General features: G+C 37.6%; 2 protein-coding genes and 1 long non-coding RNA gene across 4 annotated transcripts; 1 reads left to right on the top strand and 2 right to left on the bottom strand.

The window, feature by feature from the left end:
* Positions 1-49,503: 49,503 nt before the first annotated feature.
* On the bottom strand, positions 49,504-53,126 carry LOC122309923 (probable nucleoredoxin 1). Its single transcript, XM_043123714.1, has 4 exons — positions 52,927-53,126; positions 51,232-51,711; positions 50,648-51,127; positions 49,504-50,380 (listed from the first exon to the last, which is right to left on the bottom strand). Exons 1-4 carry the CDS (start codon positions 53,038-53,040, stop codon positions 49,721-49,723), a joined length of 1,734 nt encoding a protein of 577 aa, XP_042979648.1. The 5' UTR covers positions 53,041-53,126; the 3' UTR covers positions 49,504-49,720.
* Positions 53,127-56,762: 3,636 nt separating this feature from the next.
* On the top strand, positions 56,763-59,260 carry LOC122311514. Its single transcript, XR_006242804.1, has 2 exons — positions 56,763-57,219; positions 57,925-59,260. It is a non-coding gene; the product is annotated as an uncharacterized LOC122311514 (long non-coding RNA).
* A 671-nt stretch (positions 59,261-59,931) lies between these two features.
* LOC122311721 (protein downstream neighbor of Son-like) lies at positions 59,932-65,582 on the bottom strand. Of its 2 annotated transcripts, none has more exons than XM_043126362.1 (6): positions 65,397-65,582; positions 62,967-63,088; positions 61,616-61,717; positions 61,036-61,145; positions 60,793-60,880; positions 59,932-60,286 (listed from the first exon to the last, which is right to left on the bottom strand). In XM_043126362.1, exons 2-6 carry the CDS (start codon positions 63,063-63,065, stop codon positions 60,086-60,088), a joined length of 600 nt encoding a protein of 199 aa, XP_042982296.1. In that variant the 5' UTR covers positions 63,066-63,088; positions 65,397-65,582; the 3' UTR covers positions 59,932-60,085. The 2 variants fall into 2 exon arrangements, with proteins under 2 accessions (XP_042982296.1, XP_042982295.1); XM_043126361.1 differs by lacking the exon at positions 65,397-65,582 and adding an exon at positions 63,532-63,629.
* Positions 65,583-72,089: the final 6,507 nt, after the last annotated feature.

The following is a 72,089-nucleotide window of genomic DNA, read 5'->3' as shown; positions in this document are numbered from 1 at the left end:
TTCCAAATACTTCTCGTGCACCTTCTCTGCAATGACATAGCTTGGTCACTTTCAGCATCATTCAGATGATCTTCATTTACTTGGACAGGCTTAGCACCCTCCCCTCCATTTGCCTCAGACAGCCCAATTTCAGCCCCAATAATAGGCCCATTGATAGGCCCAATATGAAAAGGACTCATAGGCTCAGTATTGATAGGCCCAAGATCACCTACTTTGTCCACATGGACTTTAGTAATTACTTCAGCTTCAATATTCTCAACAATCGTTACAACATCAGAAACTTCCTGCTGACTATAACAGTCTGTAACTGATGTCTTTTGGAAACTGTTGTGAGTTATTCCTGCCTTTATACCTGAATGACTACTCCCCTCATAATGGTGCAATGAAGTAGAACTTTCGTTACCTTTTGTGGCCTTAGCCACTGCAGCACCACTAGCCACCACCTTGTTCTGCTCTTGCATCACCCCATTGTTCATGGCACCACCTTTGGTATTATGATCCTGCAATGATTCCCATCTTCTCTTGAAATTTGACTCTGCCCGTAACCAAGCACCAAATTGAGGAGATGATTGAGGTTCCAGTTGACAAGTAGAATTTTCATGTATAATTCTACCACATGTAAAATAGAATCTAGGGAGCTTCTCATACTGTATAGGACACCATACTTTAGTTCCTTGCACCATGATGTCCTTCCTCGAGCAAGTGGTTTCTTCAAATCAATCATAATTTTTACTCTGAGACAGCTACCCCATCCAACCTCATCAATATCAACATCCACATCCAAAATATTGCTGATAGATCCACCCAACTTGACACCATACTCCTTATTGATACCAAACAAAGGAAGGTTATGGAATTGCTTCCAGAAAGGTGCAGCATCAAACTTCAATGCCTGTACTGGAGTAATGCCATCGAATGAGATAATCACAAATAATTGGCCATAAAAAAACCATGGCCTTCCCGCTTCAATTCTTTCCTTATCAGCGTGAGTTGCAAAACTCATCACAAACACATTCCTGCCCACCTCCTTTAACACAACAGGTTTGCTAAGCCTCCATATTCTTGCCATTGTCAACTCTACCACCTGCTTTCCCAGCTGTCAATCACACCATATTTTTCCTATCAAACCCAGATCACCCTTACTCTTCACCATTGAAACATCCACCTCGTCCAACACAATTGATGCATCTTCCTCTTCACTCAGCCGCAAATTACTTCACATATTTTGCAACCCTTCCATTCTAAAATAACACCACCGAGACTGGAAAAGAAACCACCCCTCCGGGACAATACACCACCTCTAAAATTCTCCCAAGAAAGAGCCTTGAGAGATAACTTTGAATAAGTTCGAATGGAGATAATGTCTGTTCGAACGCATTTTTTTGTTTGGAGGGAAATTTCGCCCCAAATTATTGGTATATGCTGAAGAATATTCTATTTTTTGTTTGAACACTAATATTATCAGTTTGAATGGGAAAATATTGTGGAAAACATTCGCAATTTTTTTTTTCACGTTCGAACGGAAACTCACATATTATTAACCTGGTCCTTTCATTCCATTTTCACTCAGATTGAATTTTGAGAGAGAGAGAGAGCTTGAAAGAAGTGGGAGAGAAGAGATTCTTTGGAAAGAAAGAGGTGCACTAAGAGGTAATATGTTTTTATTTGTTATTTTTCATTCCGATTTTTGTTTACACATTTATTGATGTTTGTTGCATTTATTCTTAAGATAGAATAGAGGTTTAATGTGTTTTATGCATATATAGATATTGTGGATTGATATTTTTATTGGATTGCAAAAATTAGAGATAAGTTTTTATAGTTTTCTAAGTTATTTAATAAGTTATTTATAGTTTACTTTAAATATACTTATAAAATATTTAATTAAAAAACTATAATGTATAATTAAAAATCTTTAAGCACTCTAATCAAAACCATTTGTAATCCATACAATATACTTATAAAATATTTAATTAAAAAACTATAATGTATAATTAAAAATATTTAAGCACTCTAATTAAAATCATTTGTAATACTTAAAATATACTTATAAAATATTTAATTAAGAAACTATAATGTATAACTAAAAATCTTTAAGCACTCTAATTAAAACCATTTGTAATGCATTTGTGATTTGGAATGTGATTATAACAATTGTTATGTTTATTATTGAGTTGTTGGATTTGCTAGTTATTTTTACATATAGTTAAATCTTAGACCCATTCGAGAGTTGTGGCCAAATATTCTTTTAATGAATGTTTGGGTGCAACTCTTGAATTGTCCCAAAGTGGATAGTTTGGGATTCTATCATCTATATAGCATATATATTCAGTTAAAACTACTGTGTTAGTCAACTAAAATTTTGGTGTAACATTTTTTTTACATTCTTCGGGTATGTAGTTCATAAGTTTCTCGGCCCATGAATAGGGTGGTTGACGACTTATCATGACTAGCAAACTTGAAGAATTGTAGGGAAATACTGCCGAAATTTTTACTAACATACAAGTTTTTGACTGAGTATATATGCAATATAAATGATAGTCTCTCGAATGGGATAGGACCAACTACCTTAAAAATAGATGGTAATTAAACACGTATATTGTAATAGTTTCTTGATAGTGTTTATCACATGAATTGGGTTTTTTATAAATGGATAAGAGTTGGATGTTGATGGGAGATAGACTTGGTCAAGACTATAAGGAGTATGCACAAGGAGTGAAGTCTTTCTTAGAATTTTCTTGTGGGAGTGTTGACAGTTGAGGATTTATAAGATGTCCATGCAAGAAGTGCAAAAACCTTAGTTCATATAATATGATCGTAGTGGAGGATCATTTATTCATAAATGGAATTGGTCCTAAATACTCATATTGGGTTTTACATGGCGAACCATTTCCTAAAGGAGTTAGATTTGGCAGTCAATTCAATCAGATGGACGAATGTTGATGTTTCTGATTATAGTTATGATAATGGAGAAAATATGACTGAGATGTTAGAGGATTTTGGCGCAGGCATATTTGGTGCCAGGGATGGAGAAGGAACATCTACACAATCATTTGAGGGAAATGAAGACTTCGGATCACTATGCGAGGATGTACAATGAGAATTGTACAAAGGGTGCACCCATCATAGCAAGTTGTCATTCATTGTCAGGCTGCTCCATATTAAGTCTATTTGTCATATTTATGCAAAAGCCATCAATATACTGCTTGAATTATTTACAGAGGCTTTCCCACAAGAGAACATAGTACCTCAAAATTTTTATGAAGTGAAGAAATTGAAGCGAGGGTTAGGATTTGATTATAATATCATCCACATATGTAACAATGATTGTGTTCTCTTCTAGAAGCAATATGCAGATTTGATTCATGTCTAGTGTGTCATGAGTCAAGATGGACATCAGATAAGGGTAATGTACCCCATAAAGTGCTAAGACATTTTCTATTGATTCCTCGACTTTAGAGATTGTTTACTTTCCAGATGATTGCAACAGATATAACTTGGCATCACATAGAAAGAGTCCAAAATGATTAATTCCTCATGCATCTTTTAGATTTCTTACAATGGAAGAAATTTGATGACAAGTATCCATGGTTTGCTGGAGAAACTCACAATACATATGATGCAACCTTGTCACGTGAATTCAAGATGCATGCTGCAGTACTTTGGACAATAAATGATTTTCCAGGATACGGGAACTTGTCTATGTGGAGCACAAAAGGAAAAATGGTTTGTCCTGTTTGTAACAAAGATACACAGTCTCAGTGGTTACCGAATGGCTGGAAATTATGTTTCATGGGACACTATCAAGATCTACCTCATGATCATAGACGTCGTTCAAATAGAGCAATATTTGATGGAAGGGTTGAGCGCAGGTCATCACTGCCAGAGTATTCTGGTGATGATATTCTCACGCAATTGGAAGATATTGCATACAATAGATTTTGGAAGGATGTAAGATGTGGAAAGAGGAAACGACAAGCAGTGGAATTGAATTGAAAAAAAAAAAGTATTTTCTTTAAGTTGCCATACTGGTCTACCTTGACACTACGACACAATCTAGATGTTATGCACATTGAAAAAAATATATGTGAGAATATTTTGGACACCCTGATGTCAATACAAGGGAAGACAAAAGATACAGTCAACTCTCATAAAGATTTGAAAAAGCTGAGGATAAGATCAAAGTTGCATTTGCAAGATACTGGGTCTTCAGCCTATATATCCCTTGGATAGTATACACTTTCAAATGATGAGAGAAAGAAATTCTTTGACTGGGTCATGACAATCAAATTACCCGATAGTTATGTTTCGAACATGTCAAGATGTGTCCAAACTCATGATTGGAAGATAACTGGTCTCAAAAGTCACGACTTCCATATATTTTTGCAGCGATTGTTAGTAGTTGGTGTGCGCAAAAGCTTACTCGAGATGTTTGCACAACTCTCACAGAATTAGGGTGATTTTTCAGGAGTATTTGTAGTAGAGTGTTGAAACTTGATGCCTTATTAAAAATGGAAGTTGGCATTGCATTGATATTGTGCATATTGGAGAGTTTGTACCTACCTTCATTTTTTGATGTAATGGTTCATTTGGTTGTGCATCTACCTCGTGAGGTTTTGGTTGCTGGCCCCGTTCAGTATAGATGGATGTATCCTATTGAATGGGTTTTGGGAAAACCTAAGCTAAGCAATCTGTGGGGAATATGGCTCGTCTAGAAGGATTGATCATAGAGTCATACATTGATAATGAGAGGCATATATTTTGTTCAATATATTTTCGTAGGGTTGATACTAGATTTACGAGACCGGATCGAAATTATGAAGGTAGACAAATGAGAGTTTTGTCAGCATTTACTGTGTTTTCCCAAAAAGTACATCCCATAGGTGTTTAATGGGGCTATGAGCTATGTGGGAGAGAGTTTGAAAGAACTCGATGGTATGTCTTGAATAATTGTGAAGAAATTGACCACTATTTGAGGTTAGTGATGATCATCTAATTCAATAATATTTTTAAGTGCATTTATAATAATATAGTATATATTGATACAAATTAATAGTTCACATTAACATACACAGCGAACATATATAACTATTTTGCACAAATGGTGTGACTGATATAGAAAAGATGCACGAAGAAGAATTTGCCTCGTGGTTTGAACATACGGTATTACTAAAAAAACATGCACAATTTCTTTGAACTTTATACCTCGAATGTTACCATATTTATATATGATATTGATACAAGTAGAATAATATTTATTGATGTGGGTTGTATCGAAATATAGTGAAAATTCAGGTGAAATCTCACCAGAAGTGCATGCTTTGGCATGTGGTCCATCTAAGCAAGCCATCCAATATTCAGGATGTTTGGTGCGTGGATATAAATTTCACACAGCAGACAGAGAATGATATAGGAAAGCTCAAAATTGTGAGGTTGTAGTTGAATGAAGCCATGAGGATGATAATATCGATTTTTATGGAATTGTGGAAGATATCATAGTGTTAAAATATGTGGGGGTTATATGGTCTAGTTATTTAAATGTAATTGATGGGATGTCTCAAATCCTAGGATGGAAGTGTGTAAGGATGAATATTTTGTAAGTGTCAATACATCTCGCAAATGGTATGAGGATGATCCTTTCGTTCTTGCTTGCCAAGCAAATCAAGTTTTTTATTTAGATGATCCAGAGTACGGAAATCCATGGTGGGTAGTCGAGAAGTTTGCACCAAGAAATTTATATGATTATATTTTAAAGGCAGACAAACCACATAAAGAAGTTGATAGTCCAAACCATGATGAAGCATATCAAGAAAATGAATCAGGCATCAATCTATTTGTTGATCTAAGCCAATATAACATGATCCCATTGCGCAGAGAAGATGTTCAACCTGAAGTAATTGAAGGTGAAATGTCAAAAGAACATGAATCAACTGAAGTGTCTACTAAGGATGAGAGCGACTGGTCCAACAAAACTGATACTGAATGATTTTCAAACAGATATTTGTGTAGGTATAATTCTTGTAAAAATACATAATGTATCTTGTTCAAATAATAATTTATTATAATTCAAACAGATATGCCTCCTAAATGTAAAAGAACACGTGAGCCATCCCCACCCCTTACTAACTCCCCATGTGGTTCACCTGCTAACAATGTTGGGCCAATATCATCAGAACTAGAATAAGGTATTTTATCACTATATATCTTTCAAATAAAATAATTTAATTAAAATATATACTTTAATTATTGTATATATAGCTGTTGTAAACCAGCGCTGAGTTAGAGACATTATGAGGGGTGTCTACATACAGAAAGTAAGGAAAGTAGGTAAAATTAAAGTTGATATACTTGATGATCACACAGGTGGCTCCGGGGATTTGGTAGCTTGGCTTGCTTCTTACGTTGGTACCCTTACTCGCACATATGCACTGATGGCTACATCCTCCTGGGCTAAACCCAAGATGTGAAATACCACATCAAAAATCGTTGCCTAGTAATAAGTTACATTGTATAACATGTTAATTTAAATAACTTTTGTATTTATACTAATTGTTTATAATTTTTTGAAGGACAAGTTTGAACTAAATTTTAGCCGGCAAGAGAATTGACTAACGATTGAGGAACTGATGTCGAATGCATTTTGGAGTAGGGGTGTACAAGAAACCGACAAACCGATCGTGACCGACACAGACCGGCCGCCGGAGTTAGGAACCGGCCGGAACTGCCAAGGAACCAGTTGGCGGGCAGCAGAAAATGAACAAAACCGACGTTCGTTGGTTCGGTCGCTGTTTGAGGCAGGCTAAAACCGCTAAACCGGCCGACAACATATACATATATTTTTTTTAATTTATACCTAAATAAAACGACGTCATTCCACTTAAACTTAAGTGGAACAACGTCGTTTGATGCTGTTGTGATTAAAACACATGTAAACGACGCCATTTGTATTAAAGCAAACGGCGTCGTTTTATCTATGATAAATGAAAAAAAAAAATAAGTAGAACGATGCTGTTGGATTTAAAACCAAACGGCGTCATTTTGATCTCCTTCTTCCTTCTTCTTCTCCTTCCCCGATTCACCTGGGTTTCACAGCCTCTCTCTCTCTTCTATAACTCTCTCTCTCTACTCTCTCCGAGCACCAACGCTGCTAGAGGAACTGAGAACCGACCGTGAACAGCCAGAACCGCCGAAGTAGATATGGACGGTTTTCCTCCTCCCCATCGATCGGTTACGGTCAGTTGCTCCGGTGAGTCTCACCTCGTCGGTTTTACCCAAAAACCGTGTGATGAGGTCGGTTTTCACCCCTATTCAGGAGGTACAAAGGTCAATGACATGCACACTATCAGAAGTTTAGTACTACGACATAGGCATGTCAAAGTCCATTTCTAGCAATGCCACCAAACGAATGGTAGAAAGTTTGTGATTTGTTTGAAGATCCTGCTTTTCAGGTAATTTCGCTACTATCTTTTTTTAATAATATATGATAGATGTATCAAACATAAAATTATAATACTTTTTTTTTAGCAATGGAGTATGGTGAACAAAGCAGATAGATCAAATTTAACGATACACTATCATGCGGGCTCTCGATCTTTTCATCACTTGTAAAAAAAATTGTAAGTTATTCTAGTCCTCATTAAATATTAACATTATAATTTTCTAATTTAAATTCTGATATAGATTTTTATTTTGCAACAAGAAGAAAGTCCTACTGACTATGATCTGACTTAATTTTATGCTAAAGTACATAAAATCGTGATGGTGTTTGGAGCAATCCTAAGGCAGAGGCAAATTATGTAAGTTTAAGTTTCTTTAATTACATTTTCTAAAGATATTTTTGTTACCTATACTAATTTTAATTTTTTCTTTTTTTTGTAGAACAAGATGATATCTCTTAAGGAAACTGTTGTGGATCCATTTGATAAATCATCTGTCAATGATGCTCAAATCTTTTATCAAGTTCTTAGATCACATTCTGGATATTTGAGGGGCTTAGGATGTTATGTGAAACCATCCTGAACATCATCATCCTCTTATAAAGCTAGATCAAATGACGATAAGACTAAAGAATTAGAAGAAGCTACACTTGGGATAGAACGATTGAGGTTGAAAGAAAAAAAGTTGCTAACCCGATTAGATCAAGCAGTAGATTTAGAGGCAAGATTAAAAGAGAGGCTACAATTAAATAACCAAAAAATGTTTGAACAATTCTAGTCAATGATGTCCCAAAACTCTATGCCACAACCATCACCACAATCATAATTCATTTAATTTTTTTAATTGTCTGTATTTATTATGTTCGTAAACATTTGAACAATTGATGTATATATGATTACAATTTGTGTAATATTAGTATGTTCTTTTTAATTAAATTTTGATCTGTTTGATCAATACTTTTTGAACTTTAAATAACCCGTTCGAATAGTGAATTACCATTTATGCATCCATTCAAACAAAAACAATCCATTCGAACGTATCGGGAAATACATTCCGTATGTTTGTTCGAGCAATTAAATATTTATTCTGATAATGTTATTTTTCAAAACTCCGTTCGAGCAGAAGATTTTCAAAAATAAATTGTCTGTTCGAACGATTAATATTTATCTTTGAACAAAAGTCACTTGAAAAATGTGTTGGCTCAAACAAACAGGATCAAATATGGTTATTGGTTCGAATAAACATTTCATATTGTTCAAACAAAAGTGTAAGTTCGAACATAAATTTTTTCATTCGAACTTGATTCTGAGATGACATTTTTTTGTCTAAAAAAAAATAAAAAATCCATTTGAACGGTTTCGACTGGTTCTGCTCAATTTTGTCCCTAAAAGTACTTTTTGGAAACGAAAGCCAATTTTTGTCTCTAAATACTTTCTGAGACGGTTTTTCTAAGACAAAAATTTTTCATGTCCAAAAATTTCTAGGGATGAAATTTGTGTTTTTTGAGACAAAATGTTTTGTCTCAAAAAACCAATTTTCTTGTAGTGAGAGGAGGATGAGCTTGATATGCTGGTAGCAAAAGAAGAGTTGACTGTGTGGATGCACCGGAGGGAGATTCGTTTGTCTCAAACTTTTAAATCCCAATGGATAGATAAAGCAGAGGCGAATGCGAATTTTTTTAAAGCTTTGAAAAGGAAAAAAATTCAATATTGTAAAGGAGATGCAGTTGGCTGATGGCCGTATTCTTTCATCATCGGAAGCTATCCATTTAGGCGTTGTTGAATATTTTGAAGAATTTTGGAGACTGCTACAAGGGGGAGAGTTACCATATCTTTTTTTGAAAGGAAAGTCAAATTCATTACTAAGATTGAATCAGTTCGTTACACACTAACTCATCCATAATGGATCTTCTAACCTCACTTGGGCCATCCTCCAGCCATACACTTTCACATGAAAAAAATGCTGCTAACTTAGCTGCTACATGAGCACTAGCATTTGCAGATCTTCGAACAAAGACCAGTTTCCACACAGGATAGGTTGTCTTAAGCTGTCGAATGTCCTCAATAAGCTGGCCATCCCAAGAGTGGTCTTCTGTTTCTGAATTTACAGCCTCAACTACAGCTTTTGCATCCCCTTCAAAACATACGTGCATCAACCCCATTTCAGTGCAGAAGACCATTGCTCTGTGTAGAGCATGACACTCTGCTTGGAAAGCCGAGGTGACATTCCTCCTTGGTGCAACCAGACTCCCAATCAAAGCCCCTTCCGAATCCCTTACAACCACCCCTATCCCCATTCTTCCCCTATCTTTATCAAAACTTGCATCAAAATTTGCCTTGTACCAAGGCCATACAGGGGGATTCCAAACCTGCCTGGGTTCACTACTAAGTCTTCTAACTACTGCCCCTGGAAGACCTTCCTGCACCTCTCTATACACAGCTTGATCAGCTTGTGCCTTAGCTATGACAGCATTCGGAGACTGAAAATTACCATTGAAAACCATTTCGTTTCTCCTCAACCAGATACTATGCATGACAGTAGCAGCCAGCTCCAATTCCTCCTGTTTTAGTTTCGTTCCCATCTCCTCCCACAGGGCCTGAAAATCATAGAAGCCTCTTCTCCATTTCCTGAACATAGAAAGTCCACCCCACACATCTGCTGCAGCAGCACACCCCCAGCACACATGCACCACAGTTTCGGGTTCACTCAAGCATACAGGGCAGGTATTGTCCTTCAAAATATTTTTCCTGAAGAGGTTATCTCTAGTTGGTAGAATCTTATTAGCACACTTCCATACGATCATTTTTACTTTGCCTGGTACCTTAAGATCCCAAATTTTTTTCCACTGTCTATTAGGAACCCCATTGCAAGATGTACCACCCTCATTCCTCTTCTGAAGAGTACACTCCAGTGCATATGCACTTTTGACTGAAAAAACCCCTCTAGCTGAGGCACTCCATATTCTTCTGTCACTTGCTCCTCTATTACTCAAAGGGATTGACATGATCACTCGTGCTTCCTCTTCTCTAAAAACAGCAGCCACAACCTCTTCTTTTCAAGATTTTGTACCTTCATCAATCAGCACTTCTACTTTGGTTTCTACATCAAATGTGTTCATAGGGGTTTGAACCTGATAAGTTAGTGGGCACGGAATCCACCTATCTTTCCAGATGTTAATGCTCTTTCCATTCCCCACCCTCCAAACCATACCTGCCTTTACCAACCCCAAGCTGCCCCACAAACTTCTCCACACATAGGAGGGTGAGCTTCTTAGCTTTGTTTCCATTAGGTCACTTTGCTGGAAATACTTCTGCTTGAAAATCTGAGAGACTAACAAATTCGGTTCCTTCAAAAATCTCCACAGCTGTTTTGCTAGAAGGGCTTTATTGAAACAGTTTAGGTCCCTGAAACCTAAGCCCCCCTGATTTTTAAAAGTCCCCAAGAACTTCCATGTTTTCCAGTGTATACCTCTCCCTTCTCGTTTGTTATTCCACCAGAACTTGGCTAATAAAGCTTCAATTTCCTTAAGCAAAGATGCTGGTAATTTAAAGACACTCATAGCATATGCTGGTATTGCCTGCAGAACACTTTTAATCAAGACTTCCTTCCCTGCTATTGATAGAAAACTTGTCTTCTAGCCAGTTATTTTCTTCCATATCCTATCCTTCAGCCCTCTAAAAGAGTTGTATCTTGATCTTCCTACCACTGTAGGTAGGCCCAAGTACTTATTATAATTGTTGCACCTCAAACCATTAACTTGCTGTAAGATAAAATCCCTTGTTTCCCCTCTTGTGTTGGAGCTGAAAAATACACTAGTTTTTTCCTTGTTTAGAGTCTGACCTGAAGCCTTTTCGTACTGGACCAGCATATCATAGATTACATTCCATTCTACTATACTTGCCCTACAGAATATCACGCAATCATCTGCAAATAGAAGATGATTAATCCTGAAACCACCCCTTGCAATTGCCACCCCCCTTATCTGTCCTCTACTTTCAGCATGATGAAACAAAGCACTTAGTCCTTCCACACAAAACAAGAATAGATAAGGTGATAAGGGATCACCTTGTCTTAGACCTCTTGATGGTACAAAAGACTCACCCGGAGTTCCATTTATGATTATTGAATATGAGACGGATTTTACACAATTCATCAGTAAATCAGTCCATCTCTGTCCAAAACCCAGCTTTAGTAACATAGCCTCCAGAAAATCCCACTCCACCCTATCATAGGCTTTTGACATATCAAGCTTTATTGCCATAGATCCTTCTCTACCCTTCTGTTTTGTCTGCATTGAGTGAAGAACCTCATAAGCCACCATAATGTTATCTGTAATCAGCCTTCTAGGAATGAATGCACTTTGGTTCCCCGAAATCACCTTATCTAGCATACCTTTCATTCTATTAGCTAAGACCTTGGAGATAAGCTTGTAAACCACATTGCATAGAGAAATTGGCCTAAAATCATGAACTGAGACAGGTGAGCTAGACTTCGGGATCAAAACCAGATGAGTGTGGTTTAAATCCCTTGGTAAGTGACCTGATCTGAAGTAATCTAAGACAGCTTTTAAAATCTCAGGACCCACAATCTCCCAATGGTCCTGAAAAAAACCTGCACTTAACCCATCTGGACCTGGGGACTTAAAAGGAGACATCTGTTTTAGTGCTACCTCCACTTCCCTTTCTGTAAAATCCCTTTCCAACCCTTGTTTCATTTCACCTGTCACTCTCGGTTCAATTCCCTGAATACACTGCTCAATGCAAGCTGAACTAGGTGCTGTTGACTTATAGATTACTGTGTAGAGATCCTTGAAACCTGCAGCTATATCTTCCCTTTTCCTCAACTCTATCCCTTCCCCATTTCTTATTTTTATGATGTTGTTCTTCTTTCTTCTTTGATTGACACAAGCATGAAAGAATTTTGTGTTTCTGTCCCCCCCCTTTAACCAGTGCCTCTTTGCCCTCTGCCTCCATCTTGTGTCTTCTTGTTCCAGCAAAAAATTCAGCTCTTTCTGTATACTTTTTTGTTCATTCATAGTACTAGAATCTGCTCGGCTTTGCAATTCACCCAAAAGCTGAGTTTTTTCCTTTAGAGCTCTGTTTCTATCTCTAACCATATTTCTGCTCCAGCTCTGAAGCCCCCTTCTTGTACTGTCTAGCTTTTTCAAGATCTTGATCAGACCAGTCTCTCCTCCACTACAGCCATGCCAAGCTGCCCCAACAGTCTCACTACACCCCTCCTCCTTGCTCCAATTGGCTTCATACTTAAAAGGAAAGAAGTATCTGGCTTGGTCGCAACAGTTATTTCTAATGAATATAATGCTTCCATAATAAAGCCTCCTGCCGCCCAGGAAATAAAAGAAGTCTTATTTTCTATTCCCATTGATAGTAGTCCGAACCAGATGGGTTTGGCTCAGGTTTTTATTAATCATGGGAGATAGTGAGAAAGGATGTTAGTGATGCAGTGACTCATTTCTTTATGGAGACTCCTCTTCCTTGGTTTTACACAGCTTCTTCTGTGGTGTTGATTCTTAAAATATTAAGTCCTTCTGGATTTGATAAATTTAGGCTCATAAGACTATGTTCTCTTGTCTATAAACTTTGTTAGAAACTATTGGTTCAACGTCTTGCACCGTTGTTTAATTCTATCATTTCGCCAAAACAAAGAGCTTTCATTCCAAGTAGAAGCATTTTTTATAATGTTAATTTAGCACAAGAAACGGTACATTCTCTTAATAAGCTGGCAAGGGGTGGGAATGTTTTGGTTAAAGTGGATAGTGCTAAGGCATATGACACTCTTAACTGGGACTTTCTCTTTTTCATTTGTTGGAAGCTTATGGTTTATCTTAGAGAGTTCGTGATTTGACTAAACAGTTTGTTGAAACTCCATGGATTTCAGTTGTTATGAATGAGACCTTGAAAGGTTTTTTTAAAGGTAGGCGTGGTCTGAGACATGGTGATCATTTATCTCCATATCTTTTTATATTGGTTGAGGAAATTCTTTCTCGATTATTAAAAAGAAATTTTGAGAAGGAAAAGATTAAGCCATTTGTTCTTCCAAGAGGTACCCCTTTGATCTCAAATCTTTTATATGCAGATGATATAATTGTTTTTGCTAATGGAGGGCGAGCTTCTTTAAAAGGAATCAATGATACTTTCAATCTCTAAGAGAAGTGGTCCGGAAAAGTTGTCAATAAGGCAAAGTTGGCTATTTGTTTTATCTATCTTTTGCACAAGGTCTCAACGGCCTACTGTGCTAAGTTTGAAGGGGTTCTCGGAAGGTATTTTTCCGGCTACATATCTTGGTGTTCCTATTGCTTCTGGGAGGCTCAAAGTAATTCATTTTGATGTGCTGGTAACAAGATAAGGGACAAGGTGGGAGGGAAAAATAAGCTGCTTTGTTTGAGATCAAGACTGATTCTTCGTCGTCAAGTATTGACAAATATTCCAGTGCATATGTTATCTACGGTGAGTACTCCAAATCTGGTGATCAAGGCAATAAATCTGATCCTAATTCCTAAGCTCTTTCTTTTGGGGATCTATAGATGGGAAAACTGAAAAAAAGAATGGGTTGCTTGGGACAAACTTTGTAAACCGGTGCAAGAAGGTGGAGTGGGGGATTAGAGGTTTGGAAGAGATTCAACGCTCTTTACATATGAAGTTTGCTTGGAAATTGTAAACGGATAACTCTTTGTAGTCCAATTTATTTACGGAAAAATATGCAAAGAAGCTGCACATTTCTTTAGTGCATTGACAGAAAGGGTCAAGGTATTGGAGAAGCGTTACAAAAATGAATTCCTCAAGTGCTAGATTATGCTAAATGGCGTATTTGAGACAGCAATGTTTCTTTTTAGAGGGATAAGTGGCTCGACTCTGGGCCCATTTCGGAAACAATACCGGTTGTGGAAAATTCTATTATTTCTGTCAAAGAGTGACATCTAGACCAACGTTGGTATGTTGAGATGTTAACTCGGTTGGTGGGGCTCGAAAAAACAGAGGAGATTGTTGCAAAACTGGGATGCCACAAGGAGGGTGATGATGTGTTAATATGGACCGCTAGTGCTGACGGAAAGTTTGCTTCCAAAACTGCATGGGATTGTATTTGTATCAAGGCTCCAAAGGTTGGGTGGTCTGATTGGTGTGGAGTAGTGCCCTGCCTAGAAGATATCAGTGACTATGTGGAAAGGATTGCACAATTTTCTTTCAGTTGATGATCGTATTCGCCGTATAGGAATTACGATGGTGTCTAAATTCCAAAGTGTGAATTTGGGAGGTCCAAATTTCTAACATGTTATGCTTCAAGAGGGTATGAAGATCAAAATCACATCCTGGCCACGGTGAATTAGCGGAGGGAATTTGGAAACGTCTTTCGGTGCAATTGGGACTGAATTATGTTCATTGGCGAAGTTGGAGAGAACGTGTGGAAACATGGTTTAGACGTGTGAACGAAGCCTCGACTAGAGGCAACCTGATTGGATTGATCCCTGCTATTGTTACATGGAAGCTTTGGTTGTGGAGATGTGTTGCTCGAATGAAACGGTGGAATCTGTTTGGAGAAATATTAAATTTTGGATTGCATGGGTAGGATTGAAGCTGAAAGAAGGCTCTAAAATGGGACCTGGTGACGAATTTATCTTGAACTCTCTAAAAATTCCCATGAAACCGCTGAAAAATAAAAACGTCCATATGGTGAAATGGCTTCGTCCAAAAGTGGGTGCTTTTAAACGAAATGTTGATGGCAGTTCAGTTGGACATCCAGGTCGATGTGGTTCAGGTGGTGTAATTCGAAACTTTAGAGGAAAGCTTCAGTTGGCTTTTGCGGTGTCGTTGGGCCAAGGGACGAACAACTTTGCTGAATTATGCTCCCTCCTACATGGTCTTTGGTGCATTGCACAACTTGGTATCTCTAATTTAGAGATTGAACTTGATTCATTGTTGATAGTTAACTGGTTGAAACAAGGATTATGTGGTCTCTGGTATCTCTTTAATTATTGGGAGGAAATTCAGAGATATTTGGCAGAAATGTTTGTTACCATTCAGCATGTGTATAGAGAATGCAATGCCGCGGCAAACTTTCTAGCTCTCCTTGGTGCAGAAGGGACTAATAAAAACTGGCATCAGTATATGGAGTTACCTCACAGGCTTAGAGGAATTTTGAAAATTGACAAGGTGGGTTTGCCGGCTCTAAGGTGTTAAGGCAATTGGTTTTAATAAGGGTGCCTTGCTTTAGTTTGGTTTTACAAATGTACATGTTTATGTAATTAGTCTATAGTTTATGTCCTTTTAGTCTTTATTTTGTAACTAAGGTTTTCCTCCGCCAAAAGTGAGGTTATCTTAAATAAAGGTTAGAGGTGTCGTCCTCTTTCTCTTAAAAAAAAACTTTTTTATTATTATTAGTTGATATGAAAATATCATAAATGTTGTGGGTGTAATGATAAATAAACTAGCAAATATTTCTTTTGACCAACACGACACCTCAATCAACTCTGCCCATGGGTTATGACCCAACATGTGGCTAGAGTTTTCTAGTCACTTCTATAATTTTAAGGGTGTGATTACCAAACGATGTGCCTCTTTGAATGACACCCTCTCAATGATGAGGGTTCACATGGAGGGTGATAATTGAGGAAGTGTCAAGAGACACAACCTTTTAATTTAGTCAAATGCTTGTGTCATTTGTTAATGGTTGTGCCATTTTCCAACCATTATCTCATCAATGGTTATGCCTCTTGCCAACCAGTATCTTGTGGTCTATAAAATGTGACTATTTGTGAACACTGAAGGTACTTGATTCCCCTTTGTCCATCACGAACTTGTGGAATAAATACTCTGATGAGAGTGTCACCATATTGTAAAACTTTGTCCAATTTTCTTCCATTTTTGTTTGTTATATTTCTATAGTGGTATCAAGTACCTAGTCATGTCAAAGGGGTTAATTTTGCGTATTGAGAAGATGATCAATAGACAAAGTGCTTGGTTTAGCAACCGCACTTGTATATTTTAATCATCTTCAGAGATTTTCGAATCCAAATGAAAAACTTTTCCAAATTATAGTGGAAGGCCTAGAGTATAGTGGGGATCTTCAAAATCTTGTATGTTGTTATGATTTTGAAGAGAATTATTGGCGGATTTTTACACAAAGAAATAGTGCACTGTCCAATAATCACACACACATTGTTATTGCTCTGGCCAGTTGTCGGGGCCATTCTCCACTAGGGGTGTAACCAAACTGATTCGGTTTAGTTTCGGACAAATTTTAGAACCAAACAGGTATACACCGGTTTTGAGTTTTGAAAAATAGATATCGCACCAGTTATACCCGTAAACCAGTACTTTCGATTTTAGAGGTTCGGTCTGGTTTTTCAGTTTAACCATCTACAATAAAATATATATATATATATATGCTATTAAAAAAACTGCTATAAAAAAATTTGCTAAAAAAATATAAAATCTACTATAAAAAAAACCTGCTATAGAAAAATCTGATACAAAGCTGCCATAAAATGATATATGATATATAATATATAGAATATATTTTATATTATATATATTATACTATTATAGTGATATTAATACATATAGTATGTAGCTCATTCACGCTTTGTAATAAAAACCTGGGAAGAAATAAGAAGTCTCCTCTTGTTTTCTCTCAAGCTTTGCTATGAGCGAATTGAGGTGGTGGTGAGTTTCTTTCTTGTTGTTCTGTGTTCATTCGTTGGAGGTTGGCGTGATACAATCTATTCAATGGATAGTCTACATACCATGTGGGGTAATCTCCACTTGAATGAAGAGGAAGATGCTGCTATTGTCATTGACAATAATGCAAGTTTTGAGGTACAACGTAAAGGAGATCGCAGTTTGATAAGTAAAATTTGGAGTGATAGACAGGTGGGAAAGAATGTGGTGGAATCTACGCTTGCAAAGATTTGGCACCTTAGTAAACCTGTAGTTTTGAGGGAGGCTGGTCATAACACTTTTATTTTGATCTTTGCTACTCATGCTAATAAACACAGGGTTGAAGGTGGGAGGCCATGGTTTTTTGATGGCCAACTGTTTGTTATCAATACTTTTGATGGATCCACACCAGTTTCAGAATTGAAGTTTGATCGTGCGTCTTTTTGGGTGCAGTTCCATAATCTACTGTTGTTAGGGATGAATAAAGAATGTGGGGAAAAGTTGGGTAGTACAATTGAAGTAGTAGAGGAGGTAGAGGTTGATGAAGATGATGTGGGTTGGGGTAGTAGTCTGAGAGTCAAAATTCTGTTAGATTTGAAAAGACCTCTTGCTAGAGGAAAAACTCTTGTCTTGCATGGTGTCAAAGTATGGAGTCCTTTAAAGTATGAGAAACTCCCTCGTTTTTGCTTCACGTGTGGCAGAATTATACATGAGAATTTATGGTGCTAGTTAGAGAAAGATTCATCACCCCAATTTGGGCCCTGGCTATGTGCAGAATCATCTATGCAGAAGAGGTGGGAAATAAAAAAGAAAAACTCAACTGATAGAGGCAATAGTTCAGGAGCTGAACTGGAGCAAAACATTGTGGCCGATGGCGGAGCAGCTGATCATGGTGGTGCAAGGAAGAAGAATTGTAACATATTATCATCATCAATGCATAGTGATGATGGTATTAATGATTACGGTTTGGAAGCTAATAAAGACAATATGAATGGCAAAACTGTTACTGACTATTACAAGTTGGAAGATATAAATCAAGTTGTAATGGAAAAAACAGACATGTTATCCTCTGAAGGCAATCTAGGAGGGAAAGAAAGACCTGTTTCTGAGGTATCCTTTGGGCCTCCTGGTGGGCCTGCTGTTTCACAAGATGGGCTTAATGAGGTTGATCTGGCACAAAAAGGCCTTGAGGTGGTGATAGAGAGGGAAAAAAGTGCAGCCCATCAACTTCCTTTACAGCAGCAAGGAAGGAACACCCGAAGTTCATGGAAGAAGAAAGCAAGAGGGAGCTCTATACCTGCTGAATCATTGGAGGGGCCTTCAAGTAGAAAAAATCAGGGGAAGAGCTATCTCTAGATCCATCACATATCTCTGCATCTAAGAAAGGTAAGTTTAATACATGTCTTACTGATCATGACTGTTGTATTAAGAAGGGTGGGAATGATAAAAGGGGTAACATTACTTTGGGATCGGCATTGACTGTTCAACAGCCCTGCTGGGATCAATGAGTTTCATAAGTTGGAACTCCTGTGGGTTTAGGAACCCACTGGGAGTTCAGGCCCTCTCTGACTTGGTCAGAAAAGAAGTTCCTGAAATTTTGTTTCTCCAAGAGACAAAATTACATGCACGTATAATGGAAAGGTTGAAGTATAAGTTGGGGTTTCATAGTTGCCTAGCTGTTAGCTGTGAAGGTAAGAGTGGAGGGATTGCTCTTTATTGGAAGAAGCAGTTCAAAGTGGAAATTCAGTCTTTTTCTAAGTTTCACATTCATGCAAAAGTAACTAAGGAGGATGAGAATGTTGATCCATGGTGGTTAACTGGTTTTTATAGTAATCCAAATGTGAGTAAGAGACATGAGTCATGGAATTTATTGAGATCATTACAGGTACCTAGTGAAAAAGGATGGTTGATCTTGGGAGATTTTAATGAGATTACAAGCAATGCTGAAAAGAGTGGAGGTAGAGACAAACCTGACAGACAAATGAAGGCATTTAGAGATGTTATTGATAAATGTCATTTACATGATTTGGGTTTTAATAGTAACCCTTTCACTTGGTGTAATAGAAGAGAAATGGATCATTGCATTAGTGAAAGATTGGACAGGTTCTTATCAAATCTGAAGTGGCATTCTTATTATCCAATGGCTTCTGTAACTCATGGTTTCATAGCTTACTCTGATCATGTGCCTATAATTTTGAAGCTTACAGCAGGGATTGAACAGATTCCAAGAAAGAAATTATTTAGATTTGAAGCAATGTCGGTTGATGCTGCTGATTGTAAACAAGTTATTCAAGAGGCTTGGAGGGGCATTGAAGGAAGGAAAGAATTGAGAATTGTGACGAGGAAAATAGAACATTGTGGTTTGAAGCTTACAGTATGGAATAAAAACAGCTTTGGACATGTGCAAAGGAATTTAAGAAAGGCAAAAGAAAAGCTTTTTATTGCACATCAGGTAGACCCTCTATCTTATGACAGGCAGAAGATTCAAGAGGTTAGAAATGAGGTCCAAAAGTGGTTAGCAACTAGTGAAGTAATGTGGAGGCAGAGGTCAAAAGCATTATGGCTAGCTGAGGGGGATAAGAATTCAAGGTATTTCCATCATAAGGCAACACAAAGAAAGAAGAAAAACTGGATAAAAGAGGTGAAGGATTCGAATGGAGTTTGGCAAAATAATGAAGGCAGAGATGTAGCTATTCTCGATTATTTTAATTCCCTTTTTACAGCTACTGATGATGTTGGAAGTATGGACTTTTTGCAAGGTTTGGCAGGCAGATTAACATCTGATATGGTGGAACAAATGGACATGCCTTTTACAGAAGAAGATGTAAAGAAGGCTCTAAATGAGATGCACCCAACAAAGGCACTTGGTCCAGATGGTATGAGTCATCTTTTTTATCAAAAATTCTGGTATGTGGTTGGCAAGGATGTTACTGACTCAGTTCTTCATGCTTTGAATAATGGTCAATTCCCATTTGCCATTAATCAGTCACCTTGATTCCAAAGAGAAAAAACCCTAAGCTAGTGTCTGATTATAGACCAATAAGCCTTTTTAATGTGATATACAAGGTGATTTCAAAGATTCTAGCTAATAGACTGAAGCTGTTTTTGCCTGCTATCATTTCACCATCTCAAACAGCTTTTGTTCCTGGGAGACTAATAACTGATAATGAGTTGCTTATGAGATGGTCCATTTTCTAAGAAGGAAGAGAAAAGGGAAGGATGGCTTTATGTCACTAAAATTGGATATGAGTAAGGCTTATGACAGGTTAGAGTGGAGTTTTCTTCAGAAAGTGATGGAACGGATGGGGTTTAGTGAAAAATGGGTGAAATTGATTATGTTTTGTGTTCAGACAATTTCTTTCTCTATTCTTGTGAATGGAGAGCCAAAGGGACCTATATTTTCAACACGTGGTTTGAGACAAGGGAATCCAATTTCTCCCTATCTTTTTCTACTTTGCACTGAAGGTCTCATTCTTTTGTTGGATCAGGCTAATTCACATAATCAGGTAGAGGGGATTCAAGTTTGTAGAGGGGCCCCTAAGCTAAATCATTTGTTATTTGCAGATGATGTGGTTCTGTTCTGTAGAGTAAATATGCAAACTTGCTTAACTCTCCAACATAAGCTGGATATTTATGAGAAAGCTTCTAGTCAAAAGATTAATTGTGAGAAAACATCAATGGTTTTCAGTTAGAATGTAAACCAATCTCAACAGGAGGAGATTATGCAGTTTTGGGGAGCACATCAGTTCCAACAATATGATAAATATCTGGGCTTGCCACCAATGGTTGGAAGAGGTAAATATCAAGCCTTCTCAGCTTTAAAGCATCGAGTTTGGGCCAAAATGCAAGGGTGGAAAGAGAAGCTATTATTACAAGGGGGTAAAGAAATCTTATTAAAAGTTGTGGCATTATCAATACCAACATACACTATGAGTTGTTTTAAGCTACCAAGATCTTTGTGTTCTGAATTGGAAGGGATGATGGCCAGGTTTTGGTGGGGACAGAAATCTAATGAAAGAAAAATATGTTGGATAAGCTAGAAGAAAATGTGTGAATCAAAGCTAAGTGGTGGATTGGGGTTTAAGAATATCCAGATGTTTAATATGGCCCTTTTAGCAAAGCAAGGATGAAGGATTATGACACAGGAGTCCTCTCTACTCCATAGAATTTTTAAAGCTAGATATTTCCCTACTTCTAGTTTTAAAGATTCAAAGTTAGATGGTGCCCCTTCTTTTGTTTGGAGAGGAATTTGGGAAGCTAAAACAAATATACTCAAAGGCTGCAGATGGCGTGTTGGGAATGGTCTATCTATTAATATCTGGACTGATTATTGGCTTCCAAACCACAAGTTGGTTCCTATTACTACTACAACTGCAACAAGTTCAGTTTCTGAGATGGAAATTCTGTGGCTTCTTTGATGATGCAGAATCCTAGAAGATGGGATATGGAGAATGTAAGAAGCTTGATACCAGCAAGGGAGGTCAATGAGGTGCTTTGTATCAGACTGCCATCTAAGAATGTACCTGACACACTGGTATGGGAACATGAGAAAAGTGGGATGTATTCTGTCAAGAGTGCTTATCAGTTTTTCCTCTCTATGGATACAGATAGACAAAGGGGTGAGTGTTCAAGTGCTGCAGACCCAAATCTTTTATGGAACAAGTTATGGAAGCTAAATATACCTCATCGAGTTAAAGATTTTGCATGGAGGGTATGTAAAAATATTCTTCCTACACAACAAAATCTTAAAGCTCGGAAAGTTATTGACAATGCCAATTGCCAGTGGTGCCAAACAGAATAGGAGGATTTAAATCATGCATTATTTTATTGTCCTCTAATTAGAGATAGGAGGATTCAGTTCTTTCCTTCCATAACTGATTCATCTTCTAGAGTGGACTGCTTACATTTAGCTCATTTAGTTATGAGAAGAAAAAAGGCAGGGGAGTTAGAGAAGTTTTTTTCTGATGGCTTGGGGCTTATGGTATAGGCGAAACCAAAAGCTGTTTGAGAACATTTTGACACCAAACCAAGTCATTCAACATGCTTTGACCTTATATCAAGAGCATAATGCAGCAAATGAAGCACAAAAGAAAAAACTGAAATACGGTTCAGATGGAAGCCACCTCCTGCAGGAATCTTAAAACTTAATGTGGATGGAGCTACTTTTAGTGATCAATGTCGATTTGGTATTGGTGTGGTATTAAGAGATGACAAGGGTCAAGTGAATTTTGATGCGAGTGAATTTTGATGCAAGTGAATTTTGATGCTAGTAAACCAGAAAATGCCCTTGCTGATCCAATGGAAATAGAGTTGATTGCTATTTTAAGAGGGATACAATTGTGTATTCCTCTAGGTATTGCTGAGCTTCAAATTGAAAGTGATGCACTTCTTGTAATTGAAGAACTGAAAAAGGAAGGAAGGTCATCAACTTTGTGGAGTACGCTTATTCAAGAAATCAAAGCCCATCTATCCACCCTTCCCAATTGGTCTATTCAGTACAGAGGTCGTGAATCTAATGGTATAGCACATGCTTTAGCTAAATTTGCATGGCATCTTGATGATATAGTACTATGGTGGGATTCTATTCTAGAATGTATATCCCAAGCTATTTGGGTTGATTCATCTTTTAATGCTGTTTTTATGAATGAAGTTGCTTATTTCCTATAAAAATATATATATATATATATATATATATACATATAGTATGTATATATATATTATATTATAGTGATACAAATGAATTTATTCTTGATATATATATGGTTTATATTAATAACATATGATTAAACAAATGTTCATGTTTAAGGTTAGAATTTTATTTTATATTAATTTTATTTAATAAAATTAAAATTTTTAATGTTATATCAAATGTTATATTAAAGTTTATAACATTAATTTTATGTTATTTGATTATTATGAGTAATAGAATTTTAAAATTTAGTCTTATATTAATTAGTAATTTACCATATATTATAAAATTATATAAATACAATAAATCATATAATATATTTATATACACAAACCTGTCCGGTCTAATGCTAGAAAAATGGAAACGAGAATCAGAACTAGTTTTGACCGGTTTTTTAAAAGGTGAAACTGGTGTTGAATCAAACTGGTTCGGAATCGGACCGAATCCATCGGTTCGGGCCAATTCACTGGTTTACCAGTTTTTATTTTCATCCTTATTCTCTACCGCTAGGATTCGAGAGTGTTGGCTACACGTCGAAACCTTGGTCACTGTCGTTCATCTCGCCAAAGGGATGCACTAATCAATCATTCATAGAGACTAGTTCCAGTCTACGCAAGGAAGAAGAAGGCAATGTTTTTGGTTGAAACGACACTATTTCAACCAAAGCTCAAGTGAATTCAAACAATTCTTGGCTAGCCAAGTGAGGAGAAAAGCGACCCAAACGACATTGTCGTTTTGGCCTTAACTGGAGAAACAAATGTTGCAACGAACGATGCCGTTTCGAGAATGTTGGAAACTGCCTGTAAGAAACAACACAACACCGTTTCAGCCAAACCAAATGACGCCATTTCATCTAAAATGAGCTCACTTCAAAAGGCAAGAATTAGTGCCCAGCTTCTACAACTTCAAGCAGCCATAATCAAAAAGCCACCATAGTGGTTAGAATATTTAGCCGCCACTCTAACCTGACATGGGCTGCCCATAGGGGCTGATGAAGTGATGAAACTACATAATTAAGTTACTTAAGTGAATGAATTGTTTAACCAAAAATGATTTAAGTACTCAATTATGTAGTAAATTATGATACTTGAATAAATTGATAAATTCTAATATTTTTTGTGCTTAAAAAGTTTGAAATGTAGCTGGCACACTCATATTGTTAGGACACACCAAAGTTGATTTTTCCAATTTACCCTTGTATGCTGAAATATTAACTCTAATAATGTAGGGTAATTTTGGAATTAAGCAATCAAAGCAGCAGCTGGAACCGGGAGGCACTCTTATGATGCAGCAGAGGACAGCCAATCATGCAGGAGCACGCAGGAAGAATTTCACGCCGAAGGGACCTGCAGAGAAAAGAGTAAGACGCAGAAGAGAAGGGGAGTGCAGAGTTTTAATTTTTGGACTTCTCGTTCAGACCCTAGGTGGCTTGTTTTGTCTTATTTTACTTTACTTTACATTTATATTTTTGGCTTTTCATTGAAGACCTTCAGCCGAAGTAGCTTAGTTGTTAGTTGACATTTTTTTACTTTACTTTTTCGTTTAGACGCTAGGCAGTTTGAGAGTTTTATTTCTCTCTTTTCTTTTCGATTTCAGCACTAGGGTAGCAGTATCTTTGAGTTTCATTTTTCTTTCTTTTCGTTTTACTGAAGGCGGCCTGTTTTGGTTTTATGCATTTATTACTTTTCGTTTAGGAGCGCAGTGCAGCAGAGTAGTCTTTGAGTTTTTATTTTCCTTTCTCTTCGTTAAGACAGAGGCAGCAAAATAGAGTTCTTAGCTTTCTTTTTTCGTTTTAGACGAGGGCGGCTGTTTTTGTCATATATTTCATTCTTGCTTTGCGTTTAGCTCGGCGCAGCAGAGAGTTTTTAGTTTATTTCTTTTTGAGTTTTGCTACATACAAGCACAGTTGCGCACTAATCTGTGTACTAATACTGATTTATTCATACTTAAAATTTAAATTAACACTATTTTCAATAAAATCTACTTTTTGACCAATCACATCACATTGGTGCACAGATTAGTACACAATTATGCTTGCAACTATATTTTTCCTTTCTTTTTTTCGTTCAGATAGTAGGTTGGACGGTTGTTGTTTTTATTTTTCTTAGTTTTAGTTTATTTGGATCGGTCGGTTTTCATTTCTATTTTATTTTCCTTTCTTTTGTTTTCTCATCTTTATTTCCTAGTTGTTCATTCAGCTTGTTTCATTTATTCTTCTGTATTTATTTTCATACAGTAACTTGAAATGTTATGATTTATCATTTTAGAGCATTTTACTAATTTAGAGATGATAGGGTAGATTTTAGACTTGGGATTCAATGAGTAACCTATGACTGATTTGGGATAGATTTTCTTCAATGTTATGTGATTTCAATGATTAACTTGTAGATGATATTTCAGTTTACATTTAGAAAGGATCGAAATTCTTTTTTCTTGGTTTACATTAGTTGTAGACGTAAAGGTACAATTAATACTTGAACAAGTAACAAGACTTTGATGGTTTTCTTTCACTATTTTGCAATTGTTATATAATCTATCAAGTAGTTTTATTAGGCCAAGAATTGTGGTTCTTGCTATATTATCCGACCATGACTTCTAGGAATAGGATCATGGTTGAGAGAATGTGAAAAGAGGAGTAAATACATCTCCAAATCAATGGATGAAAATTGCATCCCAAGTATTTGTTTTATTATTTCATACAAGTTTAATTCATTTGCTACACACTTTCTCTAAATTTCTTAGTTTTGGTAATTTTAGGAACATAGATTCACATTTATTTTCATCTTTCATAATCGATACATCTTTTACACGAAGAAAATTTCACAAACGCTTTGATAACCCTTTGTCCCTGTGGAATACGATCCTGTACTTATCCTTGTATTACTTTGATAGATTCTAAACTTGGAAGACAAAATTTTAAGTTGATCAGGGGCCAAAGTATTGATACGGGCAACCAAATAACTTTGGAAACCACGAAGTAGCCCAGATCAAACTGTCTGGTGGCAAGAATATTTAAGCTACCTCAGCGACCTAATCTGGGCCCCCCATGGTGGCCAACTCGTGGTAGCCAAAAGGATGGTTGCCTGACTGTTGTTAAAACATTATATTTTTAATTTATTTTAAAAGAGGTCTTGAATATGGATTTTTTAGTCGTAATCGAAAAATCTTATGGAATTTGAACATCATAAATATTGTATTTTTGAAAACGAAACCATTTTATTCAAAAAACTATCTTTGACTCTAGAGATAGTTTTGGTTTCCATACATGGATACAATTCAAATGAGTATTTCTATTTGTAGTCCCTAAATGGGCATTACCTACGCATGCCCTACCTGGCTAAAACACATCGTTTTATTAAGTACTAGGAAAACACATTGTTTCATTAAGTAGGAAAGGTTTTATCAAAGCCTAGCATGAAAGAAGAGTAAGCCCATCATCCATCCCCTTCCTCAGGGTGACATCCATCCCCCTTGCATCCCTTTCGTCACCTCGAGCCCCTCGTCACCTTTTTTAGTGTGAGACCGTCATCCCCTTCGTCAGCTTGAAGAGATTACTAGATACCCCATACAACTTCCTCAAAAAGTATAGATGAAAGTGTTCATTTTCGAATAGGATTTACTTCACATCAATCTAGAAATTTTTTTTTTCTAGATGAACTAAAGTAGTTTCCAAATATATAAGGAAACTCATTTTATCCAGATCTAAGAAAACTCGAAATCCAGTATGGCAAAAGTTTAAAAATATAAAGAGAAAAGAGGGAGGAGAAGCTAAGCAAACCTTCACTTAGTTGTCCACCAGATCGTGGTGAGAGTAACAACTCCTTACATGGTCAGCGGTTGGTGGTGGTGGAAGAGAAACTCAAGTCGACGTCAGCGGACAGAGCTCGAAGTAGATGGATTCCAGGAATATTCGAAACAACCACTAGAATGAGAGAGTGGACGACACGGTCATTGCTTCATCGGATAGGGATTGAAGAGAGGAGAGAGGGAAATTTTTTAGTCGATTTTAGTTTTTAAAAATAAAAATAAAAATTCCATTTCGATGGAAGATGGAATCAGGGTCATTATTTTAATTCAAATAAATTTTAGGCATAATAATGTCCAAGACTGCACAAGTAGTCCTCGAACGAGGATTGCAGTAAACAACCTCCCTTTTTTATTTTATAAATAAACAGTCTTCCTTATCACCTACCACTCACAATATAAGAATGGACCATGCTACTCGAACTGATGATTTGACTAAAGAAATGGATTGATGAGTGCAAAGGCACTTTTTTTATTTTGATCCTCTTTTCTTTTAATCATTTTTTTACACACTTTTAAATATTTTTAAAAAAATAAATAAATAATAACAATTCACCAATATTCACTTCCTTAACCATTAAGCAAAAAAATAAAAATAAAAACTAAAAAATTTAATCAATCACTTTTATTGGTTACTTTTATTGGTTCAACTAGCTGTGATAACCCGAACTTGGCTAAGCATGGTTCATCATTATTTTTAGTGGCCATGGTATTTTAAAGGCCTTAGTATTTTAAGTGAAGAAGAAGTCTTAGAAATTTTAGTATGAAACCTGAGCCCAAGAAAGAGTTAGCCCTAGAAGGCCTAATATAATTCGGCCCTATAAGAAAAACCTAAGCCCAATAGTCCAAAGCCCATGACCCAAACCTTTGTCACAAGTGCCATGTGCCTTGCAGATGAGACACTATGTATCTAGACAAGTTAGTGGACTAGTGAAGACCAAGAGACAATCAGCCAAACCCTTTCCCACACGCATGCACCTTTTGGTTTGACACAATTTCAAGTCCCCATGTTGATGCTAGGGAAAAGGGAGCCTAGAAAAGATAAAAAGTAGAATTTTTAAGTGATTTGCATAGGGAAACTAAAGGGACACAAGAGGACTTCGAATTTTTAGCTTATACTCAAGACATTGTCAGAATTTGCCAAGTGTCAGCTATGCCATGAGCTTCTAGAAAATTTGATGAAAAAACATTTGCAAAATGGACAAATTTACCCTTGGATTTTCAGCCACCATTAGTCCAAGCTCAACCACCACTTGCCATTTGTCACTAAGTTTTTAAAATTGGTCCAATGGCATATTAAGAGTCATCTTGGGAAGATGAAGCAACAAGAAGAGAGAGAGAGAGAGAGAGAGAGGGTAGCAATAGGCAAGGCACTCGCCTATGCCACTTGTCACTCATGCCAAGAGATTGCTTGTTGGGAAAAGGAAGAGGCATAAGTCACTTTACATAAGTACCCTTGAAGAAAAATTCATATGTTTTAGACGAGGGAATGGCATATAGGGAAAGAAGTGTATTTCAGCCAAAAGGGAAAGATCTACACGACACCCATGTTGCCCATTCCCAATGCACTCCAAAGAGGGAATACCAAGAGGCCATCTCGGCAATAGAGAAGAGGGAAGAAGAAGAATATGTCACTTGGCACTCATGCTAGGGTTTTGGAGGCAAAAAAGAGGGAGATGAAGGGGCCAAGTATAAAAGGGGAGGAGCACATGCCTATTGGCTTTTCCTGATATGAACTCATGGGAATAAAATCTCTTGAACCTACCATCAATTTGAAAACTCACCCAAGAAAGCCAAATCAAGCCAATAAAAAAATCTATACCCGTTGAAGAACTCGTTTCAAGAACTTAGATTATAGGAAATCTAGACCTGTTGAAGAACTTGTCTCAAGAACCTAGACTATAGGAAGAATGCCACAAATGTTGTGATTTGCCTTTGATAAGTTATTAAAACCCTAGGCCAAAATATGGCCCCTTTTCCCAAAATGCCCTAGCTGAATTATACATGCTCAATTTACCCTATATGGCCGGCGCACTTATTGCTTCTAATAATTAAACCCTAGTTCATAAAATAACTTCTCCAAAATGCCCTTAGCCGAAAATACAAGACCTTTCCAAAACCCTAATTTATCAAAATAAAACATGTGAGCCAAGCATCTTTAAGCCCAATTATTCTAAACTAATTCCTATGACTAATCAAATAAGCTCTTTAAATGAAGTAAACAAGTTGAAAACTTTCAATAACAAAAGGCCCAAATAAGAACCTGCCCAAATAAGAATCCCAAGTCATGTTTTCCATAGCTTGTATCACGTGGATCAAAACTAGATCTCCTTCTCTCAAACCCAACTTGAATGTTAGGCTCTTGCTAGACTCGTCACAAGTAGATTGCACCAATTGTTACATTCCTTCCTTGATCTTCTTAGCTCTCGATCTTGTGATTGCCCCATCTGAAACTTGAAAAAGATCTTTAAGACTTAGTCCACCTTGGTGCCCATCATTTCCTCTTTCCCATTTTTGAATTTTATGTGCCCTCTTCCTCTCCAAACCATTCTCACACTTTCACTTGAAGGTTTTCATATTTTCTCTCATTTTCTTTCCATCCAAGCAAGGGTAGTTTATTCAAGGAGTAGTTTTGACAACTTCAAGAGAAAGGCCAAGGTAAGACATGGTTTTTCCTTAGTTTTTGCACTCACTCTTCATCATTCTAACTCAAATATGAGATCCAAATCTCAAAGGAGTTCAAAATGCTAAAATAGACACATTTCTTTCACGATTTCTTTATAATCGAATTAGGTTTTCTTGGAAACCCATGAAATCAATTGGTGGAATGTCTTAATCCTTCCTATTTTCAACCCCCATGATATGTGCTTGTCCCATTTTGAGTTTGGTATGAGTTTAGGAGTGAAATGAAGGGTTTCTTGGTGAAAAGCCCTAGAGGCCGAAAGCTGTAAGCCTAGAAAACCCTCACACACTCAAGAACATAGATTAGGGTTTTTAGATACTTATTCTAATGGGTTGTATTTTAAATTAAAGCTTTCTTTTCATGGATTTTTCTAAGTATACACTCAACTTGTTCTTGGTTAAGACATGTATATATTTGTGTAAATCCTTTTTGGTCTAATTCTATTACTTTGGTTGTTATCTTTTGTTTGTTTGTTTGAATACGCTTACATGAATTTAGAGTATGAATATAGAATGAATAGTATGATTCTTTTAATGATAAAAATGGCAAGAATTTTTTTTGCATGTTTCAGTTTTAAGGAAAACAATGTTGTTAATTTGAGACAATTGATGATTCTGCTATAACATATCTTGGTAGTTTCGGATCTTGTTCAAATGCTATGATTTTATGTTTTGTTTTACTATGCCTTAATTTCTAAGCAATGGGGTTGAAGTTTGGAGTATGTTTGAGTGATGATATTCCATGTTCTTGTACCTATAAGTTTAAGCCAAGGCTAGATTTCTTAGCTCCATGTTTGTATTTTAATATCTTTTGAGTTCTATGTTATCATGCCATGAATTGAACACGTTATGCTTGGTTATTTCGTGCATGATATCTCTTATGTCATATGTCAAGTACAAGCACACGTCTTAAGTCTCATGTCACATGCATTTGGGAGAAGTGATTTCAAAAGAAAAGTGTTTTAGAAAATTTTTTGAAAGAAAATGAGTCTAAAAGTTTTATCACGACCCCAAGTACTAGGGTGGGGGAAGGTCCTAGTGGAACTTCAATGTCTACTCTAGAGTGCTTAAGAATGAAGTGGTAATCCCTGGATCGACAAAGAACTGTCGATGTGCCTCGAATGGATTCTTTTTAAAGAATGTAGGAGAGACGTAGCGCCTAATGCTAGTGGGTGCATAAGGCATGTAACCAGACGAAGTATTGTCGAGTTAATAAGTTATGTTTTTGTTTAAGATGTATTCATCATGATGTATGGACTAGTGATGGTGCAGTAACTAGCAGGAGCACATGGTGCAAAGGAAACTGTCTTGTTTCCATCGTCTAAATAAGTAAAAGAGCTCATATGTTATGGATCACTCAAGGAAAATCTTGTGATATTCTTTGAAAAATGCAAGTTTTGTTAAAGATCAACATGAAAAAGGAAAGTTAGAGATGTTGCTCTGAAAATGTCAAGTCTCTATAAGTCTTTGAAAGTGGTCAGTGCATAAGTCAAAGTTCAATTTTCAGTCATGTGTCAAGTACAACATGTCCATGCACACATTGCATGATATACCTCTTGTATGCTTTTGTTGACTATTATATATTTTGTGATTACTTACTGAGATTTTTTGAAATCTCATTGTGGTAGTTTCTATTGCTATTCTCCAACTTCAATGGTAGAAGTTGTGACTGGTACCTCAGATTCCACGGAACTAAATATAGATGGTTCCATGGGGTGGGGTGGGGTGGGGGGGGGGGGGGAGGGATGAGAATACGATACAAGCTCATTACAACTATACTGCAAATGTATTAAAGTACATGGCCTCACTTCGCATGGAAATCTTAGCTAGTATTAATGAGACTGAGATTGATGCTACACTCACCGAGCCCTCCAAGAATCTAAAGTTTTGGTGGAACATGGACCAGCTGTCTACTTTCCTTGAGCGAGCAAGCCTCCAAGGCCTCAACTGACGCAAAGGAAATAGCCACGAACTTAGGACTGTTACCTCCCAGGCCTCAGCAATTACACAGGGTCTTTTGGAGTTTAAGTCATGATGGATCTATAGGAATGAAGAGATGGGAGCTTGAGACTTAGATTTATTTCATAAAGGGACATTAAATGTGTTTTTTTGTGGAAGAAATGTTTTGTTTTGAATGGTCCTATGTTTCATTACTATATTTTGATGACTATGTTTCTTAAGGATGATGTGACAATGTTTGGGAAAAAGTTTTTAAGTTTTAATACCATGTGCTATGCAATTGCTTACGGCATTGCTTAGATTACTTCACCTTTTATTATATTCCGCTGCATGTTTACTGCATACTACCAGTATATTTAGGAGCATTGCATGTTGTTTGTCATGTACGAGGAGTGTGTGACCTTATGTTACATGTCCCAGCATTTCAGTTACCTTAAAATCCCAAGCGAGGGCTAGGGGCACCACATTAGCATTTTCCTGTAAGAATTATGAAAAGTGGTACAACAATAACCAAACTACAACCTCTTAACTTTTTTTTATTTTTTTAAAGAGAGGGTAGTCACATGTTCACTAGTGACTCCCACCCAAGTTTATTACTAAGTCATTGCTTGTGGCGGAGGAATACCATGGTAACAATCAAGGTAATTGGGATTTACAATAATATAAAATGATTAATAAACTCCAAGTACCAAAACACTAGATCAAATAAGTCAAAAATATAACCAGAAAACATCTAAATAGGCCTATAAATAAATAAATTTATCTAAACAAGTGTAAAGGATATAATTTCCAAAACCCACTCCAGAAACATCAACACTTCCTGAGGTATGCCAATCCACATGAATATGTTCAAAGTATACCTTTTAATAGAGGAGGAACTTCCATCTGCCTTGACCATTCATGAGAGATCCCATTACTACCCAGACCGGCCAAAAAATCTGCAGCCTTATTTCCTTTCCGATAGATATGCTTAACAGAAAAATTCATCTATGCCAACATATTAACAATGTCTTCCCAAAAGTCCTCCAAGTACCAAAGACTACACCTTCCTTTTTGAATCCAGTTAACAACCAAAAGAGAGTCCATTTCAATAATAATATTGTTGAACCCCAATCTTTTACAATGTTGAAGATCTATCCAAAGAGCCATAAATTCTGCAAGGTTATTACTTTTGTTACCAATAGATTCGGCAAAAGCAAAAACCACTTTCCTGAACTCATTTCTAACTACTCCTACACTCAAAATTCCAAGATTATTCATACTACTTCCATCCGCATTCAATTTGAGCCAATCTCGCTTCAGTTTCTCCCATCTCACTACCATTAGTGTCTCCTTCTTTCTTGAATTAATAGAAAGATTCAAAGACCTCAAAATCTGGACGTCATTCTCCACTAGCCAGGAAGCCATGTGAATCTTAAGTCCAACCCAATGAATCCAATACTTTATCGATCTCCATAAAGCATGAACCTTCTCTTTTCTTCCTTCCATCCGAGCTTTACGTCGCCAATTCCATAAATCCTAAGTAATGATCACAGGTATGAGTCCAATAAGATTACCAAGTTGAGATGACTTCAATGCTCTCCAAAACCAAGCCTCAACAATTGCTCTCCACGACCGATTTAGGACAAATGGAATTCACAAAATATTTGAGCTAAATTTCCATATGGCCATAGCAATATTACCACTATATAACACATGATTAATAACCTCAAAGGCACCTTCCTGACAACATTCACATTTCAAGGCTAATGGCACACCAAGTCTCCTTATACGGTCATCCACACTAAGGCTTGAATTTAAAGCCTTCCACATAAGCACAAAAAATTTCTTCGGTAAAGCCACATTCCAAATCCAGTCAGACCATTGACATTTAGGATTACTAATCCAAACAAAAGACTAGGCACTTTTGGACGTGAAAGACCCATTCGAGTTTCCTAATCAAATAAGTTGATCATCACCTTGCCTTCGACTCCTAATATCATTGACTATCTCCTCCGTTTTCTTTGGCCCTAATAACTGGTCAAGTTGATCTAGATACCAATTGTTGTTTAGCATACAGTGTTTCACCTTCAAAGTCGGACCTCCCACAATCGAATACTACTCCATCAAAGGTCCAAAATTAAGCCAATTGTCTCTCCAGAAAGACACATTCCCATCCCTAATTTTCCACTTGGAATGTGAAAAGTATAACAGGAATTTCTTCAATAATTGATTTCCAAAACTAGGTGCCTCTAGATGGATTAATCTCTAGCGGATGTTGTCCATGCATGTATTTCACACCAAAAAAAAATAAAAAAAAATGTTTTCCATATAGAATCTGAACATAACAAATTCCAGGCAAATTTGAGATGCAAGATCTTTGTACATCAACAAGATTCCTCAAACCAACCACTACGTCATCTTCCAGTTTGCATAATTTGTCCCATTTAATCCATTTCATCTTAGGACTCCCATTGATTGAGCCCCAGAAAAATGTGCTAAATATCTGATTAAACTGAAGAAACACCATTTTCGAAATATGCATCACAGATAGTAGGTGAACAGGCATACTCAACAAGACATGCTTTAACAGGATCAACCTCGCCCTAGCGGAAAGAAAATTAATTTTCCAACCTTCAATCTTCTTCTGAATTCTTTGAATAACATCCTAAAAATGTATCAACTTCAATCTTCCAAAAACAACTGGCACCCCTAAATACTTGACCAGGGACACCCGTTCTGAAAATTGTGTAATAGATAAGAGATGCCGACATCTGGTAGTATTGATTTTCTTAGAGAGAAAAATTGAAGATTTGGCGATGTTCACCTGTTGACCCAACCATGAAGCATAAGTTCGAAGGGTACCAACACTCTCTACAATTGAAGATTTCCCTCCATGTCATCAGTGTATAAAAGATGAGAGATAACAGGAACATGTCTCGGATGAGAGAAGCAATTAATTCTTCCAACTTCAAATTTCTTCTTTAGCATCTGAGAAAAAACTTCCTCCACTAAAATGAATAAATAAGGAGAAAGAGGATCTTCTTTTCGGAGACCTCGTCCACCCTTAAAGAACCCTATTGTAGTGCCATTCATCACAACAAATTACTAGGGTGTAATAACACATTGGACTAACAAATGGTGAACTTTCAAAGAAAACCCAAAAGCTTCCAAGACATGAAATAAAAATTTCCAATCAATAGTGTCAAAGCTTTTGTAAGATCAATTTTCATCATAATATTACCACCTTAGACTAGCTTATTAAGATCATGAATAAGCTCCTGAGTGATAGTAATATTTTCGAAAATACTTCTACCCGGCAGAAAAGCCCCTTGCTTCATAGAGATAATCTTGCTAAAGACTGAAGTAAATCTGTTCACTAGAATCTTAGAACAAATTTTATAGACCATTGAATAGAGATTGATCGGTCTAAAATTTCCAAATGACATGGGATTTTGAACTTTGGGAATTAAGACAACATAAGAGGCAGAGTAAAACCTTGGTAATGCGGCCTGCCAAATAAATCACTAACCGCTTCCAATAAATCTTCTTACACTAAGGACCAACAATGCTGATGAAACCTGACCCAAAGCCATCAGGTCGAGGACTACTATCCACAGGTATTTAGAAAATGACATCTTTAATTTCCAACATAGAAGGGTTACTACCAAAAAAACTATTTTCCTTAACCGAAATAGCTCCCGATATTAACTTAGCCAAGTCTGGCAATGAACTCATTGTTTTTACTTTGAGATAATCCTCAAAATAAATGCACGTAGCCTCATGAATTCTTTCCAGTGAGGTAAGACTCAGCCATCAAACAGCTTCATTTTTGTTACCACATTATGCTTACGGGACTGCAAAGCCTTAAAGAAAGAGGTCAAAACCTCACCATGCAAGACCTAATCATGCTTGACTTGTTGAGTGAGCCGAGATTCTTCCCTTTTTAACCAGACATCAAGCTCAATTTTGCTAGCTGAAACATCCATATCACCCACAAAGACCTCCGGTCTAAATATCAACATTTAGCATAGACAGCCGAAATAAAATAAAAAAACTTGAATTAATAAGCAAGGTGATATGCTAATTCAAAACACCCATAACATCCACCTGCAAACTAGCTTTCCAAAAACAACAAATTTTGTCTGTTTGATCAGCATTCTACATGCACTGGTCAAAGGATAGAGAACTCTTACGATAAGACAATTGATTATCATCCCTAAAAGGTTCCGCAAGAAATAGAATAGTATATTTATGTATTCATAACAACAATCTCAGTCATTTTTTTGAGGTGCCAAGACCTTGGATATTCCAATACATAAGTTTACTAATCATAAATTTTACTAAGAGGACCTGCTCAGAGCCTTAGAAGAACTATGTAAAAATCTTTTGCTTGGCAAATTTTTTACCACTAAATCAAAATCAAAGGAACCATCTCTGTCTTTCCCAGGATGAGGAATACTACCTTCATCATCAGGTTTCAACTCCATAACAGCTAGTTCTTGATTGAAAATCATCATCTGCAAATCTTCTGATACTGCTGGCTATGTATCTCCAGGCCGCACCACAACATTCTCAATCGTATCATCAACCAATGGATTAATCTCAGCATTCGGTGCCTGATCTATGTTTGGTAAAGAAACCAACTCTACATCAGGTATGGTCCCACTTGGTTCTCCACATATCAACGGATCTTTCGTTTTCGCTGGGACTGCTATATCATCCATACCTGCCTCAATCTCCAAAGTCGATATCCCTACATCATTACCATCATCCAAAATAGGATCCCTGGGTTCCAAGTTTTCCAGAACCAAAATAGGAGGGGATTATATATTATTATTTTATTGCACTTTATTTTCCTTCACCTCATCTTCCTTGTCCGTTGGGACCCAGATTCTACTCAACTTAATAACCTTCAAATTCTTGGTCTCTTTTCCTTCCTTCATTTTGGCCTTACAAGTCTTCAAATTATGCCCTTGCACTTTGCAACAGGAATAAAAGGCAGGTAAAGTTTCATATTCAACCTCTTGGAATATACTAGTTGGATGCCTTGGCGTCCCAATCTAGATAGAATAAATCAACTCCTGATCAATATTCATAAGAACACACACCCCCGCACCATTTGTTCTGGTTGCACAACATGTCGCATTATCCCTCCTCAAACAAACTCCAATTGGTGCCACAATGTTATGTAAATACAATTATTGGTAGAGATTTTGGGGGAGGGTAGGTAACATCATCCAAACCGGCACCAGCGCCGGTTCCTCATCTTCCTTCAAATCTGTCGACCAATTGAAAGGGCCTACAAGCAACCCCTTCGATGTCACAACTTTCTCGAGAAAGGGACTTCAGAAAATCCTCTTCATTTGAAAATCTCACAAATACGTTATGAGGCGTGTGCATCGCAGAAACAACTAGCTGATTCAAAAGGCCCCATTTGCTCTGAATAAATCCTCTGATGCGATCCAAAGATGGCCTTTGCCTCAAGAATTTTAACACCATAGAGAACTGAAATGAGACTAATGAACGATCCAATTCCTCCTTCGTAAAGTGCACGAAAAACTCACCATCAACACATTTGGGTTGTTGAAAAGGAATAGACACTTTAGGGATTACCTGAGGAGCTTGAAACACCAACTTGGCAAAAGTTCTTGGCTCGGCATGTAGTGTTGGAGGGGGCCCGGCTGCATCCATGCATGTAGAATAAACAAACCCCGTCAGGCTTTAACTACAACCTCTTAACAATATAATATTTTTTAAATTTAAATACATTAAATCAATGTAAAAATGAAAATAATTTTTTTCAAAATTATTATTTTATTTGTTAACGTCATGTTTTGCACATGTTTGTGCTTGCAAACACTGAGAAAACACTAATAGACGGGTGCCTTCGTGGAGGTTGGAGGGTCTCCGATGCTAAGTCAGTATCCTCTTAGTAGTTTGTGCTAGTGAGTAGAGAGTTCTTCGTACCTAGAGATTGCTTTTTATACCCAGTTTTGGGGGTCAATTGCCCATACATTATGTTGGTATACTCTCCCTTAGTTGTTGACTTGGTCAGGATCCTTTAATGCGGTGTGGCCTCTTAGGTGGCGCAATTAATGTGGCGTGCTCCCTGTCCCTTCTACCCAACTGTAGGTGCACTTCACCATACTCCTCCTCATTTGTTGTCAAAAGATCAAGGGCTCTCTAGGTTTCCCGCCCGCCTACCTGCACAGGTCCCTTGGGGCTAGACATTGAAGGGCGAAGGCTGGGGTGACGTATCCCTTCCTTTCCTTCCTTTTGGTACTTTGTACGATTAAGACTATAGGCTTTTCTCAGATTCATGACTGGAAGCCCTTAATGAGTTGATGGGTTTCCCAGTCAACTTGGGCCTCCCTGCACTTGGGCCTGCACTTGGGCTTTTGGCTCAAGGGAAAAATCCCTTTCAATTACCTTGCCAATTCCTATTGGACTGGTCCGGTGGAAATTTCTTCTTGCCTTTGCTTTCATGCCTTCCCGCGAATTTTGTTTTCGCCATTTGATATCTTCTCCTTTCTTTTAGAGAGGCCAGCCATTCACTTCCTGACCTTTGTCTTCTTGTGCTGCCCCAAAAAGTCCCAAAGAACCTAAGCTTGCCAAACCTACCGATTCTTCTCGAGGCTCCGAGGACATAGATCTGCTAGAGGTCCACACAAAGTCCTAGAGATTTGATGGCTTCTAATGGTAGTCAGTGGTGACTCCCAATGAGTTGGAGTCACTGAGGACAAGGTACAAGGTTCCAAGTATGATCAATCTAGTGGTACTGTAGCCTAACGAAGGTGCTGTGGACTTTGAGGGGTTTGTATCGAAGGTCGTGTTGTACCCCACCATGTTTTCCAGTGGCCTTAGGCTACCTTTTTCTGTCCAGTTCATGATATGCTAGACTTTGTGGGCATGGATCTTGCCTAACTCCACCTTAATGCGTGGAGCATCTTGGTGTGGTGCTTGCTATTCCTCCTCGATCTCACCGTTCCTGAGTTCCTCCTCACCCACAAACTTCTAAGGCAAAGCAAGAACACCTGTTGTTTTTGCTCCATCTAGGCACTGGCTCGTATGGTACCAATTTGTAATAGGGTGAAAGGATGGAGTCGGTGCTTCTTCTTGATGTCTGAGAAGAGATGGGAGTTTCCCTTCGGGTAGGTCGACTGCCAAGAATACCCTATCCGAGCTATCTGGCTAGTCCTGAAGGACAACAAGGGCATTAGGTCCCCAATGACTCCGAGGAGGTCAATCGCATTGAGATTGTCTGAACTTGGGTAAAGGCCCACCCAGATGAAGTCCTCTCGAACGCCTTGTTGGACGATGATAGCTTGTGGCAGTACTTGCCTCCCCTGGCCAACTTATGCTACGTGGACTGAACCATCCAAATGCAGGAGGCCGCCCCTCAAATGCGCAAGTGTTCCCCTAGCCTGCGATGGAACAGGAAGAAGAAACCTTAGGCAACATGGAGACAAGGTTGGTAGCAATGGAACAACTCATTGAAAGGCTCACCAACGAGATGGATGCTCTCCATGAAGAGAACCAAGTGCTCAAAGACAACCTCCAAGAGTCAGCACACTAGGGACATCCAAGGGCCAGTGAGCACCAAGAGTCCCAGAGAGAAGAGGAAGGAGACAATGACCAAGAGGAGAGGAAGCTCATGCAAGATGAGCTACACAAACTCAAGGGAAAGTATGAGAAAGTAATGAGAAAGATGTGAAGCTCATCTACAGTGGACCAACTACTCGTTAGTACAGATTTTCCCTACAGCACAAAGGTAATGGTGATTCCTTTACCACCAAAATTTTGGGTTCCACCCATGGAGGCGTATGACAGGACCCAAGACCCAGTTGAGCATTCCAAAACTTTTAAGGCTCACATGACATTACATTGGTTCCTCGGGAAAGTGGCCTGTAAAGCCTTTCCGCTGACTTTGAGGCAACCAACAAGGACATGGTTTGGCTTCCTAGGGCCCAGCTCCATTGAAAATTTCAACGAGTTGGCTTGCTTATTCCTCACCCATTTCATGGCTAGCTGGAGAAGAAGGTGTCCTGCCACTTTCCTCCTCACTGTTAAGCAGAGGGAAGACAAGAACCTGAAAACCTACCTTGCTAGGTTTAACAAAGAGCGCATGACCACAGAGGGGCAAGACAAAGAGATCACCTTGGTAGTGCTCCTCGGAGGAGTTTGGCCCCAGTCCACATTCATCACATAATTGGCTAAAATGACCCCCGCGACTCTCCGAGAGTTCATGGATCAAGTTGGCAATTTCATAAACACCAAAAATACCCTCTGCACCTTGGCCGAACCCAAGCGACAAGAGCTAGAGCAAGCGGACAAGAGGGGAAAGGCCCAAACCAAAGGCCACACTAGGGAGAAGGCCGAGAGGAAACTATGAGAGGTGAAGAAAGAAGAGCCTACTGCGAGGAATACACCACACTAGCACGACCGCTCAACGTTCACTGTCACTAAGGAGGACAAACGAACAACCCCGGAGGAGCGTCGTTACTGTACCTATCATCAGTCGACCACCCACAGCACCGGGCAGTACCATTCATACTGAGGGAACCAAGCCCCACCCCGATACCCTTTATCCCAACAAATGGAATAGCCATGGAGGGGATGTTTTCAAGAAAGGAGTCCCAGTAGAGGTTATCAGTAGAGGAGGCTGGAGAGCGCAAGAGATGCTCAATATCGGGAGGTATACTCAGCCTCCTACTGCCCCATTAAGTACCATAGGAGTGAGCTCGCTCCCATAATCTCCTTTGGAGAAACCAACGAGGATGGAGTCTTCTATCCGCATGATAACGAATTGGTGGTCACCATGCAGATCGCAAACTTCACCACCAGAAGAATCCTCATCGACAATGGTAGCTCGACAGATATCTTGTTTTGGGACACGTTTGTCCTCATGGGAATAAACGCAGCCCGACTCTTGCAGGCCCCAATGCTGCTCAAGGGCTTCTCAGGAGAAAGGGTCTAACCAGTGGGGACGATCGCCTTATCAGTCTTAGTGGGCAATGATGACTTGCAAAATTTCATATTGCAAATTTTACAAGATCAGTCGAGCGGAGGCTTTTGTCTGCTCGAGCGAATTCAGGCAGATTCAAACGCTCAACTGCCACTCGACAGTGAGCTCAAGCGGGTTGCTGGAAAACAAAGATCGCTCGAGCGAAGACATTGGCCGCTCGAGCAAAATCAGGCAGAGTCGAACGCTCGATGTGCGCTCGACACCCCACTCGAGCGAACATCGTATTTTGACAGATCTAGGGTCTTCCGCCGTCACACCATATAAAAGTGATTTTTCACTCTATGGCCGTACCTTTTGACTGGAGAACATTTTTTGGAACAGAAAAACACAGCTAGAAGGATTCAAATCATCTCTTTTGGAATCATACACGAGCACAAATGGGAGAAAAGCATTGAAACATTTTCTTGAGTTTTTGAAGACGAGTTGCGGCTGCGAGGAGTATTTTTCAGCGTTTATTTTCTTCCAATATTCTCAGAACAATTATGGTGAATTCGTTTATGTTGAATTCCATTTCTAGCATGAGCTAAATTTTATTTATTCTAGGAAAATGATGTAACCTAGTTCCAAACTATGCTTGATTGTCTATTCTAATTTAAGGTAATTCTCTCTTTGTTTATCTGATTTATTCTGAGTTTATTGCTTCTAATTAACTGGCCATTGATTAGATGACATTTAATCTTGTGATTTGCTATCGAAAGAGGGAATCATAGGGTAGATCTTGAATATTTCAGCATAGAAAAGTATAGAGATCGAAAGACTTGTATGAATCTATGTAGTAATTAAATTATTGGTCTTATTGCTTTCTTGCTTTATTAATTTGCATATTCTTGTGTGAATTGATGAACAAGAATAATTTCCAATTGACTATCGAAAGAGGCTGTTGGATGAATTAGAGATTTGCTAATGAACAAAAAGAATTAAATTAAATTAGCTGGATGAGAAAAGCGTAGTGAAGAATTAGGTGAAATCAATTTCCTAGAAGTTTTCTTTCCCATTAATTTGATCTTTGAACGTCAGTTTTATTGCCTTTGCGTATTTCTTTTTGAGTTGATCTTAGTTTAATTTGCAACTACAAAAATCTTAGTGATTCCTCTAAATAAAATCGAGATTAGGATAATTTGGTATTTGGCAAAAGTAGGGTACCAATCCCTGAGGACAATACTCTTCTTATCACTTTATTATAAAACTACGATACTGTGCACTTGCAGTTTTGCACCGATCAGGCAACCCTTCTTGCACTGCCTCAATCATGGTTGACTTCTTAATAGTAAAAGCTTCCTTCGCCTATAATGCCATCATCAGTTGCCTGACACTCAACAAATTGAAGGCAATTATCTCGACCTACCATCTAAAGTTAAAGTTCCCAACAACCCAAGGGGTGGGTGAGATACGAGGAGAATATGCCTCTCGGCACAAGAATGCTACATGTAGGAGCTGAAGACAATGGCAAGAGGAACAATGCCCAACATGGGTATGTGCCTCTCATAAACCCGCAACAAGCTCTTGCCATGATGCAAGCTGTCCCGACTAGGGAGAGGAGGAGGGGTGTATAAGAAAGAAAAGGAAAAGAGGCAACTCTGGCCTTCCTTTAATTTTGCAAATTTGATCCTCGTTTGTATGAACTCTACTTAATGAAAAGCGCTAGTCTTTTTCAAGGAAACAAGTCGCCAACTGCAATTGCTTCATCTAAATTACAAATCTTCATCGACTGATTACCTTCCCATGAGGTAACAAAAGGATAAGTGCAATGCCGAAAGTTGCTCTATCCCTCCCACGGCAAAGTGCAGGCCTGTCCTCAAATAGCCCGACACGCTATTACCTTTATTGCAGGCATCGACCAAATATGGGAGCAGGTCTAGTCAGACATGCTACCCAAAGAGATTACCTCCCCTCGAGGCACCAAAAGGTGAAATGAGCCAGAGGTCATCTCGGCCCTCTCGTGGGGGAGAGCGGGTCTAACCCTGATGTTGACCAAACATTACCCAATTCCACCATGACAAAGAGTGGGCACAACACTAACCAGGCCCTCACTCCCCTTTCCTGCAATATCAATGGGAGCAGGTTTAGTCCGACATACTATCCTAATAGACTACCTCCATGTAAGGGTTAATAGGCAGAGCTAACCCCAAGTTAGTCTGACCTCACTTGTGGAGAAGAGCTGGACCAGCCCAAAGACTGCTCGAACATTACCCCATCCCATCCTCGCAAAAGGATGACTACCTCCCCCGAGGGAATGAATATGGAGAGTGTGATTTGAAGTACCTCACCCCTTCCTCGGCGAAGTGCAGGTCTATCCTCAATAGCCAACACACATTACCTTCATCATAAGCGTCAACTAAAGATAGGAGAGAGTTTAGTCAGACATACTGCTCGAACAAATTAGCTCCTGTAGGGGCACCAAAGGGAGAGATGAGCCAGAGGCCATCTCGACCCTCCCACGAGAGAGAGCAGGTCCAACCCTAAGTTTGCCCAAATATTACACCATTCCACCACAATTAAGAGTGGGCACAACACCAGTCTGGCCCTCACCATGTAAGGTTCAGTCAGACATACTGCTTGAACAAACTACCTCCATGTAAGGGTTAACAAAGTTAGACCAACCTCCCTTGCAAAGGAGAGCGGAACCAGCCCAGAGGCTGCCCGAACATTATCCCATCCCATTACAGCAAAGGGATGACAGCCTCCCTTGGGGACTAAAGGGAGAGGGTGTGGCTTGAGGTGCCCCTACCCCTCCCTCGGTAGAGTGCAAGATAGTCCCAAGACTACCCATCTCAACTTCAGAACGAACCGCATGCTCAAAAGAATGGGGACAAGTTGGTGGCTAACAAAAAATAGATTGTATTTTGGTTCCAATTTTGCAGAACATGCAAATTCTATGAGCAAGTTCAGGCTCACATACTGCTCACCCTCCTCTCGCCTATCATGAGGGTCAACGAGCCGCACCCGGTCTTACATGCCGCACGACCTCCACAAAGTATTTGAGCGAGTTCATGCTTACGCAGCACTCACCCTCTCTCACAGAGCGCAAGGGTCAACAAGGCATGCGCTGTCTTACATACCGTGCAACCTCCACAAAGCATTTGGGTGAGTTTAGGCTTACGTGCCACTCGCCAAGCACAAGGGTCAATGAGGCATGCCAGATCTTACATATTGTGTGACATCCACAAATCATTTAGGCAAGATCGGGCTTATACGCCACTTGCCCCCTATCACCGAGCGTGAGGGAAGCCGGATTCTACATACCGCAAGGGTTTCACAAAGGCCTTGCCTACTACACAGGGTCTCAGTGAGTGCTAAGAATGAACAATACATTGTGAGAAAGGACTTGGACAAATTTGGCTTGAACCTCTAAAGGGTTATGGAATATTGCCAAATGACGAGTATTCCATCCTCACAAGTTAAGTGGATAAAGAAGCAGTTATGCTCGGCAAGGTACCACCCAAGAGGTTATTAATTTGTCAAGATTAAAAAGAAATGTCAAGTCTCAACAAGTGGCCAACATTTTACCGCCTACGAGAGGCATACGCGAAACACAAGCAAACAATGTGCAAAAGGATGACAGAGTCTGAAAGCATAAATGGAAGAACATTGTATTCATCAACAGTCAGAATGATTACAATCAAAAGGTTACAACATATTCACAAGAAACCATGCAAAGAGAAACAAAGGATCAAAAAAAATCCAAAGGAAAAGTCAAAGTAGGAGGAGTGCGCTACGGTACCATTGGCAGAAAAAGACAGCTACTCTCCAGAGGCACTAGTACAGAAGTATAGAGGGGCCACAGGACAAGAATTGCCTGGAAGACAAGCCCAACAAGCAAAAGGGCGAGACCCAAGCTCAGCCAACTCACATTCTCGAACCGCACAGCAGTCAAGAACAGCCTGAGGGGAAACCGCTTCAATCAAAACCACTTCCACATGGGCTGAAGGCCCTGTGGATGCAACAAATAGAGCTTGCCCCTCTGTGGACTCCACTAAAGAATCCAAGTCCACGAAGAGCTTGAGCTGAAGAAGAACCTCCACGGTCTTCATAAAGGCACCCTGCCAATGGAAGTGCTTGAACACCAACAAGCTTAGGACATCAAAAATCCCCTTCACCCGCTAGGCCTATGGGAGTATCCCATCTTTTTCATGAGCATGGAAACGACTCAAGATGTAATGACAGAAAATGAATTGCACAAGGAGTTCTGAGATATTAAAGTCCATCGAATGGCCTAGCCACAGGATTGGATGCATGCCCTCTTTACAGAAAACATCCTGATGATAAAAGATGATACTGCTCTCAGAAGGACATCCTACGAAAACCTCAAGAGACTGCCACGCACATACCTCCACAAAAGCCCACCGCAGGGTGTAGTATCAGAAGGCTGGCCTAAGGCCAAAAGACCCATCAGAGCCAAATTTGGCCAACAATAGCACGAGGAAAAACATAACTTTAAAGCACTTGGGGAACGGGAATGGAGAGGTGATGGTAAATGACGAAGGCAAAGGGGGCTATATATAGGCAGGGAACGACAGTTCGCTTCCCAAAAATTCAAGGAGCATGCGCACTTCAGAGCTTCGTCAAATCTAATGTGAATCTCATCAAGAGCCCCGCATGAATCCCATGACAAATACAGTAGACATTATCCAATGCCATAAATTCAAGGAGACCAACAGGTGTACATTAAATGGCCAATTGCTCGAGATCCTCTTAGATTTGCAATAGGGCATCAGCCACTGAACCATTTTCATGGGAAAACTAAAAGACGTTGCACGACAAAGAAACCAAAGAAGTGAAATACAAAGCACCTCCCCTCTTCCTCAAGGAAGGGGAAACTCTACGGCAGGTAGATAGACAGACAGTATGAAAATGGATGCAAAAGGTATTAGGAGACAATCAAGGTATAAAGGGGATATATTATTACTTTCAGTATACATATAGGAATAAAGAGGCGCCACAATCTCTATGGGTAGAAACTAAGAGTCAAAAATTACAAAAGAGAAGAAGAAGACAACGGGACCAAGTGAAGTCAAGGCCGGGAAGCTCTTTGACCCTCCTTAGGATCCAAAGGGCCCGCCTCATGGGAACCTCACTCTTACCTAGAATCGGTGGGTTAGACCCTAGCCTCCTCAAATCTCCCTCCGCCTAAGCCCTCACCAGCATCGTCCTCAAGCTGGAGGTTGGGAGGAATGTCGTCCTCCAGGAGGAAGGCATCATCACCCGCCCAATCTTGCTAAAGTGGTTGAGGGCGGCTAGGTCAAGCTTGAGGTCTTTAAATTCAACCACCCTTAAATGCGCCTCTAATGCCCCGAAACTTTATTGAGGATTAAGGATGACGTAATCAAGTATCCTTTCGAGGCCCTCCAAATACCTGTGAGACTAGGCTTCATCGCGGACATAAAGAGCCTTCCCCAGATGCTAGCTTGACCAAGCAGTGACCTTATGCATATGTGACAAGTCACTCTGTAGATCTCGGATGACCACATCCTAGTCGGCTATCCTCTTGTGGGCCACTCCCAGTTCAGCTAGAACCTCCTCCATATGGAGACTGGCCGCAAATAGAAACACCTATTGATCCTACGCAATGGCTAACAAGGTTGAGCACTCCTCCTCCAACATCTTGGTTCCCCAAGCATCGAAGTCTTTGAGGACTCTCAACTCTTCATTCTCCGCCTGAAGTGAGTTCCGCAACTCTTGAATCTTACTCAGTGACTTTTGAGCTTTCATGGCCCATTCTCTAGCCATGGCTAGCTTCGCCTCCAGATAGCTCCTCTCCTCCCTCTCTCTGTTGGCATAATGGAGTGTCATCTTCACCATGGATCGGAGATCTAGGTTCTCCCTCTCTACCACCTCTCAGCCACCAATTATGTATTCGGCCAACCTTCTGACTCCCTGCGGATCCCAAAGTTAGAAAAAAAAAGGGAGTAAACCTATGCTAAAGAAAAGGGCACAGAGTATGGAGCATGAAATAGAGGAAAATGTTGGAGAAAAGTCTCTGCAGTAGCTCAGACTCCCACTCCAGAGCCTCCTCCCTCCAAGTCTTACACTTAAGTCGAGGAGAAACAGGAATGGCTTTGCTCCCAGCCTCCGAAGAGTGAAATTCTACCCTCATCGAGTCATCTGAGACTTCCTCACAAGGCCCGCTGCTAGAAGAGGCAAGAGCGCCCTCATTCACCAGCTAGGTGGGAAGGGCGACAAAGGGCGACCTGTCCTCTCTCCTTGAGACTCTTAGCTACCGCCACAGCTTTCCCTGGGCTTGACAAGGTAAGAGAGGAAGGGTCGACCGCCGAGACCTCCCAGGACTTGGCGGGATAGGGGCACTAGGCTCTATTGCCAATTGATCGCCTTCAATTGCACCAACATTTACATTTACCATCGGCCCGGCAATAGCAACGACAAACAAAGCGCCGCCTGTAGTGATTTCATTGCAAGGGGATTTCCGACTAGAAATACCCTCATCAGCAGCAGACTCCAAGTCCACTGCAAGATGGCCTAAGACTTTGTCAAATTCAAAGGCATTGGTTAGGGATCGAGCAGTGGACGCAGAGGAAGGAGACATCTCCACATTCAATTCCGGGGGCTATTCCACCACCTGGGTTTGGCAAGGCGCCCTGTCCAAAAGAGCGCCCCAGAAGTGCATGTTAACCGAGTTCTCCTTTAGGGAGACATCCCGCACCCCTCACAAGGGCTCCTATCCCCCTTGGGCCGGCTCCACAACTAGGGCCATAAGAGAAAGGGACACGGCGAATGTACCCAAATTCAAGGACTCCCTATCTCCTCATAGAGGAAAAAGAAGGGGCAAAGGGTTGCCTAGACCCAAGGCTCCCGGTGTTAACAGCCAAGGCCTTCGGGAACGACAGTTCATCCCTACTGGGCTCCATATGGGCTCTCTTCCCCTTGCCGTTAGGAGGAAGGTATGAGGCTCATTTTCTTGAAGAATCAAGCGGTGGGCGAATGACAATAGCGCGAGCGGAAGGAGCAACATGACCTATCAGGGAAAGAAAAACATCAAGGTTATCGTCCCCTAGGAGAACCTTCTAGTGGACCAAGAAGGAGTGTTGGGCTACCCAATCCCGCACAATGGCGATACAGCGTAGCTTGCCTTGTGTGGGGATAGGATGCACAGCCTTGTTGCTTGGCACAACCCCCTAGGAAGCTTTAATCGGGAACTCAGCTCAGCCAATCTGACCCACAGGAAACTTCCATCCACAGCCGGACAGGAAGAAGAACTTGTCGATCCAATCTGGTACCTTGCGATACCTCAGCACCAATACTACCAAGGTGTACATTCCCCTGAAACTACAAATTTCCCCGACACCCTTCTTCACATTGTGGGTCAAGAGGAACTCATGGTAAGTAAGGTCAACATGCTCCGGGTCAAACCTCAACAAAGCCCGACGTTACAAAATGCAGCAGCAAATCAGGATCCACCAAGCGTTTGAATGAAACTAAATAGGAGCTAGTCCCAAGCAATGTAGGATTTCATGAACTGGACGAGAGAAAGGTAGTCTCAGCCCACAAGAAAACATGTTGGGGAATAGGGCAATCCACGTCATCGAGCCATTGGCACTCACAAAACATGTTGGGGAATAGGGTGACCCGTGTCATCGAGCCATTGGCACTCACAACCCCCTCACACAACCCTGGGGCTTCAAAAACTACCGAATCCTAAACGCAGTAAGTTAGGGCCAGCGACTAAAGAAAGTCAGAAGTGGTCTCGGAATGCTATGAGTAGCCTGCATATCCTGGCTTCGACAAACCGGCTTCAGGGCAGTGCTCAAGACTCGCAGGGTTGGCAGATTTTTGAATAGTCATCTGGGCAGTAAGCATCAAACTAAACGAGGGGAGCGAGAAGGAATAAGAGTAAAGAGAAGGGAAGAAGAGGAGAGCAGTGACAGTGTGACAGAAGCTATCAATTCTCAACACACTACAAGTGTGAAAGGGAGAAAGGATTTAAAGGCCCCGCATTGCTATGCAGTCATAAAGAAGAGGAAATGTCTCACAGTCATCATTATGGAAAAGACAGAAGGACAGTCTGCGAAGTGTCAGTTATGACTTCAGGAACGACAATGGAAGAATCAAAATCGGACACATGGAATCATCGACCCACTAATATTTTCACTCATCGGCGAGAGGAATAATTGGCAACCCCGCCCCGTTCTCACTCACTTTTTACATTTATAAATATCTATTTATATTTTACAAATTGTATATATATATATTATAATTTGTTAGACTTATTCACAAGTGTAAGACTTGTTTAAAAGATTGCACATTGCATGGTTGTCCTAGGCTAACTTTATACAGAACTCCAAGGCCATACAAGTCTTATGTAAGCAATGTGGGACTTTAGTCTTGTGAATAAATCTAACAAATATAAAAATTAATAACATAATTTTTATGTTATCAATTTTTAAATTATAATTATATATAAAAATTTTGATTTACTATTTAAATTATATAATAATTTGTGTCTAAAAATATATTTTTAGACCCAATGAAACATTAGTATTCTTAAAGTGGGCTGGGGGCGGGACGGGGTGGATTGTTCGTCCTGCCCAGCCCCGCCCCACCCCAGCCTCCCCAGGGTGGAGAGTGGGGGGTGAAAACACTACCCCCAAGCATATGAGGGGGTAGTGTGCGGGGAAGAGGTGCTTCTGCCCCCGTATGATGCGGATAACACTCCTATAATATGCAAGTAAATCCTATTTTTATTTTCTCCCCTCTCCCTCCCTTTCACCCGTTGCTCTCTATCTCTACTTGCTAGTTCACTCTCTCTCTCTCTCTCTCTCCCATTACTCGCCAGGAGCAACAAACTTGCGCCGCTTCGATTTGGCTGGCCTGATGACCTAAAATCCCAAAATTCATATAATAAATCACAAAAAAGTACATCACCCTTGCCGTAAAGTCAATCAAGTGGTAGATGTATTGCCAAGAAATGGAGCTAAGGGGCACTGCACTAATATATGCGCGATTCACAACCTTCCCCGCTAAAAAGGAGATGTTGCAATTTGTTACACTGGGCCCTTCATATTTATGTTCTAAATGATAAGACTGTTAGTCGGGATTTTTTGTGCTACCATGATAGTCGACCGTCATAAATGAGGGCAAGTAATAAAATGAAACCTTGTCCTCCTTTATTTATTTATTTATTTTTTTAATAAATAAATAAATAAGGTATTCTCGATTGGTCTCACACGTCACTGTTACCTCCTTTTTAAGAGTAACAACTCGATGCACAAAACTACAGCGTACGAAAACTTTGTTAATTTTGCGTCAAATTATCTTTCATTATGATAGACCACTACGACACAATAGCACACCCAAATTCATATTATATTACATACACTACGGATGAGATACTTCAAAGCCATACCGGACGGAACAGGTTATCATGAAACCTTATTTGCATAACGAGAAAATACTCAGGAAGAAGGAAAAACCGTCATCAAAGATCAACATCTCAAAGTTTCAGAAACGGAACTCTCAAGCTTTTTTGCAGACATCCCCGTCACAGACCCACCCTTCTTTGGGATTTTCTTCTCCCTTAAAATCATCCTTCAGCTCTTTGACTTCTTCCAAGGCACACTTGGGATGGAGATTAAAGTCGCAATCCTCACAGAGATATGACCAGAAATTCCCCTCCTCATTGCACCCATCACATATATAAGCTCCACCACGAGTGAGCACAAGCTCGTGCTCATGGAGCGCGTGCTTTACCTTCTCGGTCCACCCCTTTGACATCTCTTCAATTTTGGCCTCGATTTCCTTCACTCGCTCATCAGTGAAAGGATAAGCATCCGCACCATGCATCATAATGAGATCTCTAGCATCTTTTGAGACAGTTCGGCCACTAGGTCCAATGGCTACAACCATGGGGATACCAGAGACTTTAAACGTGCGACTCAATGATGCTTTCCTTGGGTCCCCAAAGGGAAGTGCCAGCCATGGCATTCCTGAAAAGAAATCACTAAAGGAGGCATCGTCCTTGTCACTAGAGATGAAAATCACTTCAAAAGCATCATCATTTGCCTTGATCTTGTTGTATGCCTCGGTAAGTTTCGGTAGAAAGGCGCGGCAAGGTGGGCACCAATGTGCTGAGAAGTAAAGGAGGATGTTCTTCCCAACTAAATTCGACACTGGAATCTGACAAGGAAACAAGTAATCATTTTCAACCATCACAAATGCTAAGACATGGGAGAGAGTGGAAATAGGGGGGAGGGGATTCCATGAATGCCGCAAAAGGATTAAGAAACTCTGAATAGCACGTAAGATATCACACCTCCAGCCAAGAACCAAACACAACCACACTATCAGTGTAACAAGCGACATTACAAAGACCAAACAAATAATGTGAAATTATAAGTATTCAATTATAACTTTTGCAGCATTGAATACAATCAAAGACTTTACCTTAACTCCGTCTTTCCCAATGACAAAATCTCGTTCCCCTAAAACCAAAATTGACTCCAGGGTTTGAGCTTCCTCTTTTGCCTTCTCTATTTCAGCAAGCTCTGCAAACTTTTCTGGGGTGAATGGGTATGCCAGAACTCCATGTTCTTCAATGGTTTCAGCAACATTAGAATGTAGAGTCCTTCCATCTGGCCCTATAATAACCAAAGTGGGGAGGGTTGAAAGTTCAAAGTATCGAACCAGCTTCCCACAGGTCTTGTCCTTCATGGGCAGGGAAAACCAGGGCATGCTTTCAAAACCCTGATTAAATGATTCCTCATCATCATCAAGTGGTATCATCACAACCTCAAAGCTCTCTCCCTTTGCCTTTAATTTTTCATATACCTCAACAAGTTTTGGTGTAAATTCAACGCATGACTTGTATGAGAACAATGAGAAATACAGAGCAACTATCTTCCCCTCAAGTTCAGAGACAGGCACCTTGTGCACGAAGAAGAAATACAGATTAGGGAAGAGGAGTGAAATGTTTCGAGGAAATAAACTTATTTCCTTGTTAAATAACAAGCAATGCCATTGAGAGTTACCTTTCTGCCATCAGATGAGATTATAAAGTCTCGTGAGCGGGATACCAAGATAGATCTCAAAGATTGATTCCTCCTGACGGCTTCCTCTTGATCTTTCAATTCTTTGATCTTTTCTTGTGTAAAAGGGTACCCTTCAACTCCATATTCTTGAACAATCTGGACTCCACTGTCACTCACAACTTTCCCATCTTCATCAATGAGTACGAGGTTGGGTATCCCCTCAACCTGGAAAAACCCATCCAAGTGATCACGTTTGCCTGAATCAGAAAATGGGATTGCAAGCCATGGCATCTTGGAGAAGTAATCTTTGAAGGACTCCTCATCTTCATCAGCAGAAACAAAAATGACCTCAAAATCACCTTTTGGAGAGAGTTCATTGTACACCTCGACAAAACTTGGGGTGAATCGCCGACATGGGCCACACCATGATGCGGAAAAATAAAGCCCAAGCTTCTTCCCCTCCAAGCTGTCAATTTTAACCTGTAATTCACAATTCAAAGTGATTCTCCCTTGACGCATCCCCATAACATTCATAACAGACAACTGTTGACTTCCAGTCAATGGAGGAACTGTTCATACAACCAGAAGGCCAATTTCATATGTACCGGAACAATGTTGTTAACAACTCAATAATTCTTATTGGTCTTCATCAAACCACATTTACGAGTCTTATTCTATCATTGATCAAGATAAAATAATAGATGTCACATGATATTATTATACACAAATAAACAGGCACTTCTTCACCTTGTTTCCCCTTTTACCTGTTACAGAATGTTGGGGAAACCGGTCCTTCTGATTACCGATAGACAGACAACTGTTAACAGAAAATTCCACAGGTGCTAATATGCAATCCCCATTCGTTAAATTTGCTTTTCCTGCAAACTTATCAAACGTCTAGCCGGTCTTTTCAAATATGATCATGGGAAAGTTATGTGGACCGGAGATCTACAGGAACAACATGTATCAAATTAATAATTGCCTGAATTTTGATTTTCTCCAAAAGTTTCATTTGTTAACTGAATCTCGTTTTTAATGGAAAAATCATCTTCCCCTGAATACATCATCAGTTTTATTGAGCACTGTAGCATAATCCGAGATACTTGCAACTAAACAAACCCCCAACCCCTCCCCACAAAGAAAAATCCAAACAAAAAACACACAGAAAGCGTCACAAATTACTGGGCCTATAGATCTCAAGGTCTTCATAACAGAAATCCATGAGTTGAAATTCCTGCCCCTCAACATAATTTTTTTTTTCCCGTTTAATATTCAAAGTTAAGCATCATAAAATACAGGGGGTCAATAGATCTCAACGTCTTCAGAACAGAAATCCATGAGTTGGCCGTGATTAAAGTCTCTGCCCCTCAACTCGAGTTTTCTTTCATAAAGATTGGCTAAATGTCATTGAAGAGTGATTAGAATTAGAAGTTAATTCAAGTTGCTCAAATACTGTCCAAACAGAAAACGAAACCACTGCCTACTAATATTATAAACGGCACGCACCTAGAAGTATGAAGAAAAAATCAACTTGTAATCAAACGGATTAACTAATTATCAACTCAATATACTTAAAACATAAACCAAATAAAAATAACAGTCAAAATTACAAAACCAGAGCCTCTATTTCTTGTTTTTCAGCTGATTTCCCGAGAAACACGAAAACCTACAAGAGAAGCCTATTAAATCAAAAACCTGATCCCCGTTGTTGCGGATAAGAAAGTCCCTATCTTCTCCCGAGAGGAGCGAGCGAAAGTCGTGAGGACCGCCGTTGGTTGACACGGTAACGCTTGCTTCACCGTCCGCCATTTCTTCCTCTTCTCAGTTCTCGTGAAAGCAATGAGAATAAAAGCAGCTCAGAATACGAGGCTGGTTGGAATTCGACAGGAAAGGGGGTGACTAATATATAGAGGTTCTTGCCTTCTTGGCGAAGTATCTGGGACTTATCTTTATTCGTTGGATGTTGACAGTTAAAATAAGTTAAAAATTAAATAAAATATTATTTTTTAATATTATTATTATTTTAAAATATTAAATTATTTATTATATTTTATATTAAAATTTAAAAAAATTATAATGATTAAATTAGATAAATTAAAAAAAATTGAAGAATTTAATTTTAACTTTTTTTTTTTTTTTTTTTACTTCCAGAACTCTCTTCTCCCAAAAGCAAGACCTCCGTCCGACTTCGGCCTTCCTAATTAGCGACGGCTCCGGGTAATATGTTTGAAAAATATTTATAACCATTTTGCAAGAATTCTTGATTTTTCTAATTGATTCAATTCGTGTCTTTTATTAAAAATATGTTTATGAAATTATGATATATATACGTTGGAGTTTTTCCAAAAATTTATTTGATGTCTTCTGCCTAAAAATGACTAAACGAAAACTCTTTTGGAGCTTAAAATTGTTATAACATTGTGAGAAATAATATTTATAGTTCTTAATTAGATAAGTTTTACGGATTTTATTTAAAAAAAATATAAATTCAAAATTTATATAAAAAATTATTTTTTTAATAATAAATTATATTTTTTTTAAAAAGAGTTTTAAATTTACACATCCAAAACTATATATAATATTATTCTAAAATTTTAAGATCTTCTAATTGAGAGCAAACAAGTTGTCGAATTTTTTTTTTTTTTAAGCAAACATAATTTAAGTACCGGACATCTTAGAATGTTTTATTATTAACAATTTTTAAATAAATTTTTAATATTTTTAGAAAAAATTCTTTTAACTATAAAGAATATTTTATAAGAGTAATTGTGCAAATTAATATTACTTGATATATATATCAGATAGTAAAAATATTTTTATTATAAAATAAATTTAACATATTATATAAAAATATATTAATTTATAAATTTATTTTTATAAAATTTATAATAGCAGTAATATTTTTATCTTTATATAATATTTTATTAAGATTAAAAAAATGATAGGTATAAGATGAATTTATACCATTAATAGGGAGAAATGTTAAAAATCTCGATAACGAGTCTTAAGCATTTTATTTTTATTTAATGATTAAGTAAGAATTTTTTTATTAATATGATTAATATTTTTAAAATATTTGTCGTGGGTCGCGAGTCGGGGCTGTAAAGCCACTCATTAGAAAAAGACGACCATGACCTTATCTCGAGAAAGGCTTACGCGAGACGATATAATTCTTTTCTTTTGTGGGGACAAGGAGAGTTGAGTCCTACGCGACTCGTCTGTCCTTTAGGCTTTAAATTTGTCTTTAATATCTGCACCTACCAGGCCAAGCAGCTAACCCAAAAGGATAGAGACAAATGGTTGACTGATGTCCAATGGTAACGAATCGCGATTAACAAAAAAAAAAAAAAGGCATCAAACCTTTAGAAACCAAAAAATAATAATAATAATAATAAAGAACACCACCGGCCACTTGCTCTGCTCGAAAAACCCAACTCGAGGAACCTTAGCATATTCGTTTTCAGGAAGCTCAGATTCAAAATTTCATTAAAAGAGAAATCAGCGTTTCTTTTATTCCGGAGTGGTGGCCGCGGTTCTGAATTTTGATAACAGAAATTTTAAAAAGAGGCTTCACACTGTATGTTTTTATCTAGTTACTATATTATTTTTTTTTTAATTTTCTTATTTAAAACTATATTTCTTTATATATATTAAAATAAAATAATAAAAATGACAAAATCATTGGATAGCAGATTTTTGTATAGAATTTATCTTTTAGAAAAGAAAACTTGTTATCCAGAGGCCAAGGATTGAGGAATGCAAGGCAACTGTAACTAGAATAAACTGAATTATGTAATCTTGTCTTGTTTAAGAAGTTTATCAATTAGTCATATTTCCATATGGCATAAGGGAATAAATTATAAAGATGTATGATTACCATCAATAAGATATCCAGAAAATTATTCTCAACTTTGGTTGTCAACAATGGTTGGTTCCTCCAATAACCCATACTTTTGCTTAATGATATTTCACCGTAGGGAAGCTTTGGAAAAGTGATCCTACGGCATTTCCTTTGGATCCCTCAATGACTCGTTTGGTTTAGAGAGTTAGTAACAAAACTATTAAAGATATAAAAAAAATTTATAAAAAGATTCCATAAACTGATGTGACACATTTTAACTGTAATACCCAACTTTTTTTGTTAAGCCCAACCCACTTGTTTATGTGAGAGAGAGAGAGAGAGAGACTACTACAGTGAAACGGTGAGTTTCACTAGGATTTTGTTTTCTTACTTTACTTTTTATACGCAGTGACTTCTCACCTTCTTCCTCTTTAGCTTTTGCGTTATACAGCTTACAACCCTCTCATGTTCCCTCTCATAAATATCTGTTGAGATGAATTCATCATCCTTTTCGATCTGTAATGTAGCTCCCCTTAATTTTTGGCCATTAGTTTTCTCTTCAGGTGAAGGACTTTACCCTTATAAAAACCCCAAAGTTTTCTTCCAACAGGATTTTGAAATCCCTACCACTTTTCTGTCAGAATAATTTATCTTTTAAATCTTCTGATAGTTTGCTGAATTTCTTAATTAATCTAGAATTTTTTTTATTAGAGATTCTAAATTTTTCTGAATTGAAAGCATGTATTAGAAAATTTGTTTTGCATCATATAGAAATATTAGAGCATCTCCAAATAAATTATTATATTGTAAAATGTGTAACTCGAGTCTAAACGTGTATGCAACTAGTCAAGATACATTTATAGAAACTTGATGTGCATTATAGTTTTACCAAATAAAATAAAAAAACAAAAACAAATAAAGAACGCCAACGGCCTCTTTCTCTGCTCGAAAAACCCATCTCGAGGAACCTTAGCATATTCGTTTTCAGGAAGCTCAGATTCAAAATTTCATTAAAAGAGAAATGAACATTTCTAGATTTTATTCCGGAGTTGTGGCCGTGGTTCTGAATTTTGATAACAGAAATGATAAAAAGAGGCTTCACACTGTACGTTTTTATCTAATTACTATATTATTTGTCTTTTTTTTTTTAATTTTCTTATTTAAAAATATATATTTATATATATTAAAATAAAATAATAAAAATGACAAAATCATTGGACATCAGATTTTTGTAGAGAATTTATCTTTTAGAAAAGAAAACTTGTTATACAGAGGCCAAGTAAGGATGGAGGAATGCAAGGCAACTATAACTAAAATAAACTGAATTATGTAATCGTGTCTTGTTTAAGAAGTTCATCAATTAGCCATATTTCCATATGGAATAAGGGAATAAATTATAAAGATGTATGATTACCATCAATAAGATGTCAAGAAAATTATTCTCAACTTTGGTTGTCAACAGAGGTGGGTTCCTCCAATAACCCATACTTTTGTTTAATGATATTTCACCATAGGGAAGCTTCGGAAAAGCAATCCTACGGCATTTCCTTTGGATCCCTCAATAACTTTTTTGATTTTGAGAGCTAGCAAAGAAATCTAACAAAAATATCTCACAAACTGATATGACACGTTTTCACTATAATACCCAGCTTTTTTGTTAAGCCCTATCCACTTGTTTATGTGTAAAAAAATAAAGAGAAAGAGAGAGAGAGAGAGAGAGAGAGAGAGAGACTACGTTGAGTTTCACTAGGTTTTTTTTTCCTTACTTTACCTTTTACGCGTAGTGGCTTCTCACCTTCTTCCTCTTCAGTTTCTAGTTCATCTCAAAGCAGTCACATGCTCCATTTCTTTAGCTTTACATTATACAACTTACAACCTTCTGTTGTTCCCTCTCATAAATATCTATTGAGATGAACTCGTCATCCTTTCCGATCTGTAACGTAGCTCCCCATAATTTTTGATCGTTAGTTTTCTCTTCAAGTGAGGAACTTTACCCTTATAAAAAACCCCAAAGTTTTCTTCCAAGAGGATTTTGAAATCTCTACTACTTTTCTGTCAGAATAATTTATCTCTTAAATCTTCCGACTACTTGCTGGATTTCAGTTCTAAGTAGTACAACTATGGTAAGAAGTATTTTGGATTACGAGGTAAGTAGGTTTAATTAATCTGGCATTTTTTTATTAGAGATTCTGAATTTTTCTGAATTGAAAGCATGTATTGTGCAGAAAATTTGTTTTGCATCATATAGAAATATTAGAGCATCCCCAAATAAATTATTATATTGTATAATGTGTAACTCGAGTCTAAACGTGTATGTAACTAGTCAAGATACATTTATAGAAACTTGATGTGCATTATTGTTATACCAAATGTTATATGACTTATATGATAGCATGTTTTCTATTACTAATTTTTATTTGGAGGATAACTCTACTAAAGGACTTCGAGAAGGTATAGACCCATCAAGTGAGAATTGTAAAGGGAATATAACTACACTAGAAGACAATGAGAATCTGCAGACCCTAAATAGAAAGGGGAATGATAACTACACTAAAGGATATTTGAGAAAGTGTAGTTCCCAAAGGAAGAACAGTATGGGAAGGATATCTACCTTTGAATGGGTAGTTTCCCTATAGAGAAAGTTTTTTTTTTTTTAGAATTACATAGTGTAGCATTTTGTTTTTATGGTATATTAATCATGTTATTGGTTTTTTTTTTTTTTTTTTTTTTTTTTTTTTTTTTTTTTTTTATGTATTTGTTTATTTAATGAGGCTCATATGTTACACTCAGCCTAATCAATCCTGCTTACCGAGCCGTGGACTTACCATTCCACCTATAAAATTTATTTACAGATGTCAGAAAGGAGCAAGACAAAAAGGGAGCTTAGATGTTATGTGGAAGAGTAAGATTAAGCGTGGTGGAATAATTGTCGGTTATGGAATAGTTTGAATTCTAATTTATGGCATTTTTCTTTATGAACAAACAATTTGAGTGAAACTTGGTGTTTTGAACTCTTTTTATATATAAAGGTTTTCTCATAGTTCTTTTCTTGTTATTGTTATGTTATCATGCATGTCAATGAAAACATCTCCAATAGTTAAAAAAATTGGGGGCGTTAGAATTGGTAACACAGCAAAGGTTTTATAGGTTCTACAGACACTATGATTTTTATTGGATTTTGAAATTTGGGTAGGAAATGGTAAAGTAAGAGACTGGTTGATTTTTTTTTTTTTTTGAATGAGCTAAGTTTGCCTACTTAGTCATTTTAGTTTTAAAATAGTTATTTTGATTTTTAGGATGACTTCTCAACATAATTTCGTCAATTTAAATGAGCCAATCAGTGGGGAGACTTCGACTGGACCAAGTTCCAATGGTTCTGCGGTAATACAGGAAGTATCGCAACAAGTGATGAAAGAAATTGCATGTAACTCTACAATGAGGAATGGACATATATTAAATGAAAGATGCACTATAGAACAATTTAACCGATTGTGACATCCAACAATTGAAGGAAAGGCTGATCCGATTGCTGCTAAGGATTGGATTCAAGACACTGAAGAAATTCTTAGAGTTTTGCGATGCACCGATGAACAAAAAGTTTTGTTCTCAACATTTAAATTGATTAGAGAAGCAAAACGTTGGTAGATATAAAAAAGGACGCTCTTGGAACAGGTAATGGAGCAAACTCCAATCACATGGAATCGTTTTAAGGAAATTTCGATGGGCCCCAAGGCGGACCAAGTCTTAAGGATCAATTACAAGATCAAGAGCTAAGAAGATCAAGGAGGTTATGCAAAGATGACTGAAATCCACTTGGGACGAGTCTAACAAGAGCCCAACATTCAAGATGGGCTTAAAAGAAGAAAATCTAATTCTCACTCACATGATACAACAAGTTATAGAAGACATGACTTGCACTACAAAAAAAAGCAAAATTGGCGGCGTTTCTATGTGCGGCATTTGTTTATGCGCCAGTAGATATATAAATTTACCGGCACTTAATGTTTCCGCCAGGAAATTATTGAGATTCTCGGCATTTAAATTTTTACGCCGATAATAATATATAGCTTTGGCGGCGTTTATAACAACGCCGCAAAGATAGTAATGATGCGTCGGGAAATTAGTAGTTTCCAGACATTTATATTGTTACGCAGGTAATAATATATGTTTTTGTGGCGTTTAAACAAACACCAATAATTCATTGATTATATGTCGTTATATTAACCGTGTTTGTCGGCGTTTATAATATACCGCCGGTAATAATATTTAACATCAGCGGCGTTTCACAAAACGCTGACAATTTATAGAGTTTACACTGTTAAGGTGTTGAATTTTTCAGTGCTTATATCGTTTGAAGAAATGTCGGCCATTGATTAATTTTATGCCGGTACATAAGTACTTTTCCGGCGGTTTATAGTGTTACGCCGGTAATAATTATATAGCTTTGGCGGCATTTACAAAATGCCAAAAATTGATCAATGAAATACCGGTAATTGATAAATGCACCGGTGTATATATTGTTACACTGATAAGAATATATAACGTCAGTAGTGAAAGCTATTATATATTTATTGGTAGTAAAATAAATAATAAAAAAACTTATTTAAATGATACAAAAATATCCACAAAAATCTTAATTAGTTAAATTTCTGAGATACCCTACCAGTAAATGTCATATATCGCATTCCAATTCTAGAGGGAGAGAGGTTCAATAGAATTATAGAAGAGTAGGATTGTTAATCCGAGTTCTGGACCGGGTACTCAGGTATGACCAACCTGGAAACCAGATTTCAAACTTGGACCAGGTCTGGCCTAAATTAGCCGGGTTGGAACCCGGATGAATTCGAATTCTTTAAAACCCGGAATCTGGGTTCCGCACTAAACCAAGTTTTGTCTTTTTTCTTCGTTTTTTTTTAATAAATAGAAAAGCCTATATATTATTAAATTTTTGCAAAAAAATAAAAATTAATCTTGAAAAGCTTAATTTAAAAATAAAAAAATTAAATTGAGAATCTACCCCTTATGATACCTTGCCTCGAAGCTTCTCCCTTCAGAACCCATTACTGCACACATACTACATATAATCCATGGTGGAAGATATGCATCCTTGATTTCAATGCTATAGTAGAGGCCAGCAGATGAACCGAGCACATGTTCACCACCATCACTGGATTCTTTAGGATGATTTGCTCTTTTCCACTCCTTGCACTCTACCTGCAAACCAAAAGGAAAAAAGGTTTTATAACAATAAATTTCAATAATATGTTTCACAGCAATGAGCAATAACAGCATATATTTTTGTTTTTGTTAACATATACTTGTTGACTAGAAGTGTTCCTAGCATTTATATGTTCGTACACTGAATAAATGCAAGTAATAGAACATTCATGTCAAACAACTTTCTGCTTCTATAGTATCGCATTGGCAACGAGTTACTGGTAATATATATATATATAGTAAAAGCAGCAATGCAGGTTTTTGACAACAATTAGCATTTGCACTGGCAATATGGGTTTGGAGAATTATGCTTGAAACAAAACCAGACATGGGCAGAGCAAAAAGTATGATATAAAGCAACTACTAGATATGCCGACTTGGCAATCTAGATGAGAGAATGTCCCAATATTATGGTTTGAGCATGTTTTCAACTTCCATAACACCTATTTATATGCTGAACATTATTGGCAGAGGAACCCCTAGTTCACATATTTTATACATACCTCTGGAGTAGATAGAGTAGCATTCTGAAATGGTACAGGTGAACACAATAAAGGAACATCCATACCAGCTAAGAAGGTCAAGAAAGATCTGGAGAAAACCATAAGAAAAAGGAGTGAAATCTGGCAACATGATAATGGACATAAGAAACATGAAGAAAACCATTTACACTGATAATATAGTATCTGAAAAATCAAGTTACTAAAATAGTAATCTTTTAGAAACTTAATTAACAATGTGCTAACCTATAATTTAACAAGAAATCATATAAACCATGTACGCTCTTATTGCCATTGAAAACCAACAAAGATTGTGAGCTATTATCGATGTCAGACGAGGAACTCAAGCGCCGAGTCTGCATAGCATTTCAAAGGAAAGTCCAATGATTATAAATGCACAAGAAATGAAATCAAAAGTAGTAGACAAATTCCCTAACTACACCATAACACACAGCTAATTATAAACAAGACTTCCTTGCAGACAAGATGGACCTGCCCCTTCCAAATATGTGATAAGTTCAAAGGGAATGGCATACATGCTCACCATGATGCAACCAATATCTTTGCAAAATGGAGACCCACATCATCCTATATTAAAACTAGTCAGGTTGCCCTTTTGGTTTTCAAACTAACCAAAAGCCTTCTTATTTCAATTGGTCAATAAGTCAGAAAGAGATAATTCTAGGACTAGAATAAACTCCTTAATGGGAAAATAATCATCGATGTCCCACATAGTGGGTACATTTATATCATGGTCCTCCTCAGGCCTGAATCAGAAAAGACAAGTGAGAGCAGACTGCCAAATATAAAAGGTAGAGATATAAACCTGGCCCAAATTATGCTTCACAATCTCTAAGAGCTCAACCAAATCTTCGGTAGTCGCTTGCTCTACTTCGGAATGGCAAAGAGGCATAGAGAAACAAACATCCTAGAAAACATTAATTGCAACATAATAAGATGTCGGACATATAGAAATCTATTAAAAGGAAAAATATACATGTGACAAGGTGTGGAAATCGATGAAAACATTCTATCATGACAGTAGTTCAGCAGAACATAATTTACCTACTGTAAGGTCCACAAATTCTTGGAACAATATCAATCTCAGGCAGCATTAGATGATCAAAATATGTCATACAGTTATTCATAAGTCTATCTCTCTCCTAAATCCACAACCAAATATAATTCTATCAATGTGGCTTGTTATTCATCTAATGTTTTTTTTTTTTTTTTTTTTTATAAGTAATAAGTTATTTTATTGGTTATTCATCTATTGTTATTGCAAATAAAATTATGAGCAACCTGCCACAATCTTTTCCCGTTACATCCAATGATAAATTCTGGAAGACACTAGAATATTCTTGATTTTTTCCAATTCCAACAATTAAGTCAAAACTTGCATTTGCTAATGTAGAACTAAATTCAAAGATTAATGACATTCATTGGATAGAAATCAGAAATTCTCTTAAATTTAAAAATTCAAGTCATAGCTATAAAATCCTTAAATCTATGCACTTTACTACCACCACCTCAGTAAAATTCTTACTTCAGACAAGGCAAGTTCAATTTGTGTCGGTTTTAAACTACAAGAAAAAATAAAGAAAAGAGAATCTAGGGTTATCAACATAACATTTAGATTACAGAACAATTTCCTTCACTAAGAAATGCCAAAAATAAGGGTTAGCAATCTTTGAAGTGACCTGTGAACCCGATACAGAATGATATGATTAAAATTGAGCATAAATGGGTTGGGTCAACCTTTGTACCCTTCAGGATAACTCAAGCAACCCGATTACTTGTTCATGACTATGCAATGAATGGGTCATACCTCATTGTGCTGTGTTGTAACAAGGGTCAATAACTAATTTCTTAAACAGGATATATCGGGTCGTGTATTGTGTAGTCAACTCCCTAGCCCACAGACAGTTTGTGTTGTGTTCGAGTTAGGATGTGTGACTCGTTTAGCTGTTCAAATTGATTCATATATGACCCAACACAAACCCAACCCGGTGGCACAGATTGCCAGCCCTACAAACATATTCTATCAAAAGCAAAATTACTTCTTAGCCATGCAGTACACAATAAATGAGAAAACAAAAGACTTCAAATATTTGTTTAATAAAAAACAAGTACAAGCTCCAAATAGAAAGCTTGAAAACTTAAGGAGTACATCTTACATGTTCTCTCAACAATGATCTCAAACCTTTCGTTGAACGGGAGATATAAGCACTGCATGAGCACTTGGTCATCCTCAAGCCATCACCACCATTGAACATCACCACAAAGTGTGAAGTATAGACTACAAAGTTTTCAATAAAATCAGTCCGTCAACATAGAGTTCCACACTAAAATGAGATTTAACTGGTGGAAGAAACAGTAAAGAGTCTAAGAATTAAAAAAAAAAAAGGTTCAATAGGCAGCATCAGTGAACATAAACATGCATATTTTCTTCCAGACAACCTATGGTATGTGCAATATGAAACCATTATCCATTGACAACTATCATGAAAAAGGATTTTGTACAGATTAAAATACAAAGCCAGTTCCTTATTGTTGCAACTCATAAAAATTATTCAGGCATAATATAATTGTAAATTTAGGATTTAAATTCCAAAGGGATCACATTGTGGTGCGACTGTAGAGCATAATTAACTGCTTATCTGAGTTCAGAAGGTACTCTATGCATACATACTTATTAGGATTTGATAAACAAATTGTACTGGCATAAGAATAGGTGATTACCATAAAAGAGATTACAAAAATTATTCCAAAGCATGTAGTAAAGACTACGAAAAGAGTCTTCCCATGCAAGCTGTCGTTTATTTAGAAAATCCATTTCCACTGCACAAAATGGAAAAGTATTAATGACCATGGGTTTTTTGGGAAAGAGGGGAGGGAGGGGGGGGGGGGGGGGGGGTGTTGAGCTTTTTTTTGTCTTGTCTGTAATCATTTTAACTGAGAATATAAACGTTGTAACAAGCTAACTACAACATGCAATCATTTACAATCACACACATGGATAAGTTTAAACAGCCATGCTTTTAACACTTTCCCTTGACTACTTAGCAGCAATAGATGATAGCCAAAAATATTTCTATTAACAATAATTTCCAAAACAGCTATGATGCAACAGTACCAGTTGCACAAAAATTGAGCCCCTCGCTGTGTAGTAAACAAAAGATGAGAAAAACTTGTTCTTCGGAGTAAACAGATGCTAGCAACACCAACACCATCACACAATGCACACTCCATAAATAACAAAAGAATTATTGGCTCAATTGAATTATTTTCCTGGATAAAACAAAAGAAAATGATGCAATTGAAGATACAACCCTCAATAGAAAAAACTGGCGAGAAGAAATGTTGAGCTCACATTTTAAAAAATGCATAATTGAGGATAAGGAAATATCCCAATAAGAAGTTTTTGAATTCATCAATTTTTTTTTTTTCAAAATTTGAGAACCAAGATAGTAAAACTTGCAGAAACAAGAATCATATGACAGGTTAGCTTTTGTACAGGGCCTAGCTTTATGACAGGTTGAATTGGTTGGGACTTATTTGGCTAAACCAGATATTGGCATGAGGAATTATGGATGGTGATATAATATTATATCACTTTGATTTTTGTTAATTAGTTTAAATAATTCAGTTTCCAATTTCTAAATTTGTATAAATTCTTTTTACAAGGTAATTTATTCAAAGCGTGGGGCACAATTCAGTCATGCAACAAGTATACAATAAGAAATGCCCAACTAGAGGGATGAAGAAAAAGACCACAAATCCATGAATTCTACAAAGCTAAAGGGCAGGAGCTATTGTGTGCTGCCATCCACACATAAAGAGATTTGAACATAAATGGTTCTTAATTCTAATAGTACTGTCATCTCAATATCTTTGAAAGTTCAAGCGTTACGGTCCCTTCAAATACACCACATCCAACACCAAGGAACCATTCTCCAAACCTCTATATTGCTACAAGGGACTTTGTCATCAAGTCATAAAATCTATCACCTGCTGGAGTATGACCCACTCAATCCCAATCTCAATTTTTTATGAACTCAATTCAAATTGTGCCTTAATCCGTTGATTTTTGGTAACTTGTTTAACTAAGTCAATTCCAGATTTTGATTTTTTTTAATGAACTCAATTCAACTATGCATTAATCCCAACTCAACTGATACCAAACTGTTTGGCTCAATTATTACAGACTGTAGCTTTGACTCAAAAGAACTTGGAGTCCACTCGAATGTTAGTAGTACAAGAAGAGATTCTGGAAAAGGAGCTTGGTGAAATTCAAAAGGTGCTACTAGTCATGCAGGTAAATGAAACACATTTGTATATTAAATTCAATGGCTACAATATTTTTTTTAGTTTGATGACTTATTTTCACCAGCTTACGAAACAATTTAAGAAAATTACAAATTGAGGTTGCAAACAACTGAAGATTGAAATAGGAGGGCATTTGTGCTTACTCAAAAGCGGGGAGACAAAGAAATGAAGTGGTTGCAAGGAACAAAATCAAGAGCCTTCATCAAACTTACAATAGAGGAACCAGAAAACCCTTGAAATAGAGATTAATGATTCAGATTTGGAAACACGAGATGTACCTATTTCGGTTCATGTTCTGGCTCCAGATATGGAGATGGAGTGAAGGAGTGAAAGCTGTGACGGTGTTGCGATGGACTGGTGGGTTTTTATTGATTGGGACTGGAGAGAAGAAGCTTTTAACGGAAGAAGGAAAAGAGGGAAGGAGCTGCGCGAGAGAGAAGCAGAACGCGGGAAAGAAAGAGGGAAGACATTAGCCGCGGGAAGGGTGGGGAAATACAATAAAAAAAATACATTTAGAGGGAATGATTCCCGCATTTTTTTTCACAGCATATTTTATTATAGATAGAAATTTCATCTTTAAAAATTACTATTTGATGACTTGCAAAATTTCATATTGCAGATTTTACAAGTTCGCTCGAGCGAAGGCTTTTGGTCGCTCGAGCGAATTCAGGCAGATTCAAACGCTCGACTGCCGCTCGACAGGGAGCTCGAGCGGGTTGCTGAAAAATAAATATCACTCGAGCGGAGACATTGGCCGCTCGAGCGAAATCAGGCAGAGTCGAACGCTCGACGTGCGCTCGATAGGATGTTCGAGCGAAATCAGACAGAGTCGAATACTCGATGTGCGCTCGACACCCCGCTCGAGCGAACATCGTATTTTGACAGATTTTAGGTTTTACGCCGTCACACCATATAAAAGCAATTTTTCACTCTAGGGCCGCAACTTTTGACTGGAGAACACTTCTTGGGACAGAAAAACATAGCTAGAGGGATTCAAATAATTTGTTTTGGAGAGGGAATTCCAATTATTGCATGAACGTTGGAATCATACACGAGCACGGACGGGAGAAAAGCGTTGAATCGTTCCCTTGAGCTTTTGAAGACGAGTTGCGGCTGCAAGGAGGATTTTTCAGTGTTTATTTTTCTTCCAATCTTATCAGAACAATTATGGTGAATTCGTTTATATTGAATTCCATTTCTAGCATGAGCTAAATTTACTTTATTATAGGAAAACGATGTAACCTATTTCCTAACTATGCTTGTTTGTCTATGCTAATTTAATGTAATTCTCTCTTTGTTTATCTGATTTATTCTGAGTTTATTGCTTCTAATTAACTGGTCATTGATTAGATGATAATTAATCTTGTGATTTGCTATCGAAAGAGGGAATCATAGGGTAGATCTTGGATATTTCAGCATAGGTAAGTATAGAGATCGAAAGACTTGTATGAACCTATGTAGTAATTAAATCTTTGGTCTTATTGCGTCCTTGATTATTGAATTTGCATATTCTTGTGTGAATTGATAACCAAGAGTCAATTCCAATTGACTATAGAAAGAGGCTTTTGGATGAATTAGAGATTTGCTAATAGACAAAAGAGATTTAAATTAAGTTAGCTGGATGAGAAAAGCATAGTGAAGAAGTAGGTGAAATCGATTTCCTAGAAGTTTTCTTCCCATTAATTTGATCTTCGAATGTCAGTGTTATTTCCTTTGCATATTTTTCTTTGAGTTGATCTAGTTTAAATTGCAACTACAAAAATCTTAGTGATTTCTCTAGATAAAATCAAGTTTAGTATAATTTTGGTATTTGGCAAACGTAAGGTACTAATCCCTAAGGACGATACTCTTCTTATTACTTTACTATAAAACTACGATACTTGTGCACTTGCAGTTTTGCACTGGTCACTATTCGAAAAATAAAATAGTTGTTTGTATGTAATTTTGACAGTTGCCGGTGCATACCCAACGCCGGGAATTTTGTCTTTTTTTGTAGTGTTGGGCCTATGATTATTGAAGGCCTTAAACTTGTTTATTTTATTAAAAGAGCTTATTTTATTAGTCATAGGAATTAATCTAGAATAATTGGGTTTAGGAGATGGTCAGTTCACACATGTCTTATTTCTTATGAATTAGGATTTTTGGGAAGGCCTTGTATTTTGACCAAGGGCTTATTTGAAAAGTTATTATTTTGTTAAGCTAGGGTTTCAAAAGGGTTACTGTAGCCGAGTTATTGTAGTGCGGTACTATTCATTCAAGGGTATTTTTGGAAGAGGGGGGTTTATTTTAGCTGAAGGTTTTAATTAGATTTTAGTTTAAATACTCTTGTTTGCCTTATTTTAAACAATATATGAAAGTTTTTGAGATTGATGAATTTTATTCATTGTGAGTTGAGTTTTACTCATCTTGTTCTTAATTGAACTATTGAACTTATAAAAAGTAAATCACAACCTTTATAGCGTTCCTCCTTATAATCCGGGTTCCTGAGACGGGTTCTTCAATGGGTCTAGATTTTAGTATAATCTAGATTCTTGAAACGAGTTCTCAACGGGTTTAAATTTTCCATCCATTGACTTGAGTTTGGTTTTCTCGGGTTTGTTTTTCCAATATTGTTATTGGGTTTCAAAGCGAGTCGATTGGGGTTCACATTATTTGGTGTTCAGAGCAAGATTTCCAATCAGGTCTGAATCTATCTTTTATTTCTTGCATCTTCAATTCTAGGGCTTTATTGTTCTAGGGTTGCAAAAAAAAAAAAGAAAAAAAAGGCTGCGAAATTCTCATTATATTCTAGGGTTTGACTAAATTGCTTATCCTAGGGTTTGTCTGGCCAAATTACATCATCTTGAGATTGCTGAGATATCTTATTCATTAGGGTTTTTGTGTTGGCCAAAATTCCATCTTATTAGGGCTGCCACGTTCTTCATCATCTTAGGGTTTCATTGATTCCCTTCAAATTCTTATAAATTTTTATTGTATTTTGAATTCAATTGTTTGATTTTCACAATTGAAACAATTGTTTGTGATTGAATTGGTGAGAAAAGAAAAGAAAAGAAAATTAAAAAAAAAGAGTATAGAGAAAAAAATAATTCGGATTGAGCCTTATCATCAAATGGGCTGAATACATATCATTATAGTTGATATTTGTCTTGTGATTACTCTTTCCCTCGTATCAATTTTTTGAGTCTTGTGTCATTTTATTCCTTTCTTGTTACTCTTGTTCTTGTTTCTTGAACGTAATTATTAGTTGAAATAAAACATAGTTGTATTGTCTTGATTGAGTTTAATTAGTTCTTCAAGAATTTGAGTGGAAAAACTCTTGAGGTAAAAGACAAGAGAATGTGAGATCATTATCGAGAAAAAGTCAATTAAGAGTGAAATACGAGTAGTGTGCCATTATTCTAGTGTAAACACATAAGGGAGCGTGTGAGGTCTTTTTTCCACTAACATTCTTTTTGTGTAGAGCATACGATGTCTTATAAAAATGACTCATCACCAAAGGGGATAGTAGATAACTTATCCTTTGTGTTGCAGTCCATGCAACAAAATTTTGAACGGTTGAATTTGGTTTAAGGGGAAGTGAGGGATAGTATGGATCAATGAGGTGTAGTGATTAAAAATTTACAAGGTGGGAAAGATAGAAGAAGACTTGAGCCTCTTAGTATTAAGAATTGGTATGATAAGAATTAAGAGTATGGTAAGTCTCTTATTGTCAGGCGTGCTCTCAATACACAATTTAAGATGGATGATACAAAGCAATAGAGAGAAAACATTTTTCATACTAGATGTCACATCAACAACAAGATATGTATTATGATCATTGATGGATGTAGTTATACTAATGTGGCTAGCACTATTTTAGTTGAGAAATTAAATTTATCGACCTTGAAACACCCTAGACCATACAAGTTGCAATTGTTGAATGATTGTTAGGAGGTTAGGGTAAATAAGCAAGTGTTAGTGTTTTTTTCAATTGGGAAGTACAAAAATGAGATACTTTGTAATGTAGTGCCTATGCATACTAGCTATATATTGTTAGAGAAGTTGTGGTTGTATGATAGAAGGGTGATCTATGATAGGGTTGAGAACATATATAGCTTTGTAAAGGATGGCAAAACAATCAAATTTGTCATTTACTCGTTTAACCACAAAACAGGTCCATGAGGACCAACTGAAGCTGAAAAGTAAGGTGGATTAAAAAAGAAAGAGTGAAATTGAGGTTGATGAAAAAAGAAAGAGAGAAAGAAAGATTGATCAAAAAAGAAAGAATGAAACTGAAATTGATAAAAAAAAATGAAAAGAAAAAAAGAAAAAGAAAAAAGAGAGTAAAAGTGAGAGTGATTGAAACTGAAATTGAGAGAGAGAAAGAGAGAGAGAGAGAGAGAGTAAAAGTGAGAGTGATCAAAAAAGAAAGAGTGAAAGTGAGATTGAGAAGAAAAGAAATAGTGAGACCGAAAATGAGAAAGAGAGAAAAATGATAGAGAAAAGAAATGAGGCTGAGGCTGAAATCTCAAGAAAAAAAAAGAGTGAAAAGAAATGCAAGACTGAAAAAAGTGAGAGAAAAACAAAGAAAGAAATGAGTGTTTATGCTAAGGCGAATTTTAATACTAACGAACTTAACAAATCTTTGCCTAGTATTGTTATCCTTTTGTTGTAGGGATATGAGATTATGATTCCTAGCAGTATGTTTAGTGGATTGCCACCTATTAGAGAGATAGAGCATTACATTGATTTTGTGCCAGGTGCAACAATCCCTACCCGACATTTCTTTGAAAAACATGAATTCTTGACACATGTCATCAAATACACACATGGTAAGGAAAATTTTGTGATTGATGCATTAGCAAGAAGGGTATGTCCTTATCTTTATTTTAGATGCAAAGTTATTGAGATTTGAATATGATAAGTATTACATGCTAATGATGATGATTTTGCAAGTGTGTATGGAGCATGTGAGAAGGTATCATTTGGTAAGCACTATAGACTCGATTGGTATTTGTTTAGAGAGAATGGATTTTGTGAGCCTACTTGTTTTATGCGTGAGTTGCTTGTGTGTAATAGACATGGAGATAGTTTGTTGGGTAACTTGGGTGTGCTAAAGATTTTAGATGTGTTACATGAGCACTTTTGGGCATATCATTTTCCATTCATTGATGTGTTGTATGAACATTTGTGGCAGTATCATTTGCCATTCATTGAAGTGTTGTATAAACTTTTGTGGGAATATTATTTGCCATTCATTAAGTTTGCATATAATTATAGTTGTCATTTTGGTGTAAGGAAAACTTTAGATGTAATTCATGAACGTTTATGAGAGTATCATTTGCCTTTCATTGACTTGTTGCATAAACGTTTATAGGAGTATCGTTTGCAATTATTAGAGTTTGCATATAATAGGACCATGCATATTACCATTTTTTATTCTCATCTTGAAATTGTATATGGTTTTATTCCATTTACTCATTTAGCATTGCTGTTTTTTCTTGTTAATGACAGGATTAGCTTGGATAGACCTTTTCTCATTCTTGAAAAAATTAATGATAATTCATATCAAGTGGATCTTCTAGGTGAGTACCATATTTTTGCTATTTTCAATGTTTCTGATATTTTTCTCTTTGATCCAAGTGGAGATTTGAGATCGAATTCTTTTGAGTAGAGGGAAAATGATGAGCCCCAAGGGGAACCTAATCTTAAGGATCAATTAGAAGATTAAGAGCTAAGAAGATTAAGGAAGTTATGCAAGGATGGGTGAAATCCACTTGGGACGAGTCTAGCAAGAGCCTAACATTCAAGATGGGCTTAAAAGAAGAAGATCTAATTCTCACTTATGTGATATAACAAGATATGTAAGACATGACTTTGGCCTATTGTTATTGAAAGCCTTGGACTTGTTTATTTCATTAAAAGAGCTTATTTTATTAGTCATAGGAATTAATTTAGAATAACTGGGTTTGGGGGATGTCCAGCCCACACGTCTTATTTCTTATGAATTAGGATTTTTGGGAAGACCTTGTATTTTAGTCAAGGACTTATTTGGAAAGTTATTATTTTGTTGAGCTAGGGTTTCAAAAGGGTTATTGTAGTGTGGTACTGCAGTTGCGCACTGTTCATTCAGGGGTATTTTTGGAAGATGAGGGTTTATTTTAGTCAAGGGTTTTAATTAGATTTTAGTTTAAATACTCTTCTTTGCCTCATTTTAAACAATATATGAAAGTTTATGAAATTGATGAATTTTTTCATTGTAAGTTGAGTTTTACTCCTCTTGTTCTTGATTGAACTATTAAACTTATCAAAGGTAAATCACAACTTTTATGGCGTTCCTTCTTGTAATCTGGGTTCTTGAGACGGGTTATTCAACTGGTTTAGATTTTAATATAATCTAGGTTCTTAAAATAGGTCTAGATTTTAATATAATCTAAATTCTTGAAATGAGTTCTCAACGGGCTTAGATTCTCCATCTATTGACTTGAGTTTGGTTTTCTTGGATTTATTTTTTCAATATTGTTGTTGGATCTCAAAGTGAGTCGATTGGGGTTCACATCAAATTTTCTATGAGCGTTTCTTTCCAAAGTCCATCAAAGATGCTAAGGTTAAGGAGTTCATTAATTTAGTGCAAGGGTCGATGGATGTGCACTAGTACGTGATGAAGTTTGTTGAGCTCTCTCATTTTGCTTCCTATTTGATTCCTGATGAAGAAAGGAAAGCTCAAAAATTTGAAGAAGACTAAATCTGAAAATTTATGATAGAGTTGTAGGTTTTCAAACACAAGATTTTTCCTAATTAGTGGATAAGGCATCTATTGTTGAGCGAAGTCTTCGAATGAGTGCTTATATATATTTATAATGCTCAAAAGAAAAGGGTAGCAACACAAGAAAACAATCATACTGAAAATCAAGGTCAACGGAAGAAAAATAAGTCAATAGAGGATACAAGGACAAGTATGATACATGAGAAAAATTTTCCAAGTAGTCAAG

This window comes from Carya illinoinensis, chromosome 5 (genome assembly GCF_018687715.1).
Source record: "Carya illinoinensis cultivar Pawnee chromosome 5, C.illinoinensisPawnee_v1, whole genome shotgun sequence".
In the NCBI taxonomy this organism is placed as follows: domain Eukaryota; kingdom Viridiplantae; phylum Streptophyta; class Magnoliopsida; order Fagales; family Juglandaceae; genus Carya; species Carya illinoinensis.
Note: the sequence above shows the minus strand (reverse complement) of the source record. Positions and strands in the feature narration are given on the sequence as shown.

What these genes read in the sequence shown, in the direction of transcription:
- LOC122309923 (XM_043123714.1), bottom strand. Translation starts at nt 53,040, where the DNA reads ATGGCGGACGGTGAAGCAAGCGTTACCGTGTCAACCAACGGCGGTCCT. An exon ending in TCCGCAACAACGGGGATCAG is followed by an intron (nt 51,712 to 52,926) that starts GTTTTTGATTTA and finishes TGTGAATTACAG; the next exon opens with GTTAAAATTGACAGCTTGGA. An exon ending in TCTCATCTGATGGCAGAAAG is followed by an intron (nt 51,128 to 51,231) that starts GTAACTCTCAAT and finishes TTCGTGCACAAG; the next exon opens with GTGCCTGTCTCTGAACTTGA.
- LOC122311721 (XM_043126361.1), bottom strand. Translation starts at nt 63,625, where the DNA reads ATGGATTTTCTAAATAAACGACAGCTTGCATGGGAAGACTCTTTTCGT. An exon ending in TTTTTGTAATCTCTTTTATG is followed by an intron (nt 63,089 to 63,531) that starts GTAATCACCTAT and finishes AAAACTTTGTAG; the next exon opens with TCTATACTTCACACTTTGTG. An exon ending in CTACTCTATCTACTCCAGAG is followed by an intron (nt 60,287 to 60,792) that starts GTATGTATAAAA and finishes TTTGGTTTGCAG; the next exon opens with GTAGAGTGCAAGGAGTGGAA.